We start from the raw sequence: 72,089 nt of genomic DNA on the forward strand, positions 1-72,089 counted from the left end.
TCACCTGCTTGTCAAAAGTTGAAGGACTTACGTATACACACTCATTTGGCCGGCGCCTTCACCCAGGAAGTATATGTATTCACACAGAAATTAACCACACAATTACAATTTGATTTTGGAACCAATTTTTAATGAATGCTGACAGGCGCTGACAGAATACAGGCGCATTGTACGAGTAAACAATTTTTATTTTATAATTATTTTGCATTTAGGGGGGCGGCGCCCCAGCGCCCCGCATTAATGAACCGCCACTTGGACTGGATATTGATTGCTGTGTTAGGGTTGGTTATGCTATGTTTTCGTATGTAGAGAATTTAGTGTTGTACTTTTCTGTTATTTTTGTCTGCATACTGAAGCAAAATATTAACTATTCTTAATTTTTATTGCCAGCTCATTTCAAAAGAGCAGTAAATCTGGTTAGCTACTACCGTGGTCAAGCCAAAAGCTGTAGCCTGAATGTAGCCCTTGTGTATCTCACCTACAAATGTGCACACATTATAGGAACTGAAACTGAAAATGTGTGTACAAGCATACTCACATGTCAGTCAGTACTACCTTCATTACTGGTAGCAAAATCACTGTTGCCCTCTCCTGAGGTCCCTGTATAAATTTAGCAATATTTTCTGCAAAAGCCATCTAATCTTCAAAATTCTGCCATACTTTCACCTCACTAAAATATACAGCAAATGCACAGGAGTTTGTGGAGAGATGATTGGTAAGTTGTAACTGGCGAGTCTGAAGTACTGGAACTGAATTTATAGCTGAACAGAAAGATCATTTTGAGAAACATAGCCATTGTTTAATGGCTGCTACTTGGGTACAAAGGGTATAACAACACTTGTTAATGTATTAATCTTTGGAAAAACATTACCAGTTTGATGACCAAATGCATAATGCTGCATACATCACAACTGCATGTTAAACATATTCCTGCCATTGGGTGTCCACGGTTGGGCAATGTGAAGAAAACTCTTGAGAAGTTGCTTAGTCTAGAAACAAATAGAATCTGTCTGATTGATTTTTTTGTTTTGTTTTGTAATATGGGTTCACTCAAGATTGCCACATGCATAAAGATGACTGTCACCTAACAGACAATGAGGGCAAGTCTTCCCTATATAATGCACAATGATGCACAGTTAAGGACTTTCAGTTTGTAATGAATCTGTCTGGCTAACATGCAAAAGATAAGACTGCCTTCACAAAGAGATGGTTTCCATAATCAATACAGGAAAGAAAGTGGTCTTTCTTTTCTATCTTTTAGAAAAACAAGATTAGTGACCAATTTGCTAAAAAGAAAAAAAAACAGGATAATTAATGCATCATTTTAACACAAAATACATCTTCTGAAAGTATGCAGCACCATCATTTATAATAAATTGGTGCTGATAGAGTATAAATAACCCTGTTGCTGAAGTACTGCATGACCTTCAGTGAGTTTATGTGCAAAACAGATTTCTGTGAGATCTTTCAGCTCCAGCAGTGATTTCCAGTGACACATTTCTGGCACAAACTCCTTCAACATCAAAGGAAATATCATCATCACAATCCATGTCCTGGTTTGTCTATTTTATCAAGGGGACCATATCTTTTGGTCCTTGCTATTCTGGTCTACAACCCTTCTCCATTGGAGATTTTAACACATGGGCCATTCCCTAAGGGAATAACAACTGGCAATAAGTTGCACTTTATATCTGTAGATTAACCATTAACCACATGTAAATACCAGAGTCACTGTAAGTTTTTTGGGCTTACTTCTAAGAAGGCTAAGACTTTTTATGTTTGGACCCAATGGGTTGACCACTTAATTTTCCTCAAAATATGATATCATCTGAATGAAATATTTAAAATGTCTATGTTTTTTCTAAATATTTAGCAAATTTTGGCAGCCGTAAAAGATTCCTTTCGTGTCTCCCGGATGAGAACATGTTTTTGGTTTATCATCACAACAATAAAGACATGTTCTGAAGGAGAAGTCTGCTTTTCAGATCAAATATGCTATATACATACATACACACACACACACACACATATATATATACGGAATTAGGTCATTGTTTGTGCAGGATACGCCTGACACCGCTGGACATCAGCGTGGCGGTAGTAGGTAGTAAAAAAGGCTGTTGGCTAATGACACACCCAGCACTGGCTCAAGTGGCTCTAAAATATCTGACCTGCCCCCCAACTCCAAGCAACCTTTTCTGCACAGCAAGAGATGTTATGTCTCCCCATCGCTCTACACTGCTCCCAGCTCATGTGCAGGAGCTTGTCTCCACAAAATACAACTTGGTGAATTTGAGTAAGAGCTTAATAGCTAACCCTATTCCACCAAGGGAAGCTTTTTGATTTTTTCTTGAATTTTTCCAAGATTATGCAAATCATACATACAGGTAAAATGGGACTTCCACAAAGTGGGGAGAAAGTATTAACAAACAAAAAACAACTAAATATGTTAGCCTTTCATTCTGTAGTTTTAAAAAAAATTTCATTAGGAGTTCATAGCATAAAGTAATTAATAATGAAGATGTGTAAATATTTTTTGAAATATAAAAGCATTTTTTCAGTTCCCTTCCCTTCACCCCTAATACACACACACACACACACACACACACATCACACATGCACACACACACACACATTATGGTATCCTACAGCATTTACAAATACAAATTACTGGTCTAAATGTAGATGTGTTATTATTTGCTTCGTAGAGGGGAATTACACTTTAAAACACATATGGGTTTATTTTATTTCAAATTTTCTTCATTTTTCGATTAGTTATTTCATTTTGTTAATATTTTACGATGTTTTGTTCCTTACCTTTACAAATTCAGGAAGTAGACCTAGGTGGCATATCATTGTGCGACTTCAACGCTATGCTTTTCTTCGAAGAAGAAGAAAAAACCAGAAACCGTACTACTATGTGGACTTGCGCTAAAAAAAAAAAAAGAATAGGTCCTTGTTTCAGTTGTTAGACATTTAAAGTGAAATAACTAATCGAAAAATGAAGGTTGACACATTGATTAGAAGGACAGTATAAACAAAATAAGCCCGTATGTGTTTGAAAGTGCAATTCCCCTTAAAGTTTCAGCAACATTAAGATGCTTATTATGATGGACAATGTTTTGTTATGATTTTCATATTTTGCATTGTGCAGCCACTCAGGACATGAAAACCATTATTTGAAGCTAATGCTTTGATGTCAAATGTAAACAAAAACATTAACAATGGAGTTAACCACTCATATTTTGGGTTATGATGGAGTAATACTGTTGTATTAATTTTATAAGACATTTATGGGTTCTTAAAGAATTATTTACCATTAATTATAAAACTGTGTACATGAAGCATGCCTAAATTAAAGGGACAATTGCAATGTGCTTAGCTGGAGTTTAAACCTCAGGTTTAAACCTCTAGACCACAGAATTGCAGCTAAGCACACTGCAATTGAAGCAAAGTGTTTGCCTTTTAAGGCATAGTTCAATTATTTTCAATGTTGGATAGTCAAATTTGAATGCTAGTTTATGTAAACCATCTCATATTATTTATTTTGTGTTTTCGAGTGATGTGAATGTGACTGTAATCCTGAAATTCCTGCAAGGACTGTGATGTCTTTGGTCCTACTTAGGTTATGGACAAAGTGTTTTGGGAAGGGACACCATTTCTCTTCACTGAAGTACCAGACCTATAAAATTGTTTATCCAGCACATATTCTCATAAGCTGTCACAAGCTGTTTGTCTATACAAACAGCTACTTTGGCCTAATGGGGCAAAATGTGATTTGCAAGTTTGCTTGTTTGTCCTGGCAGCATCCATTTGAAAATAAAGTGATTTTCCATTTCTTTTTCAATGAGGTGGAGTGTAATTTAAATAAACATCTTGTGTTACAGGGTGACTGAGCCTTTCTATGTGTTTGCATGTTCTCCACCTTGTCTGTGTGGGCTTCCTCTGGGTACTCCGGTTTCCTCCTACGGTCCAAAGACTAAAGGCTAGGCTTGTTGGAGACTCAAAATTGCCTCTAGGTATGAATATGTGAGTGAATGGTGTATGTGCCTTGTGATGGATTGGCAACCCTGCGATGGATTGGCAATCTGACTCTCGGCCAATGCAGGTTGGGATGGGCTCCATCTCCCAGCAAGCCTGACCAGGAGAATATGCAGGTTAGAAAGTGGATGAATCTTGTATTACAAAGAATGCAAATGGCTGCAGTTGAATTCACTTAATAAATTTAGTCTTTGAATTTACTTGGACATTTCATGGAATTTATGGACAGATGTTGCACGCACTATTATTATGTATTTGTAGCATGCAGAAATGCACGTTTTTACACTTAAGTGAATAACATACTAACTTACAGCAATTCATTTTGTGTTACGTAAAATAAGTTAATAAAAATGAATCTGATTAACAAGCAGAACTCATGTTTAGTTAATTAGCTGAAGTCACATATACTTAATAATATTGGGCGCAACTACAGTCCATAATTTTATTAAGTAAATCCAATTCATTCATTTTTTTTTTTGAGTGTAGACTGTAGAACGTTGTCAACTCCTAAGCAGAGGTGGGTAGAGTAGCCCAAAAACTGTACTCAAGTAAAAGTATTGTTACTTTAAAATAATAATGACTCAAGTAGAAGTAAAAGTAGTCATCCAAATAATTACTTGAGTAAGAGTAAGAAAGTATCTTGTGAAAAGACTACTCAAGTACTGAGTTACTTCATATAATCTGATTTAATGTAATAAGCAGAGCAATGTAAATGAACGTAAAAATCCAAATTTCCAAAATATAAAATGCTTGTCCCATAGAAATAAACAAAATATAAAATAGCCATGTGCAAATTCAAATATGGCCTAAATCATATCCCTTTAAATAAAACAATACACAGGAGGTTCATCAGAAGAGGAGGATTTTCGCTTTCTGTTGGACTCTATTAAGTCTGTATACCCCGTCAGTTTGTTGGGGTGAACCCTCCGTTGACAGAAAAAATATCAATGAGGCTACAGGGATTTATCCATTAAAATAGACTCATCATCACAACAAAGAGGAGCCTGCTCAAATTCAAACAGAAACTTTATATGTGGGAAACATAATGCTTTGTAGCACCATTATTGTACCTTATGATGCACTTCTCCACGATATTCCAAAGTCCCATGATGCTTTGCGCGAAATATGTGCAGAACTTCCGGTTTAGATACACAAATGTTATGTATGCTATGCAATGTTCCAGCGCTCACGTCATGACTGTTGCATGCTTCACAAAAACTATTACACTACTAACTAACGCTTACATTACAGTGTGAAATATCCACATTAATACCAGTAACCTATTTAAACACACTCAATTTCAAAAATAACGTATATAACCGAAGTATTTTGAGCAATAATAGCCTACTTACATAGCAATGATGACATCTTATCTGTGTTCAGTAGATGGAGACAGAGACAGTAAATCAACAATACAGTTCAATCCGCTTCTGTTTTGCTCCAGAAAACGATGTCAGCTAGGTCTATCAGCAAACATACGGCTTAGCTATGCCCAGAAGTCCTCAATAATAATAGTATTTCCCAAGAAATTACGAATAAGCGTTGACCACGTTCCGTGATGCATCTTTTACTGCTACCACAGAGTGAATGCATAAGTGAATGCGATGATAAGAAAAATTTTGGTTACGCTGACCTAAACAATGCTATTCCAAAAGCAAAATTAGACATGCTATACATCGTTAGAAAGCTTATATTCTCACCTACTGAATAAATGAATTGTCAATCAAGCCAGACTGTACTAAAAAGGGCGACACCGCCGTAAACAACGCCTGTGGTATTACGCACAGTCATTTTAGAAGGTACCCAGGCATCACAAATGCGCGTATATTTCACAAACGGATTGTCCAAGACAATAAATGACCACTCAGTCAAATAGTTATCTATCCACAGCCAAAAGTAACATACAACTTACCGCCACATATTTTCTCAAGTTCGAAGTTGAGTTCTTGTAGGCTGAAATGTCCACATTTCTAGGCAGACAAAGAAGGCAGCGCATAATGTAACTACTGTTTTTGGTAGTCTGTAAGTATACCGTAGTAATCATGTGAGGCCAGGGGTGTTCTGCCTCCTACGAATCACCCGCCGTTGTTTCAGCCATTGTTGTCGCCCACTCATCCTTCTGTGTGCTGTGACTAGCTACGTCTGATTGGTGAAACGGAGTCATGTGGGGCTATGACAGCGCCAAAGCAAAGACCAGTCAGTCTCTCTGAGAGAAAGAAACAAACAGAACGTGTATTGAATAAAAAAATGGGTCAAAAATAAAAGTACTGAGCAGAATGTAGCCAAATATAACGGAGTAAAAGTAACATTTTTTCTTCACAAATATACTTGAGTAAAAGTGAAAAGTATGTTGCATTAAAACTACTCTTACAAGTACAATTTATTAAAAAAGTTACTTAAGTAAATGTAACGGAGTAAATATAACGCGTTACTACCCACCTCTGCTCCTAAGGCGCCATGGCTAGTTATGCTTTAATTATCCCAGAAGGAAGAGAACATCTCACTTCCATCTCTCAATAATGCACTAATATACAATTTGCAATACAAAGCAACACCTCAATGGCTAATTCAGGGGAGTTCACTGATAGAAAACTTCATTCTGCTGATGATAGAATATAAAACAGCCAACATAAGCAAATACAATGTTCTGTTCCTCTAAGAATGTTATTGGAGTTGCAGCTGACTGGTTGTGGACTTTACTGATGAAAATTCCCATCATGGTTCAGTAAATTCTGATTACACTTACCATTTTTCAGTTAAACTTTGTCATTGTATGTGGCTCTCAATTATCTGCAATAATAAACAGTATGATATAGCTGTGAAACCAATCCTACTCTAATGTATCTGTGAAGCTGTACTACCTGGGTGAACTTCACCGGAGGTAGGTGCTGCTTGCAAAGCTAAGCCATCTTCCATTTGCCATTCTCTTTAAAGAAATAGGTCACCCATAAAACCAGCGTTATTTATGCATTTTATGAACTCAAAATGTTTTTGACCCATATTTTTCGAATGTGGTTATTCCATTAACAAAGCCTGATTTCCAAAATGAAGAGAGGTCTAGATCCAGCTAAGCTTCTGCTTAGGAATCATGTCACTGCCTTTTAATTATGATACTGAACACCTTTAAAGACTGTATTCAAAATATTGGACCAAATCAGACTACAAATAGCATGGGCTAACTTAATTTCTGGTGCCTATTGTTTCTATGTGGCAGGCTGTTGTTCCTGAATTTCACATGGCAATTCTATTAAGTAAGTTTCAAGAACCAGTTTTATATGTAAACGATCTGAGGTTTGAAATGACTGAAACATGTCAGTTTTTACTTGAAGAAGCCCTTAGGATGAGGCATATATCTGGAAGAATAACTGCAGTTAATTACACATCACAGCTTAACACAAAGAGATATCAGCAGCAATCTTCTGACTGCCATAAAGCCTGTCTAGTGTGTAAAATCCATTTTGTGCCCATCAAAACACTCTCCTAACACCATTTTTTGCACACGAGGATACGAATCAAAAATGTGAAGACACACAAGTGGCGTATTGAAACATTTCTATTAATAGCGTATAATGCAAAGGAATACGGAGAGAAAGGCACACGGGAGAGGTTACTGGAGGGTGTGATCCTAGTAGTAACTTGTTGGCTGATCCAAAGGGCTTCAGGGTAGAGAAGTGGCTTTTCTCGTTTATCACCGCTATTATTCCAATTTCCCATTGATAACGGCCAAGTACCAGTGGAATGCTTTCTTAGTTTCCTCCATAAACATCACAATTATCGCAACTAAAAGGGTCATTTAAACAGTGTAATAAAAAAACCTATTGAAACCTATGTGAAAAAAAAAATGAAAGTGTTTAATGTGTTTGGTTTTACACCAAGGAAATATTTCCCTGATACTTCCATTAATTAGCACAAAACAACTGAGGGGAATTTACCAGGTATTTATAAATTATGTTTTTATTATTTATTTTTATATTTATTGTAATCTCGGTATCATTGTAAATGAGGACTGAATGTGTTTTCCGAGAACAGAGGTTGAATTTAATATTAAGTGGTTTTTTAATTGTGGATACACTCAAAGAAAAACTCTTTGAACTCAAAGTGTTATTATTATTTAATGATGCTCGTTTAAATATAGATGTACACATAGCTAATAAACGTTATTCCTGTGACAGTTAAGTATTGACCATAACAAACAAGTGTCCAACCCAGTATTCACTATACGTAGAAAAGGAATTTCTTTCATGCCGTAATCGTTTTAACAGCTCGTAAAAATGTCAGACTAAAACAATTTAGAAGATCAGGAACTAAAGTAAACACGCATAATGTACTATTTAGTTCCACATTTAGTTCACCATTCTTTAAGCACTTTTGTCTCCGTCGATCGGTGCTGAGCCGGCCGCATGTGGTTTGGCTGGAATTGGTGCGCGGGGACCAGGGACTGCACTCTTTATATTTGGAGACTCCAAAAAGAATCTCAAGTCTTTCATGTGCCGCCTTGGTCCAATAAAATACGGACTGCCTGCGAGTGGTCGAATCTAGACGAGCTGTCAATCACGTTTCCTTGGCGGTAGATGTGCGGTAACCGCCTTCTGCTTCGCGGAGGCGAGAGGAAATGCTTGCATCGAATCAAAGACTATAGGATATTGTGGATGCAAAGAACAGAAGTGCTGGGACGTTGCCGATTTCTGGATTTCACATAAGGAATCAAATACTTTTCATTATAGTCCAATGCAGAGAAATGGGTAAACTTCATTCCAAACATGGTAAGTGGTCCTGTTCACAGTAGTCGCAATATGTAGACAGTTAAAATGAATATGTCGCTGCTTGATAGCCATTTAACCTTTTTGTGTTCTCATTTTCTTAATCAAAGCTGCCGTTTGTAAACAGAGGGAGAGTCCTGAAGGTGAGGAGACTTTAGTTTGTCAGTCTGTATAGCTATAACTTTGTAAAGTAGCCTACATATTTATTTCATTATCTTTGAAGCTTTGGTTTTTGTCATGTTCTGAAGCGAGTAAGCCAGTGTTGATCTTTGAGAAAGAGGTAGCTAGTTTGTGTATTTCTTGTTTAAAAACTCATACTTACGAAACATAAAAATAGTCTGTTTTCTGTTGGTTTTAGGCGATAGCTTTGTAGTTAATGCCTGTTTGGCGAGGAAAGGAATCGACGACTGGATCGTTAAACAGAAATACTATTGCACTGGGTCGCGACTAGAGCAGCAGGTCTGTGAGCACAAAACTACCTGTGGACTGTCGACAGGGGTGAGTAAAGTGAAGTTTTACTTTTACATGTAGGCGATTTCTTTTGCCTGACACATAAAGAGACTGTGACAACGGGAGATTTTGGAACTACTAGTTTGCTAGCCTACTTTGTGATGCGTTTTAGGCTGTTATCACCAAATAGACATCAGCTACTGGTAGAACTTAAGTCAATACAAATGTAATGGAGCGGATATCGTATTATATATTCTGTCCTAATACAGCAATATTCTATATCAGTAGTCGTTCGGTCTACGATGTGTTACATTAATTAGGAGTTGTCCATATCAAGACTGTATCTAAATGCATGTGTTTTGTACATTGTGGACATCTGAAATATTTATTTTAGTTTTTCAAGCTCATGTGTTCAATGTCTTTTAATTTGGTAGAAGTTATTATCAATCAAAAATGAAACGTATGGGTGTATTCTGAAACGTAAAAGGCAAGTGGCGCAGAGATCTTATGCTGCCACAGATCTTTTACCCTGCAGCTGCCCTTCGAAATGTGCGCTTCTTTTCAATCTTCAAAAGCATTCTCAGAACTTCCCGGACTTCACTCTGCATTTTTGAAAGCAAGTCTGAGAAATTAATTTTCGTGGTGTATGCATTTTCAGAAGACAGGAGTAGTTAAATCGTAAAACCGTTTATTTAAAAATGAAGCAGACGTATTCAGTTTTGGCTGGAATGGTTTTAAGGATGTGTTCATTTAAGAACCATTTTGCAACAAACGATTTAATAGACGTTATCCATGAAATAATCATGTAATTGATAACTGGGTGTTTATGGTTAACAACTTTGGTGTTCATTTTCAGTTTCACAGCTGTCACATTACTGCATTCCCCAGTTACTTTGATAGCTGATGTTCTGAATTTAGACACTGCTGCTGTTGAGTAACATACCATTCACAGAAATGCAAGGAAGATCAAGCTTGGAAGCATATGAAAACAATAATGTGTGGAAAAGTACTAATGCATTTTTCACACTTGCTGTCAGACCTCTGAAAATACATTCTGTAAAGCACACTAGTTCTACAGCGAGTGAATATTTAATGATTCTCTTAACCACACAATTGTGCTAATGTTTTTTGAAGTTATAAAAGACAAAAAGGTATTATCATTAGAGAAAATTTTCAGATGAATAAAGATTTAATTTTGTTTAGACCAGGCTTTAATCACTGCGTCATATTTTGGCATGCTGTATTTTTTGGTTAAAAAAATCTGAATATAACTTGTAGCATTCCCCAGCTAATCTGTTGACATAAGTATGTTGTAAATTTGCATCAGTGGGCAAGATTATGTCTGTTTTGTGTTTAGTGTCCTGATAAACAAACAAAAGTTAAGTGTTGTCTGGAGACAAAACCCTCTGGAACTGCTTCAGAAGAGCTTTAAGCCTCTTTAGTTGGCAGCCTTTTCTGAAATGCAGAATTTTGAGGTTTCAGTATTTATGACTGATCCCACAACTCCAAAGTAAAACAGGATGCATGGTTTCTCTTGTTTTTCCCTACTTAAAAGTAAACCCCAAAATGAGCTTGCACTGCAGATGTGTCAGAATCTATTTTCTGCTTTTTCATTTTTTGGTGATTGCAGCTTTGAATTCCTTTTTATGGTTATTCAAATCTTTCTCTCCAGACCCAGACTGACTGCAGGTGTTAAAAAGGTCAACGATACAAATGCAAATCACTCTCTGTGATTATTAATACAGGAGTGCATTGAAGTCACCTGAAAATCCTCATGGACTTGTGGTCAAGTTTTAGAAACTGTTCTCAATACACTTCCAGTTGGGGTCTGCAGCAGACCAAAGCTGTGGTTCTGCAGTCAGTCTCCTTTTATTAATGCCACCTGTTGTGAGGCCTGCGAAGGGATATGTTTTCAGGGAAGTCCGAGTAACCGGTGGGACAGGGGCCTGGGAAGGGGTCTGGGCTGGGGAGGGGGAGAACTCAGCATGTCATGGGACAGAGAGAGATGGTAGGCAGGGGGAAGGGGCTCTGAGGGCACGCTAGAGAGACCCTGAGATTTTCCGCTATATCTGCTGCAAAAAAGTAACATCCAACAAAAGACATCAAGTTGGCTATAGTACTATATTTGGAACCCGTTAGGGTCCAACGATATTGTGGGTTTTCCAGCATTGACACTAAAGTAATAGCTAGATAATTGAATATATTAGATTTTCAACACTTTTATAAGAGAAACTGTGAAAGCTACGTGCATTTTCAAAAAGGAACTGTGCGTTGTTCTGTAATCCTGTCTACGTAGCTCACACAGTCCAAATTATGGAAACCATATTGAAATGTTCCAGAAACATTTTAAAGTATGACATTGCTCTCGTATTTTGGCTGTACATACGCTATTATTAGTCCTGTAGACCTGTAAGTACTTACTGCTTTTTAATGATGATTTTTTGTGATTTTTAAATTCATTTAAAGCCATTTTGTCACCAGGAAGTACTTATAACTTTCATTAACTGTAGCAAAGCTGTAGCTGTGTCATTAATGGGAATTTGTTTGCTTGTTTAATTAGTTTTTTTAGGACATTAATTTTTAGGACTTGTAACTGCAAAACCAACAATGTTACATATCACATGCCATCCTAAAGAAACGGCTACCTGGCTAACGTTATTATGATAACTTCGCTGCTTTTAACTAAGATGCTTACGCTAGCATAACGTTGTTAGGTATGATAGATCTAGCTGTTTTTAACTGACTTAATGCTAGTTAAAAGCAGCTATCATAATAACATTAGTTAAAAGCAGCTTTTTGCAAGGGAGCTCAGAAAACTTCACATCTGGGTTTTTGTCCTTGTTTTTCGAACAGCCCACTACACAACAATGTTTCAGCATTTTTATAGTCTTGATAAGTTGCCGATTGCTAATAATAACTCATGAGTGTGGCCTTAATTGTGTGGTGCTTTATACCCTGTCTCTATTTTCCTTCTTTTTTTTTTTACCAAAATGGCAATTAACTGTTTATGGCAGCCTACATCTGCTGAAAATAAAGGTGGTTTTGCATACAACACACTGTGGTTTCTTTTTGTACTGAAACAATATGACAAGAATTGGAACCAGGATTTGATAAGAATTAGGCCTAGATTCGATAAGCAGAATTGGAATGGAACCAAAATCGATAAAATATATGCAATACCCAATCCTGAGCTACATTAAAGTTGACAGTTAGCATCCAAAACCGCCAAGAAATTTGAGGAAAACTGAGGAAATTGCAGGAATGGCAAAAAATGGAGAAATTCACAGAATCCGTGGCACCTTTGACTTCCGTAACAAACACCTAGCCTTGCCGGTATATCCCAATTACATCATGAAATTCCCATATTTATGATATGGCATTATTTTTCTCATCATCTTGTTATATTATTGGGAAGTTATTTGGCCTGTTTTGTAATATTGAGGGGTAATATCCCCTGTAAATTACACCCTTGAGCCTATTAGTGATGGGCAAAACAGTTCTTTTCAGTGTACTGAATCAGTAGAATCAGTTCACTAAAAAGATTTGTTCAAAAGATTCTTTCACCGAATCAGTGGCGTCACTAGGTTGGTGTCGGTCGACGTGGGGGGGGGGGGGGGGGGGGGGGGGTGGGGATTGTAGAGGTGCCATTGGACGTTGTCGACCGGGGGGATCGTTTATAGACGGAGCATTTTCCTACAGAATATATTTAAAGTCGGACTGAAGTTACTTCGCTTATATTTTGTACTATCCTTGGTGGTAAAATAGGCAGTGTCAACTGACTCACTGCACGCAATCCCGAAGGACACAAATGTAAAAAAACAAGTGGGTAGAATTTTTATCAGGTTCATTAGTGTCAAACAACACAAGAGTCTGCAGTCTGCATTTTAAACCAGACGAGTTTTTGAATTGGGTGCAAAAACAGAGTGGATTTTGCAAAGTACTGCGACTGAACCCTGAAAAGTCCCCTCAATTCGACCAAGCACAGTACAGAGCAGTACGGCGGATAACCACAAAGTAAGTTTCTTATATTATTATATTTTGGATGTATAATTACTGAGTGTATGAATTACCTTCGCCTGGCTTACAAGGAGGAAAGCTAACAGCTACATTCGCTAACGTTAGCTGGCATAGCTGAAAAGCAATCTTAGCAACATAATTATCACACAAAATAAAGCAACAATTCAGGAAAGTCGAATATTATTTATCTAGCTAGCTACGGAGATTTGTTGACTTTGTGCAATACGACAACTCATTTAGCTTTACCTATCTACTGAAATGTAGCCTGTCGCCCTATTATTTTATCTTGATGGCTGTCACAGTCAACATTTTCCCACCATCCGCATTTTTATTTTTTTTCCGCCATCGTAATTTGAGTTTGCCCGACTTCATTGTACTAGTCTACTGGGAGGGAATGCTGACTTCAGCTGTCTACTTTTCTGTCATTTTAAAATTTATTTTTTAAGTATTTTTCTGCGCGCCATGGGAAAAACCGGCGGTCACTCTAGCTGTAGTCTCAGGCTCAGACGGTCCGTCCACAAGCTGTCACTCAAAATGCAAGGAGTACGCCCTCGACCCCGCCCACGCAGTATACGACCTCCATAGTAACATGATAGTAACATTTTTGTGATATGTCCAAAAGTATTAATTTTTATCATTTAAAATAAAACATTTTCAAACCATTTAAAAACAATTTTGCAATGATGTAGAATATAAATAACAATACAGTATTTCAAATTTCAGTCCGACTTAGCCAAAGCACCAAACACTTTAACACTTTCTTTCCCTATTTTTCACAAAATGTTTCCGTTTGGATTTTTATTCTACACAATTTAGTTTGAAAGAATGTGTTTCATGTGGCCAGTTCACTACATTTCCCAAAATGGGTTGTTATAGCCATAGATGGTGATTTTTTTACCGTGACTTGTTCTAGTGGCTGCTTGAAATAGGAAGTGCTGATATACATTGGCTAAGTAGATCATGTTTTCCCATAAAATGTAGTCGATAAAATAGTAGCCTTGGCTAGCCTACTTTGAGACATGTGTAAAAAATGTCTTGTTATTTCATTGAAAATAAACAGTACACTTGACAGTGATGTTCCATTATCCATTTATTATCCATTATTCCATTCCATACCCACTCTCCTCCCCAGACACTCCTCACTCCTTGCATTTGGCACAGCAAGAAGAACAAACTAGTGTTGTGTCGTTTGCGAACGATTCGGACAAGTGTACTGTTGTGTCGTTTGCGAATGATTCGGGCAAGAGTACTGTTGTGTCTTTTGCTAACGATTCGGGCGAGTATACTGTAGTGTTCGCGAACGATTCTGGCAAGTGTACTGTTTTGTCGTTCGCCAACGATTCGGGCTAGTGTTGCATCGTTCGTGAATGATTTGGGCGTAGTACGTTCAGTGAACGAGTCACTGAACTGATTTGTTCACTGAGTCTGCGAACGATAGTCAGTCAGTGAACGACCAGTTCATGGTCGCGAATGAATCGTTTCACGAAGTGATTCAGTACAGTTTGTTCACCCAAAATATTTGTTCTTTGGAACGAATCGTTCGCGAACGACACAACACTACAGCCTATGAGTGAAATACACAGGTTGGTGCAAGTACTTGCTTAATTCATCCATCAAGGAAAGAAACAGCACGCTTTTTTGCATTTAATTTAACAAAACATTGTTGTAAATAGAGTATGCTCAAATTGCATTACTAAAATAAAACATGGTCACTCGTATCCATTTTTATTTCCTTAAAATTTGTTTGTGTTCATTGTGAGGTTCACTGGTGATAGAACATTGTGTACATTATCTATGTTATCTATCACCTGGTTCCAATGCCTATGAGTCATGCTGAAGACACTATCTGTGGTGCTTCACTTTGGAGAAAACATACCTGCTTCTGTTTTACCTGCTTGAATAGAAGCTGCTATTGCCCCAAGGATAGGCTGGCGTACTTTCCAGCTTGCTGTAGACAACTTGTCTGTGGGCTGACCTCACATATTGCTGACCTACAATTAGAGCAGTTCAGTAGAAATGCAGCTCAAGTGTCAGGTTCTGCCTGGTGAGTCGGACGGCTCCCTGGATAGCAGAGGCGCTTACAACTAAGGGAGAGCAAGGCGGGGAGGCAGAGGAGGCTACCACACCTGCAGTCACATCAAAGTGCACAGAGATATGTGGGGAAGTGTTGAGACCCAGATCATGTGCCAAAATCTGCCTAGTGTCTATCTATCCCTCCGGTTGCCCTGGCAAAGCAGAGAGAATGTATGCTGTGTTGGATGACCAAAGTAATCGGTCATTAGTCAAATCAGAATTCTTCGATCTATTCGGCATCAGTGGAGACTCATCCCCTTACACTCTGAGAACATGCTCAGGCATTATGGAGACAATAGGGCGGAGAACATCCAACTTCACTGTCGAGTCCATTGATGGGAAAACTCAAGTAAAACTTCCTACTCTCATTGAATGCAACATGATGCCAGATGACAGATCAGAAATTCCAACACCTGAGATTGCCCAGTATTTCCCTCATCTGAAACCAGTAGCAAACCAAATCCCAGTACTTGACCCCAGAGCCCAAATCCTCCTCCTGTTAGGAAGAGACATTTTAAGTGTACACAAGGTACGTGAACAGTACAATGGACCCCACGATACACCTTATGCACAGCGGCTAGATTTGGGCTGGGTTATAGTGGGAGAAGTGTGCCTGGGAGGAGCTTACAAGCCGACAGATGTGAGCATCTTCAAAACAAATGTGCTGCACAACGGACGCACATCCATGCTCAACCCTTGCATGAACAGCATTCAGGTAAAAGAGAAATTCAGTGCCTACACACAACATCCACACACACCCTCTCAGCGCTGTCTAGAGACTGTAACCCCTAACACAGACATCTTGGGAGACCGTGTGTTTGTGACAAACCTGCTCTGTCTGTGGAGGATAGCGTGTTCCTTGACATAATGGACAGAGAAGTATACATTGATGATGCAAACCACTGGGTGGCACCTTTGCCATTCCGCTCACCTCGTCGTCAACTACCGAACAACAGAGAGCAGGCACCAAAATGGCTCTCCGCTCTGCAACGCTCGCTTGAAAAAAAACCTGAGATGAGAGAGCATTTTGTCAGTTTCATGCATAAAATGTTTGAGAACGACCAAGCAGAACCAGCTCCACCTTTGAAACCAGGTGAGGAGTGCTGGTATCTGCCCATTTTCTGTGTCTATCACCCACAGAAACCAGGGCAGATTAGAGTAGTATTTGACTCAAGTGCTCAATATGAAGGCATCTTCCTGAACGACACACTCCTTTGTGGACCCGATTTAAATAACACACTCATAGGTGTCCTTATGCGCTTCTGCAAAGAGCAGGTTGCAATCACTGCTGATGTGCAACAAATGTTTTATTGCTTCGTAGTAAGGGAAGACCACCAAAACTATTTGAGATTATTGTGGTTTAAAGATAACGACTTCAGCAAAGAAATCGTGGAATGCAGACTGAAAGTGCACGTGTTCAGAAACAGCCCCTCTCCGGCTGTGGCCATCTATGGACTTAGACGGGCAGCTGAGCAGGATGATGGACTTACCTCTGTACCCACCGAAGCCAAAGCAGTCAGCCTCCTGCAGAGAACCAAAGAGATGTTAGCAGAATCTCAGGTTACACAAAGCTGCATCTAATAGCAGTGCTGTTATGATAGCATTCCCCACAGATGACAGAGCTAAAGATTTGAAGGACCTAGACATAGGCGTAGACCCTCTGCCCCTGCAGCGGAGTCTTGGGGTGAGTTGGAACTTACAGACTGATAGTTTCACATTTCAAGTGTCCCGAGATGTAAAGCCATTTACACGTAGAGGCATTCTATCCACAGTCAATAGCCTTTATGACCCCCTTGGATTTGCAGCCCCCATAACGGTGCAGGGTAAGGCCTTAGTCAGGGAGCTCTCCTCAGAACAGTGGGAATGGGATGGTCCGCTTCCAGCAGATAGACAGGCTCAATGGAATGCATGGACCAATGAGCTGATTGGTCTTGAGCAACTCCGTATCCCCAGACCCTATGTTCCAGTGTCACTATCATCTACTCAGCACAGAGGGGTATGCGTATTTTATTATGGCAATAGCAGCTGTAGCATATCTTAGGGTTATAGACAGTGATGGCCAGTGTCATGTAGGCTTCTGTGGCAAACACGCCTGCCACAGGCCACCGAAGTGGCTTTCCTAGGGGCCCTCCAGCACAGAGACACAGGGAGAAGATGTTCAAATAGTCCACATTTATTTGCAAGGGTTTGGCAAGATGTTACTGCCAAGGAGCAGATGTTAAAAACACTGTCATGACAGAGAGGCTCCCCTGTGTGGGTGGGGATGGCAGATTTAAGCTGTGCGCAGTGATTACCTCACTACGCACAGGTGCAGCCACTCCTGTTCCTGGGTCCAATTAGCCTGGCCAATTATCTAATTCTTAACCAATTATCCAATTGGCCAGGTCTAATTAGCTTGACCCAGGGCAGGTGTGGCTGCTTAAACCAGCCATCCCAACACCATAGCTTCATCATGGGCAAATCAAAACTAGTTCCACGCCCCGCCCACACAGTGCCACGATTAGAACTGTGTACTGCTGTCTTGTGGAGCTGGCAGAAATGATTTCTGATGTGATGGACATTGATCTTCATGCAGTTAAGTACTACACTGACAGCAGGATTGCACTTGGCTACATTCATAATGTATCTCGGAGATTCTATGTGTATGTCTGAAATAGAGTGACACGGATTCGAAAATCCACTCACCCTGACCAGTGGCATTATGTAGCTACAAGTCACAATCCAGCAGACCACAGCACCAGACCTGTTCCAGCAGCTCATGTACAGCAGACCAACTGGTTCACGGGCCCAGCATTCCTACGCCAGGCTGAAACAGGTGAAAAGATGACTGAATCCTTTGACCTCATTGGGCCAGATTCTGATGACGAGATCAGGCCCCAAGTGTCAGCCCTTGCTACTAAGGTCACCGAACAGCAGCTGGGGTCACACAGATTTAGCAGATTCTGACACTGGAAGTCACTTGTGAGAGGTATGGCTACTCTTACACACATAGCCAAATCATTCTCCAGTAGTACACACACAGACTCTTGTAAAGGCTGGCATTGCAGTAAGAAACTAATTCATCAGAATTCTCTCAAGCTAAAACAGTCATAATCAGATGTGTGCAGCAAGATGTATTTAAAGATGAACTCAAGTCAAAGGGGAAAGAAATCTCTAAGCAAAGCCCTATTAAGAGTCTAAACCCTATGATTGATGAAGAGGGACTGATTAGATTTGGTGGGCGCATTTCAAATGCAGATTTTACAAAAGACGAAAGACATCCCCTGATCATCCCAGCCAATCATCACATAGCCACTCTCTTGGTTAGACACTACCGTGAGAAGGTAGCTCACCAAGGCCGCCACTTTACTGAGGGCGCATTACGCACAGCTGGTCTATGGATTGCCGGATGCAAAAGGCTTCTTTCCAGTATCCTCCACAGATGTGTAACCTGCAGAAAGCTGAGAGGGCGGTTAGAGGAACAAAAGATGTCAGACCTCCCTGCAGACAGACTCACCATGGACCCCCCGTTCACCCATGTAAGCCTAGATTTCTTCGGACCATGGAATATCACTTCACGCCGTACTAGAGGAAACAGTGCAGAGAGTAGAACGTGGGCTGTGATATTCACTTGCTTAAGCACTAGAGCGGTTCATCTGGAAGTCCTTGAATCCATGTCAACTTCAAGCTTCATTAACGCGTTAAGGAGGTTCCTATCCATCCGTGAGCCTATCAGGCAGCTCCGGTCTGACGGAGGAACAAATTTCATAGGAGCCCGCAGGGAACTGAAAATCAACTCAGATGATCCGGAAATCCAAAACTATTTGCTGGATCAGGGGTGTACATGGATTTTCAATGCACCTCATTCATCCCACATGGGAGGAGTGTGGGAGAGAATGATTAGGGTAGCCAGACGCATTCTAGATGCAATGCTGATGAAAAATGGAAACACTCACCTCTCATACGAGGTACTTACCACACTGATGGCTGAAGTCATGGGCGTAATGAATGCCAGGTCATTGGTTCCCGTTTCAGCTGATCCGGAGATGCCCGAAATTCTCACACCAGCAATGCTCCTGAATCAGAAAGCCAGCGCAACATCAGCACCACCTGGGGACTTTGACCTGAAAGACATTTACATATGTCAGTGGAGGCAGGTTCAGAGTCTTGCAGACACCCTCTGGAAGCGTTGGAGGCAGGAGTATCTGTCAACACTCCAGACACGGAGAAAGTGGAAGGAAGACAAACCAAACATTCAGGAAGGTGATGTTGTCCTACTCAAAGACTGTCAGGCAAAGCGCAATGAGTGGCCAGTTGGGCTCATTGTCAAAGTCATCCCCAGCAATGACAAGAGAATTTGCAAAGTGGAAGTGAAAGTCATTAAACAAGGGACTGCCAAAGTATACCTTAGGCCTGTTTCAGAGGTAATTGTTCTCTTATCAAGTGAAAAGTAATCTTATGGAGTCTATAGACTGAGTAATAGTGGTATAATAATTATTATACCAGACGCGGAGTGTTCTGTCCCTTAAATGGTTAACATTATTGTGCACGATAGTGCCATCTTGTGACCGTTGTATGTTACTGCATGTAATTTCCTGTTCCAAATTGTACAGTTTTCCACTGCGTGTTCAGAAGGAAAAATAAGCGAGCAAGCTACAGCGTGTTCTCCACAACTCTCCGACGTTTTATGGCTTGGAGTTGATATGTCTGTGAGGAATAATAGTTATAAATAAGTGTTAAAGTTTACAAGAAAACGAATGTAAAGAGGTGTGCAGGCCATGTTGTTGTTTAGTCGCGTTTGAAATGTCCGTGTAGAAATGCTTATTGCTAGTTTTCTGTGTGCTACGTTGGTTAGCTAGCTTGTCTACGTGCGATCAACATATAGCCTATGTAAGTTAGCAGGTAGCTATATTGTTATGTATGTATTTACATATTTTCATAAGTTAGAAAGCTAAAACAATTCATATTGGTACTATTTACATGGTAGCTTATTTCATTGTCATTTAACAGCATTGTATTAAGACATTTATTTTGTATTCTTGCAGTTTTACAATGTCAACCCTGAACTCAACTTATAGTAAAGACCATACTTCTGGAGAAACGGCTTTATTATTGGGGTTTTTGTATGCTATCTGTCTAGCCTTGGACAGACACGCAAGTGTAAGGGCAGAAAAATTACATTTGCAACATTTATTGTAACTTCAATTCAATGCTTTCAAAATGATTCCATAACATTTACTTGCACTTAATTGTGAATCAAAGGTGATGACTATTGTTTCACCGATACTACTCATTGGTATCAGACTTACCTAACCCGTACATACTCATATTAATGATCTGAAAACGAATGTAATAATGCTCTCTTTGTGGAAACATTACATATTTCACACTGGGTGTTGAACATAAAGCATAGCCTACATGCTATTATGCTAGGTCAGTGGTTTCCAAACCTCTCAGGTACCCCCAGCCAGATCCAGGCATTTGATGTGTTTCACCTCAAACACACATGATACAACTAAAGCCGCGTTTCAACCGCAGGAACTTTACCCTGTAACTAGGAACCTTTTGAGGAACTCAGTGCGTTTCCACCACAGGAACTAGGGTCTAAATTTAGTTCCGGGGGCTTTATTTTACCCCTAAAAAAGTTCCTGCTCGGGGGGTAGTGCTTTCCAAAAGTACCGGAACCTTTGGGGTGGGGCGCAAGCGCTGAAAATTTCTGATTGGTCGACTACTTGCAGTGTTTTATTTTCAACCGCCATGTTTAAAAATATGCAGCCGCAAACCGATTTATTTTCATAATAACAAATCAAACTTGTATGTTATGCGGCGCAGTAGCCTAGTTTTGGTTATAGCCTGCCAACGTCTTTGAATTATAACGTGTGCTCTTCTGTTCTTTTCTTGCTTTAGTATTCGTTTTATAAAATGCTAAGCATTCGTGCTGGGACAGCATATTACGTACCAAAACATTCAAACGGATTAATTCGGTTGCTGCATATTTGTTAGCTGTACCACTGCTAATTTAAATTTTCACGCAAGTCCGAGTTTTCGTTCTATTCTTGTCATTTTGCGATTAGCCTATATGGAATTGACGATGAGAAAGTAATCAAACAGCAAATTTTTTACAACGTGTGCATGTTTTCTGCTGTTGTTGCCAGTTATATTAGAAATGTGAGTGCATTCTGTCGCCTCGGATGTCAAGACATGAAAGTGAATGTTTGCATAAAAACATAATGAATGTGTTTGAGAGGATATATAAAACCGTTACAATCTGACTACTGGCCTGGTATATCCTATTTGTTGCATAACAACGGTCCAAGTTCAACTACCAACGACAGTTTTGCTTGACAACGGTAAAATATGCCCAAACGGCTGCAGAAGAATATTTCAATTCCAGGTGATTAAATCGATAAAAATCAATAAATACAAAAGTAACCATATATAGTCATTGTTGGTAACCCGTTGTATATAAGTGGAATAAACCCCTCCGGGCTGTCCCGGTTATTAGAAAATAATGTAGGCTACTTCGGTGGTAGTATGGGGTTACAGAAGAAATCATAGGACAGATGGACCGACGACAACGTCGCTTTTTCATACGTCAGTGGGCTAATTTGCCTAATCTTCAGACTTTAGACCGCGGTGGAAACGCAGACAACCATGGGCTGAAGGAACCTTTTAGTTCCTTGAAAAGTAGTTCCTGGGACTAAAAGTTCCGGGTACTTTTGGTGGAAACGCGGCTTACTCAAACCCTTGATTAGTTGCAGCAATAACTACAAATATTGTTTAGATCCAGCTCTATACCACCTCAGCTCTGGTATTTCTTCTCAGATGCAACAATATAATTTTTAATAAAACGTAGCCTACATATTTTGGGAATAAGAGGATTAAAATTAGAATTTGATTAGCTTTTGTAGTATGTAATTAATTTAGGGTCTGCTTTACAGACAGGCAGTATAAGGTTTACAGAAATGTTGAACACATGGCTCAGAGCACTCCTTTTTATGCGCTTGAGAGAGCCACACAACGTTGACAAGACGGATGCGTGCCCAGGGGTGGTCCTTCAGTGTTCTTCGCAGGCGACCATTAACACACGGTCCTTCCTTTTGGTGACAACCCCCACCCGCACTGCCGCCCACTTCTCCAAACCCTGTCTCTCAGCAATCCAGAGATATTTTGGCAGCAGGGGAAGGCTTCTGGCCTGGTGCCCATCTGTCGCGGTGTCCCAGCAGGCGAGCAGGACCATTGGCGGGGTGTGGTGACCCATTCATGGGCTGTGTTTTCTCACCAGGAACACTCCCGTCATTGTCTTATGGCTTGCCTTCCTACAGTATGCCATTTTCCCCAATGGAGAGCCCATTTATCCCATTTGAGCATTTTCCGTTCTTCTCTCATCATTATTTTAAGTTTGAAGATCCATTTAGTACTCAAGCACAGCCCTGAGAATGTAGAGTCACTCTCATTGTGCTCCTTGACAACCTGATTTGAATGTTGAAATTTCTTTCACCACACCCCCCTCTTTCAAATCTTGCTTCACCCCCACTCTTCGTGCTTGAGCTCATTCCCTTTCTTAGCATCCATCTGTTTCCTGCATGTACCCTGAAACCCTGAAGTTGTCATTGATGGAGCACGACTACATTTGAAGCAAGCCATGTAGGAGTATGCTGTGAAATGTGATCCTCATCCTGTCAGAAGCTGTAGCCTGCCAGTGGGAAGAAAGATTAATCCTCTATGCTCATGTACCTGTGGTCTGAATTGGTGGTGCCTAAAGCTATCCTATTTTTTGTATGTGAATTTTGTACATTAACTGTCAACTATTTGAAAATGAACATTCAGGAAAGTGCTTATTTGGGGAATAACGATACATCAAAGATAGACTCATTCAAATGTATAGAAGTGAATACTGTGAATTGAAGAGTTCACTCCTTAGGAAATTCCAGGACAGTGCAGATTACAGGATTCCAAATCCCTTGGGGAAATGCTCAGAATATTGTGTGATAAAAAATGTTTATTTATAGCCTAATCTTTTGACCACATATTTTCAGCAACACCTTGTAAAACAATGCACTTACACATTCTTGATAAATGATCCACAGCTGTACTGTACATCATTTAAACAACATACCTGATGGTTAGTCAGTGTTAGTAATTATTATATAGAGGAAGTGCAGCCCAGAGAATTCCACACAAGGTTACTATACACCAGTGGTTCCCAACCCTGTTCCTGGAGATCTAACAACCTGTAGGTGTTAATTTCAGTCCGAATTTGGAACACCGATTCTACTCATTAGCAGTTCAAGATAATCTCTAGCTGAGAGTTGAATGAGGTATGCTTTGTTAGGGTTGGAATGAAAACCTACAGAACCTACCTGGTTTTCATTCATGGTACAGCAGATCTCCAGAAACGGGTGAGAACCACTTTGTATTTAATTTAGCTATAGCACTGATTTTAAACTTATGTGGAATATGGAATCTGGAATTTAAAAAACTTCTCCAGAATATCATGTCATTCATTATTTATTTAAACCTGGATCAATGGTTTTTAAAAGCAACACTATGAACGCATATGTCACAGCATGCTCTAATGTTTTTTAGGTGCTGTGACCTCTAAAGTACTATTGATTTTCATAGTGACAAATTCACAAGAGGGTGACAAAATGTTTTGTTTGGTTTCCTGCCAAGAAACATTCCAGCAACATGGTTGAAATCCTGTCTGCACTAACACAATTTCCCAGGTAGCAAACCCTTTTGCTGAAAATGAGTGAAAATATGAAGTCCAATTTTCCAATTTTACACTGACTTGACTGTGTAATAACTAATTCATTCGGGCTAATTAATGCTATTTCACGTGGAGTACAGGAAAACTTTTAGATTGCTGCATTTGTGCGTTTCTTAAGATATTCTCATCTTGGTGTGAATCACTGCCCTTCCGCAGTACAACACCATCAACTGAAACATGATCATAGAAGTTTCTGGACCCAGCAAAGCTCCTCAAGAATTGTGAGTGCTGTATTGCTGCCTCATATGAAACGACTCAGTAGGTCCCTGAATTTTCCTCCACTGTATTTCCCCACTAAGCACTGTTGTCAAGGAACTGAGTGTAAGTTTGTTGTTGGCTCCTGTCCCACATTCTTGCCTTTTCCCCATGTTTTCTGGTAATCTCAGATGCACCTTCATGAAACAGAATTTCCTATCATCCACCTTCCTTCATGTTGTCCGCCTCCCTTGTGTCACAAAAGCTCCTTTAGCTTTTTTTTTTTGAAAAGATGGGGAGAGGTTTTTTCTGTTTGTTTTCTGAGAAGAAAAGTGTTGCCTTTGGGGAGAGTGGCACAGTTCTTGGTCAAAGGAGAGCTTTGCTTTTCTCAGAAGAAGAAAGGAGCCGCTGCGGAGTTCATGTAGCAGGAGGAATGGGAGGGCCAGGAGCTTCAGGTTGCATTGACTTTACTCGCCCCATCCTGTCATGGGGTTAGTAATTGTGACAAGTACTATACATAACACTAATTGAGATACCTCCCAGTTTAATTATTAATGTGGACATGACTGATAGGATATCAGACAATAATCATTCCTGCGCATTTGCTACCTGTCCTGCGGCATGCATGTGTATGAGCATGCGTCTGCCTTGCGCACGTGAAAATAGTGCCGGTGCGTCTGAGGTACAGGAGCGTGCAGAGGAGCAGTGTGGTAACTGTGTGCACTGAGCATCTGTACCCGGCTGTTCGGATGCACTCCGGAGATCAGAGCCTTTCACACAGAATGCCCAGGGACTAGCAGCCTCTTTCTTTCCAAACTATCCACGCACTGGTACAATCAATAGTGGAGTGCAAAATGGCATCACCAAACACCTGGACAGTGCAATTCCAGATCAAGGGCAGTGACAGGGTTGGGCATGTTTGGGGGTTCGATTGTGTTTGAGCTTCTGAAACTTTCTTTCGGATACATTTAGAATAATTCTGACTCTTGGAAAACAAACTCCCTGGGTTACTTTTCAGAAGAGAAAAGGATTGTGCCTCTAGTCTAAAGGGTTCAAGAATAGTAACTACTTTATGTTGGGTGTGTAATTTTCAGGCTGGTGTTTATAAAAGGGGGCAACACAGAAGGGGTTAGGGATAACTGTAATCCACATGCTCTGTTTCTTAGTTAAAATTAAAGCACCAGATAATTTTCAAGCTCCAAATGTGTAAGTAGGTCAGGTGTTGAGCGATCTCAGCTCCTTTCAGTCTTGAAAATTACTTACTATGGATAAGAAATTGGTTGTATGCTGATTGTTTTATTTTGATACCCATATTATAGCCTGCGGATTTTGCCTTTTTTGTCGTCTTGGTGTTCTAGATGTGGGGGATATTTACCTCTATCTTTTGAGAGACTGAAGAGTATGAAGGCAGTAATGGGTGGATTTTATTGTAATGTGATGAAGCTTTAGCTGACTAGTGTGGTGCATTTGTGCAGTTTTTAGCTGTAGCAATGACATACTTAATACCTAGCTAGTTACTAGCTAGATACGCCCAGTGATTGCATTGGGAAATATGTAAATTAATAGCATGCATTGTATTCATAACCTGCTAGCCTACTACAATGTGAGACGCAGCCATGCCAAACCATGACTCTTTTCAGAGGTTTTTTGTCTGTTGTGCTGTGTAGGCCTTAGAAAGCTATAGGCCTAGCTAGTTGGGGTGTTGTTTGTTTCAGTGAACATCTCTTTACAACTATCAACCTTGGCCTCTATTCTTGTACAACCCAATAGTGTCTACTGTATATAATGGTCCCCTCGCCTCCATTCCCCGATAGCTACCTCCCCCCGCCCGTATTTGGGTTTTTTCTTTCTTAGCTATTCTGACATTGTTGAAGACATGCATACATTGAAAATGTGTTCGAGTTTAATATTTAGGCTTATGTTTCTCTGCTAATGTTACAACCTCTAAGAATGGTCTGTCAGATCTTTGATTGGTTTTGTTGTCTGCTCACAATGCTGAAATCTAAATTGAAGGATAACGTATTACATTACATATGAAAAGGAAACCCAACTGATATTTCAAAATGCCCACCCTGTCAATGCATTCTTGAACTGCTCCTGTTCCGGGGAGGTTTTTCTCAATAACTTGTAGTTAAGTCAAAGTTTGTTCATCATGTTCTAACAATTCCTTTCTTTCGGTGGTGTAGACCTTTTTTAATGTATTTAAATGTTTTAAAACTTATATTTCACAATTTTATTTTGTTACATTATATTTTCCTACCATTTTATTTCACTATTTATTTATTTTTGCAAATTGCGATGTTCCTGAAAGATGGATTGTTTTTGCTTTGATTTTAAAACTTAAAACTGGACTGTGCACCATGTACAATAAGTTTCAACGAAAGTATGGACATAATTAAGCAATTTTTATATTTTTTGTCACTGTTACTTTTAAAGTATATGCTTTTCATGTGTGTGCATGTCTGCATCATGCAAGTGTGAGGATGTGCAGTACAATGTTAGAGTTTATATGAGTCCAGCAGGGATGAAATGTAGCTACTCTTATCAGATGCACTGTAATGTTACAGAGATGATCCAGATCATTTTACAGTGTGGGTGATTGCCTGGTTTTCTGAGTTCCCTACATTCACATTCAAGGAAATACACAGGGTTTTACTGAAAAGGGAAAAATCTGTCATAGCTCCGGAGGATACTTCACAGAATACTGTTGCTGTGAAGCAAGTTCTGAGGCTTCCTAAAAAGAACAGACTAGGGTGAGGAAAAAGTATGCATGCTTTGTTGGGCTTTCCTGTATGGCTCATTCAAGAACTTATATTGAAGGCTCTGCTGGAGTGAGCATTTTAAGTGTTCAACCTCTTTGAACACTTAAAAAGAGTTAGAAAGAGTAATTCTTTCTTCTTTATTTGTCTTCCCAGGGGTTTGATCACATGCCCTTTATCTCTACACAGCTTAAGTTGAAAGAGTCACATGTAAAAATCTGGCAGGATTTCTTATTTATAAAAGTAACTTAACAGGTGTAATGATTTTTATTTTTCATCCTATTGGCCTTTAGTTTTTTTTGTTTTTGCCAGGTCATGCAATTTTTAAAATTGTATTAGAACTCGACTAAGCAGATTTTTTGACAACACACCAGCATGTAGAAGGCTCAAACTTTGTAGCTGGGTAGAACAGCAAGGGCCATAGACCTACCTGTCAATGAAAGGAGGAAGCAGTATGCAAACGAACTGAAGTGTAGAAGCATTTTGCTTCCCCCAGCTCTGTTTACCTTCCTATTGTCTCTGGTGTTGGAGAAGTTGAAGAGGCTGACTTAATAAATGGGGTTTTTGTTCATGGATACCTATAATGTAGAGGCCAGGTTGCTGAAACGGGCACTCCTGTCTTCAGGTGTGTTTACTCTTGGCAGGTGCAGCCTGTGTGGGGAGGGGGGATCATGCCTTGACATCAATCATCCAACAGGTATGTGCAGTGGATGGAGGGTATTAATGCAACATGCATGGTAAAGTTTTGACAACTTTGCTTAGTATATTGTGGAATGAAGCTGCAGTAGCCTAGATCTACCATTTTCTTTATCTCCTGCTCATTACATGCAGTATGAATTCTGCATACTCTGTTCTAGATGGCTTTTGGCTATCTGTTGCCTGGTTGTAAGCAGGCTACACAGACAATGTTTCTGATGTTGATCAGAATTTAAAAATATTAGCCTACTTGCCTGTACCTGTATTTCATTTATGAAATGGCATCTGTGATTTTTTCCTTCAGATTTCCCCATTAAAACCAAGTTTAAATTCTTTGAACACACTTTCTGAAATGCAACCATTTTTTTCACTTTTGTTTTCTATAGGAAACTGCTATGTCCTATAGTCCTCCTATGTTGCCAGACATGTTTCATATCTGCAAATTAGCCTCTGTGCAAGGTTTCCATGATCAGAGACATGCTCATGTTTATGCTCTGAAGTAGACTCAGAAGGCTTTACAGATACCTGAGCTCATTAAGAAACAGTCAAGCCCACACGCCATGAAGTCAGGAACGATTATCTCCCGTGCAATTAAGATTGTTGCCATTAGGCCAGTTGTACATAAATATTGTGACAGAGGGTTGTATTTTTAAAAAGTCTTTTGGCAGATGTCACCCAGGTTTGTGTTTTCCACCTGAAAATGCTGGTATTGATTGTGACATCCATTTCAGTTTCGAGTTTCGAGAAATGTATAGATTCGCAGGTTAGATGCACAGCTGAGACTGCACAATAGGGCACTCTGTGCTTTAAAAACCCAACGAGTTCAATGAAATTTCCATTTTCCAACCGGTTCTTTGCACTGAATAAAGATGTGTTCACATGGCAGTGGAGGTCTGGTGTTTGCATTAGCACTGCTTGCTTTGAAGCTTGGACTAGCATCAAAAAAAGTTCAGATCGGGTTTCTTTTGAACTTGCCTTCCACACTTGGAAACGACTTGCAGCCCATCATAAATGAGAATAGATGGGAAAACCTTCATTTTCAACAGAATATCTGCACAGAATTAAAAAATGGTGGATGCAGTCGCAGTGGCCAGAAATTCAGATATGTGGTAGCGAAGTAACATTAGCTAGAAAGCTACAGAATAAATCAGGTATCTGGCTGTCATTTAGATAGAAAGTTGACTAGCTACACAACTACAAGCATATTGCAGTTTTGATAGAAATATTCATTAGACGGAACAAACCATATGTAGACTAGTAATACAGTTTGCAATATGTCAAGGAAGCAGGCTAGCTAGCTAACTTTTTTAAAAAATTTAACAGTGGTGTGTAGCTAAAGTGAGCTACATGAAATGGATACTAGCTGTCTAGTCAGCTTGCCCAGCTAGCTTCATTTCAGGTGGCTAAATGTTAGGTTCAAACAACCAGTTCCCAGATCACTGACATCCCAAAAACAAAGCATTGCTACAAGCTTCACATCAGTGCAAACACCAGATGGCAGCACCACAGGTGTATTCACGAGTGTTCTTGACAGCCCAGCATTATGGGACTGTGCTACTGCTAACAGTTAGTAATGTCATGCAAGCTTTCTGCTTTGTGCTTCTGTTTTAGTTTAAAGGAGCCACTTTCTCACTGCCCTGGATATTTTTATGAAAGAGGTTAATGGCATGGCAGATTCATCTGTTGATATGTCATATTTGGGCAGAAATTAGTGCCAGCCAAACCTGAATTATACCACCATAGTAGCAAATGAGGATATAAAAACTATTTGCCCCGCTTATGGTGCTAACCGCTGTTTGCCGTTTATTGCTCATTTTCTTTTTTTTTAAGTTCCCAGATATGCATTAAACAAAACTGAAATTGAATTGTAAAAACTGAATTTGAAAGGGTATTGAATTGCTAACTTGAGATTAAAAGTGAAAATTGAATGAAATCAAGTTGACATTCAGTTTAAAACCATTGCATTCAATTTCAAGTAGTGAAATACAAATTAAAGTTATGCAATTCAAATTCATGCCCATTGTCATATTATAAATCAGCGGATGAGAGCATCCACATACCTGAGTCTGAGCGCTCATATTCTGACCAGTTGGAATGCACTAAAGTGCTCATATTTTAAATGAATTAATTATTTAATAAATTCATTATTAGCATTAAACATTGCAGGATTTTCCCACATTATCCTGGACTAATGTTTGTCAGAAAAAATGTCAGATTCTCACAATCCCCTGCTGAAATTCCATCCCGGAATAGATAAATATGGACAACATTATCAGTTTATTAAAATACTGAAATGGGTCAAAACAGAAATTTTCATTGCTCACATTTTGAAAATTAATATTTTTGATGACTAGTGTGAGTTCTGGTTAGTCATTTCACATTGTCTTATTGGACATATTGTGGAAGGTGTGCCGTTTTTGGATTTTGTGTTTCTATGTGCTGTGACAAGGCTACTCTGCGGTCCTCTGTCTCGCCAATGAGCAGCTTTTTTGGCAGTGCACGGAGGGAGGCCTGCACTTGAAGAGCTGGTTAGGCTTGTCCTCAATGGTAGAAGTGTTTATTTCTGTGCACTGTAGGAAACCCTCCCCCTGGCCATGAAGGAATTCCATGGGATGGAGAGAAGCCTGTGGAGTTGACCTTGGCTGCATGTACAAAAGCAGGCGGCTTTGTGGTTTCATTTCATTTGGACTGAGACGAGCGAACAGCTGAGCCTACCCACTAAACGACACAAGTCAGATTTCCCTTCTGGGATGGTCCAACTGTTTGTCCAGCATGATGGATCTGGAATTAGGCTATGACGTCTGGCCAGTTCCTTCAAATTAGGGTAAAGGTTTTCTTATGCATTGAAAGCAACTTGGCTGGGTGCTTCTGGTTTGGTTATTCTGTAAGTTTTTATGGAAATGACTTCAAGTGGACAATTGCAGACATTGTTGAAAAGAAAGCCAATTTTTTCCCCCATTTCCAAATTTTATCTTTTTTTAGAATACTGAATAACAGTTATAAGTCTGCTCCATTGCTGCAGCGTTCTCAACTCAAGTCAGTTAGCACACTTGCTTTCTGAAGTTTGTGTAGCTAGACCACATTTTACTACACCACATTTTTTCACTTTGCAGTCCACTATCAGAGATGTGCAGCTATTGTGCTAGAGGTCTGTACTTTTTCAGCAGATTTTATCCCCAAGAGAACAATTGATCCAATGTTTCCGACCATTGTTTTCTTTTTTAGCAAAGCGTATCAACCAGAAGTTGGATTCCTTCTCTCAAGGCTTTTTTATGTATTCAATGAATTTTAAAAAATGGCACTTTAAAAATGTGCTGTTATTTTTGCACAATGACACCAAAATACATAAAAAATACACTTTAATAAGAGCTGGGAATCTGCACTTTAACCACATAATTATTTGATTACAAATATAAAATTATGGAGTACAGAGCTAAATCAAGAAAAAAAAATATGGCTTTGTCCCAAACATTATGTTGCTCACTGAATATGAGTCTGGAAAGGCCATTTTTGAATAGTTGGTGGGATTGTTGCATTTGACACCACCAGTGGAAAATAGCATAAGAGGAAAAATTTCAAAATGTAAACACATTGAATCGGTCTTGCTACAAATATGCCATGAAAAGCTATCACATATCGCATTTTGTGCAATTTAACTGAACTTTAACATCAGAGATTGAACTGTATTTATTAAATTACTGTATTAAATTATTATTATTAAATGATATGAATTTAACAGATGTGCTTTTCCAGATTTGTAAGTGACATACTTACATGCACGCAATAGTGATGCAAGAGCAACAGTTACTCTAGAAAAGCCTACAAATGTACACAAATCAGTTATATCATGAGAACAACTGGCTATCCTGTCAGGCACAGTCAACTGTTTATAACATGAAAGAACCAATACCTCCAAAGTGTTTAAAATTCAAGAGAAAGCAGTGGGGTCTACATTTTTCAGTTGTTTCTAGGGGTAAGGAGATCAGTGGGAATAGGTTGGGGGTGAAGGGAAAAAGCAACAGGTCTGCCCTGCTGCAGTCTTCAGTTTTCTTCTTCAGTGCTCCCAGAGTTTGAAGGTCCCTTCAAGACCGGCCTCCCTAGGTCATTAAGAGGCCAGTGTCCAATTATCTGGGTCCAGTTGAGTGCAGTGCACACAAGCACATGGGTCAATGCACCACTGATATTCTAATCCTCCACACAAGCCCAGGTGCTCAAACTACATGCTTTGATACTCAGTTTTTACAGGTCAAATGTTTGCACCATCATGATCCTCTCTTCAGCTTAAACAAGTGTGAACAACAACATTGACGTTTTATCGCTGAACATGCAGTAACTGAGGTGCAGGCTTAATCATGTTCATCTGCGTATGCTAAATTCAGTTCAAGACGCCTGATTTTGAAGCTGCTGTGTTTGAGTAATCCTCTGAATATATCCAGGTGCTTCTGTAGACTAGACAGGCGTGGCTCCCTCTTTGGAGTTTCCCATACTCTTTGTTTGTCATTGGCAGCATCGGCTTAAATGTCAATCTGAAAGGTTTTTTCCAGTCATCAAGAAAAGCACAAGGCACCCATTGCAGGTCTTACTCTTCTAAATGGGTTTAAATCGTGGGAAAGTCATGTGCCAGCTAAAATATAGACCTGTGTTCAGCAAGCATTGGCTCAGGATCAGTGCAAGCTGTCGTCGGGTATGTAAATTGTCAGCCTGGGTGGTGTAGTGGGGAAACTAGCTGACTGACACACTGTGTGACAGCTAGGTAGGGTCAGGATTGGCTCAGCCACTAACTTAACCCTAAACACCCTACAGTACTGAGCAAAATTCAGAGACCACCCTTTCTTCTATTTACTTTCCAGTGAAAACAGCCAGTAAGTGCTAGTTATTTTTTTCTGTGTCAAGCCGGGCACCCACCGCACGCGTATCGGCCGCGAGCGCACTACGCGCGTATTACGCGCGTAACTGAAGCGTAGTTGAAGTACTGTTATTACAACGGCAGCGGGCGACGTCGTCTCCACCAGATGCGAACGCGTCGCGTACCGGCTGCGAAGCTCGCGCGACACAAGCGAACTGAAGCGTAGTTTTTCGCTTCAGTTCTATTTTTTCGGCTTGTCGCGCGTCACGATGGCCTGTTTATACACAGAAATATGCTCTAAAATGCTAGGTATACATGCTCTGATTTATATTTCATCCTTATATTACTGGGGGTGTGTCCCTAGTTACCTCCCAGATATTTTATAAGCACCAAAAAAAAAAATACAAGCCTTTTCGTTTTGTAAAAATAAATAAATAAATAACTGGAACCTGGGGAAAAGGCAAACTTAGTTTCGCTGTCTTATTTTGCGGAGGGGGTGGGGTAAATTTGAAAATACACCACAGAAAGACGTAGCCTATCGCACTTGTACTTCAAAGCTTCCGGTGTTCATGGCGTTGTGGTGTTCATATCTCTTCAAGATTAAACTGTTACTGTCTTTTTCATGATTAGCTGATTTTACTAAATATGATCCTATAAATGTTTTGACGTGAATGACAAGACAACACGGGAATTCCCAATGGTTGATTACGGATTATTTATTATTATTATGATCATTACATATTCTTCATGAAATTGGCACGCTTGTTAACCAAGCAAATAAATTAATACAGTTTGAGATTGATTGTTATGCAGGCTACGTTGCGATTTAAGTTTATGGTAATTCTTGAAAGCGTTTACTTTCTCACGTATTTACGAGTTAACGAAATATTACCAAATTAACAAACTGAAAAAGGTCTCTCACCAAAGTATTCACTTAACCCATAATCAACAGTCCTGAACAAACATGAAATACACGATGTAATCCCACTGTAGACTGCGAGAGCTACTAGGAATATATAGCTTTTACGCAAGCCTTTGCGCGACACAAACGGAACCAGTGGAGACACCCTACGCGCCGCGTCGTGCTGCTTCGCCGTGCTGTTTACGCGACGCATACGCGACGCGTGCGGTGGGTGCCCGGCTTCAGAATGTAATGCAGCAAATGTATATTTAACACACAATTACACACAAACATCCTGTATCCAACTATGTACATTATCTGATAATCTATGAAATCTGCTAGGATATTTTTACACACTTCTTGTAAACATGTCCTAAGTTCAGTCTTATAAGTTAGTTGCATTTTATGCTGTTCTCTATCCAAGTAGTCCCAAACACATTCAATGATGTTGAGGTCTGGACTCTGGGGTGGCCAGTCCATTGTTCTGAGAACACCAGCAGCATGATTTTCTTAGCAGTGTGCTTGGGGTCATTATCTTATTGTAGAATGCATTTTCTCCCAATCAAACATTGTCCAGAGGGTATTGCATGATATGTTAAAATGTGTTTGTATTTATCAGCATTCATGATTCCTTTAATCAAAATGAAATCACCAATTCCAGATGTTGTTATATAACCCCAAACTGGCATTTATCCTCCATCTCCACCATGCTGAACTGATGGTTGTAAACAATGGGCCTCATTCATGAAAAATCATATTTGATCGTAAACTGTGTGTAAGAACGTTTCCACAAACAATTCTGTGTCAGCTTCATGTTCTTTCAGACCCATGGCATTGAGTTGTCTTCTCACAGTGGAAGATTGACAGAAAAACTTGTGGATTTGTTCAGATCTGAAGCAAGAGTGGAGCTAGATTTTTTCCTATCTTTCAAAGACTTACAAAGTACTGTCTATTTTATGGTGATAGGTTGTTAGGATTTGCATTTTCCCATTAGCTTGCAATAATCACCAGTTTTGGAAACTGTGTTTTCACTTATTTTCGTTCGATTTTCACCTTCCATATGCAATTCCGTATAGCCTAAATCTAATCCCATCAGAAATATCTCTTTTGTCTCAGTGTTTTTCAAAGGTTGAGGACTTATGTGTGGTGGTTGATTCCATGTGAGTTTTTTTTTTTTTGGGGGGGGGGGGGGGGGGGTGCGTGAATGATTGTGTGGGGATTGTGTGCAACAGAATCCTTGTGGCTTGTGATATTGGTACATATGAACAAACAGTTGAATTATTTGACACAGGGAGGGGAATGGGGGAGCTGGCTTGTTTTGAAAACACAACAGCCAGTGGCATTTCACTTTTATCTCAAATTGCCAAACAATAAAGCCCCAAAAACATGCATGAACTAAAACAAGCCCAAAAAACCACGAGCAACTCTTTAAGTTTAACAGTGACTTTTTGGTTAAAAAAAGAAGCCCATAGTGGCGTATAATAAACGTACTTGGAAGGAGAAGCGATGGGCAGTGCACACAGCAAGATGACGGATGTATGAAACTTTGACATTTGAAAAAAGAATACAATGTATAGTGTGTTGCGTACAGAAATAATCAACTAACGTGGGCTCACGGTGTTCTAAACAATACATGTGGAGGCGGCTGCTTCATACAGAAGTTGATATCCCTTGGCAGTTTTTCTTCTAATGAGTGATGTTTATGATTGTGGTTGCCTATTGGCTCTCAGAGACAATAAACATTTTAATTGATGTGAATTTGACCAATAGTTTGAACTGGCTAAGGTTAAGCAACTCCACTAGTTCTGTGTGTACAGATCGCCATATATCTCACGGTGTTACAAATACTGCAAATTCCGTGTTTGGAAATCGGAATACCATGCATTAAATACAAAACATCTTTTTTAGCGGGGGCAACTCTATTTGGGCAGGCTGTCCAAATAAAGTCAATGCATGGGAAACACTGTTTAGCCGTTTTAGATGCACAACAAATATAGATGCAACAATGCAGCTAAAGTGTTTTTTGACAGTTGTTTGAAGAGTCACTTCAGAAGTCAAACGGTTCTATCATAATGCTATTGATATGTTCGGTAATAACTTCAGCATTTGTTGGGAGGACAGCTGTAACATGTTTGTTGATTAGAAGGACGGAAGTATGGTGCCCAAAATGAAACAATGGAGTGGACGAAAACTTATAGATTTGATATTATGTGTAGCGATGGATGGTTTTCTGTAATTTTCTGTTAAGTATATGTTTCCTGCATTATTGTCTGAAGCTGAAAAAATGCACTGAATGGCTGATTTTACTGGAAATTGAATAAACAAAAACTTTTGCACAGTTCTGTATATAAATGGCTGCATGCCCCAAACCATGACAAGCTCCTTTTGTTGAGTGCACTCATCAAAGAAACATTTAACACCTCTTGGAATCGGCTTATTCCCTTGTTGGCTTTGATCCTTTATTTGCTAATGTGGGGCATGGTTCTCTTTTATTAGTTATGTTCATGTCACAGGCTTGATTTATTGTTTGCTGTAACTGCCAAATCGAACAGTGCAGGAACTTTGCCAAGAAATGCTGTAATGATGCGCATCACATTCTGTTGAGAAGTAAATTCCTTTTTGTTTGTGAGGAATGTTCTTATGTTTTAAACGCCAGAGGCACGTACACATGTACCTCAAGCTCTGAAGAAGTTCTGGAGATTCTGGCATCCACTAACACTGAAATACCTGGGCTTACAAAGAACATTAGATGTCATGACTGGAAAATTCTTTTTAGTGCTTCCTGATGTTGAAGAAGGTGTTTGCTTGTGTGCGAACAGCCTTTAATGTTGCAGTAAAGATTGCAGCCAAAACTAAGACTTCATGTCTTTCCTTACAGTGCAGAACGGAGTTATTGAGTTAAAGTTCACCCCAAAATAACACTTTTAAATTCCTTTTCCTACCTCAAATATTTTAGTTTGGCCTGAGGTTGGCAGCTCTTCACAGCCTGTGGTTGCAATTTCCACTGTGTCTTTTACAGTTTGACCAGCTTGTTCATGGATTTAATCCGTGCCCCAAATCATGGTGAGTTTTTCGGTTCTTTGGGGACTTTATTTTCCGTTTGTTACATAAAAAGGTGAATAAAATGCCCAAGGAGCCAGTTTAGAGTCTGACTTGGATATTTGCTATTATTCAGTCACTACCTGACTGGTGACCACACACCATAACACAATTTCATTCATCAGGAAGTGATCCCCGTTGTCACCGTAGTGAGTCATCACCATAGTTGCGTACCATAGAAACACTTGCCTCACAACTAGTAGCTGCTATTTTTAATGACTGCAATATTGGGATAATCTCCACGATCTGCCAGCTCTCATCACGTAGCCCGACAGTGTCTGATTATTTAGTGGGGGTCATGTTGGAGGGAAAACTTGGTAGTTGTCAAAAGGAGCACTCTAAAGTCACAATACTCACTTTATAATGTTAGTCTCTCTCTCCCTCATGCCCTAGGCTATATAGGCCAGCCCCCCCGCCAACCCCCCTTTTCAGTTTCACATTACGTACAACACATCCACAGCCACGCAGCCTGTGTAGCTGACTCATTCTGTTGCTGCTATCAGCAGTTACATCATAAAATAAAGACAAGTGAGCCAGTACCTGTGGCATCCATGCATGCCCAAACCATAACACCCCCGCCACCTTGTTTCACAGATAAAGGGGGTGCTTTAGATTTTGAGAAGTTCCTTTTGGCCTCCACACTTTACTCTTGCCATCACTCAGATACAAGTGAATCTTGGTCTCATCTGCCCACAAGACCTTTTTCCAGAACTCTGCAGGCTCATTTAGGTACTTCTTAGCAAACTGTAAGCTGGCCATTCTGTTTTTGAGGCTAACTCATGGTTTGCTTCTTGCATTGTAGCCCCTGTAGTTCTGTTTGTGAAGTCTTCTGTGGACAGTAGTCACTGATACATCCACGTCTGGCCTCTGAAGGGTGTTTCTGATCTGTCAGGCAGGTGTTCAGGGTTTTATTTTCATTATACTACTATATATATATTACTGAGCTCACCAGTGCTCTCTTTCTTCTTAATGATGTTCCAAACTGTTGATTTGGGTAAGCCTAAGGTTTGGCCTAGTCGTAGCTTCCTTGCCTTTCATTGGCACAACTCTGGTCCTCATGTTTACAAATTCCAATAATGGGCTCCAAAGGCAATAAAAAGCCTAGAATCTAGACTAGATATGGAAAGCTCTCTTATACTTGCACTAAGGAAGCAAGTGAACAGACCTGACTAATGAGAAACATATGTAAAGCCATTTGTCCCAAAATTTATGGTGCCTAAAAACGGGGGGGGTGCTATGTATAAAAAGTAAAAAGTTCTGTAATTTCTGCATGGAGAAACCAAAATGTATACTAGTATGCTTTAATAAAAAAAATATGCTTTTACCACATGTGAACAGTCTGACTACAAAAAATTGTACTGAGTAATGGTAAATGGTAAATGGACTGCATTTATATAGCGCTTTAATCCAAAGCGCTTTACAATTGATGCCTCTCATTCGCCAGAGCAGTTAGGGGTTAGGGGTTAGGTGTCTTGCTCAAGGACACTTCGACATGCCGAGTATTGAGCCAAATCAAGCAAAAAATGTGTCTTTGTTTCAAACATTATGGATCTCATGGTATATAGTTGTCCATATTCTGACTGATATTTTGTCCAGCAGACTGACAGGACAGTGGTAAAGTTCACTCAAAGTTTACCACTCAGTAACCACCCTCTTTTCTCTTTATTTAGTGGCAGTGCTCGTCAGTTCCTTGTGGCGAGATCAGAGTTGAGCAGACCAAAATGACAATGAGAAGTTAACTTTCTTGAGGCCCCAGACATATTTACTGTGTGTTTTATTCAGCTTCAAATAGGGATGCCAGGAGTCATTTCAGGACCAGAAATGATGCTAATAATACAGCCACCATCCATCACTGCAGACAGCAACCAGTTGGCACATTCCTGTTTCCAAAGCTTTGTGGGCTTGGCTAACCCTTCATACTGTGAGGTTGTTTATCCTCAGCAGAAGTGTGTGTGTGTGTGTGTGCGTGTGTGTTAGTGAGATAGAGCGTATATAAGTACATTATGTATGAGTGTGAGAGGTTAAGCTCCGGTCCGGTGTATTAAGGCCCCAGCGGTAGACAGAAGGAATGATAATTGATGGTTGAGATTTCGTTGGGATTAGTGGGCCTGGTCGAGGCTTTACCCTAACCAGTCGTTGCGGTGTACAGTTGCTCTACACCACAGTCAATTGTAAGGACAGAAAGCTATCCAGAATAAGTTGTTGGTTTGTTGCAACGGTTTCAAAGGTGCAGAACTCAAGTTTGGAGTACATTTTCAGGGTCAGAGTGGTCTGTCGCCAGATTGCAGGGTTTGATGTCTGACCTCAGGCGCCCATCGTTGTGTTCAGATGGAAAGCCACAGGTTATGCAGCTTGCAGCCTGTTTAACAGTGTGTTGTGACGGTTGGCTAGTCACTGCTGCTTTATTAATGCTGCCTTATTCCTTAGGGCATGGTACTGTGTACTGAGGTATGAGGTGTGATTGTTATTTCCAGGCTCTCTTCTCTGCACCTGCCTGGCTTAGTCAGGGAACAAACAAATAGTAATAATTTTTTATACAGTGTATTTTCTTTTCAAAAAAGGAGAGCAGCCTTCTGATGTATTTTTTTTATTTAATTCAAATGGGGGAAAGCAAGAGTGGGGAAAGAGAGGGTAATACTGTAGATAAAGATGGGATCACAGTAAAGAAAGAACTGTGGCAGAGAATTGAACCCCCAGCTGCACGGCAGGATTTGTATTTGGCTTGAGACTGAGCCACCCTATGAACTGCACCACACAGTCTCCCCTGACATAGTATTCCTAAGAAAATAATAATCATAAAACATATTTCATACAAAAACTTCATAAGATATTACATTTCGGTATGTAGCAGATGCCTTTATCCAGTGTAACTTACACAGTTTGTACGTTAGCATACTCTCTGTTTACGCTGTGGGATATTTCACTGAAGCGGTTTAGTTTAAGTACATTGCTCAAGAGTATAACTGCAGTGTCCCAGCTGGGATTTGAATCTGCAGTCTTTGAATTGTAGGACAAAGTCCTCCACATGCTCGTACTCTGCACTGATAATGCAAAGGAGCGCTCTACATTCTCATGTAGAAATCCAACTGGCAACCTTAGAGTAGGCTATATAACTAAGAGTAGGCATTACAAATATGTGCAGGCTTTACTAATCAATTCTGACATTTCTGAACTCAAAACTGAAGTGAATGTCATGATCAGTGTACCTATGTTTTCAGTTATTTTCATTTTTTGCGTAAAAATTGCTGGATCCTGCATTAATGTGAATTACTCATACATTGCATTGATACTGGCAATAGTTCGCTTGGAAGCGTCTTTATACTAGACATGTACTAGTTACTAAATTCATTGAACTACAAGGCTAGGTTTCATAAAATTGATTAAATTGTACCTGTGTCACCTGACAGTTTTGCCCTGTAATAATTTTGCTAGATAGCTTGTTCTGGCTTTGTATTAATTGAGGAATGGGATGACTGGCTATCAATAGCTTGCTATTGTTGTGAATTTTCAGTTGTCTGTTCAGTTCAAAGCACTCATGCCCCTGGTATAACCAATGGTGTTAACCTGACTTATGCATCCAAAATGTGCTTTTAAAGACAGTAGTACTTTTCTGGAGCATGGCCAGGGCCATACCCACTTCAGTCTAACTTACATGAAAAATATACAACAACCAAAAAGAGATTAAATACTGTGAAACTAGAATTTGCAATTTCATTAATGGGACTTAATATGGTGGGAAATGGAGTGCAAAGAGATATTTATTATTGCTGTCAGTGTTTTCAAATTGTATCACTGGTTTAATTCCAAATTAAATTTTATTGGGTAAGCCTACTTATGTCAGCTGCTAGTACTGCACGTTGCAATAATGTGTATTATTTTAATAATGCAAATGCTTTTTTTTATTAGACTGTTCTTGTGTTCTGTGTTTTTAACTGCTGTTAACTGTACAATGCTGGTTTTTTTCAGGCATAGCCCTGATGTGTAACTATGGGTGCCTTCTACAGACAGGATAATAATAAAAAGACAGTCCTTGTTTATTTTGGCAGATCGTTAGATTAGTTTATAGTTAACATAGTCACTTTTTATGTTTAGTTTTTCCTCATTTTTTATTTCTTCTTTTTGTCTGTGGGGAAGAAAACATTTCCCAGATATCTATTGTTAAATCACATCTTATTTTTCATTTAGTTTAATATTTAACGAAATGTTCAGACATTACAAATGTACTAGGTTCAATAAAGTTTTAAAATAAGGACCTTAACCTTTCAAAAAATGCTATGTTCATGCGGGGTTTAAACATGCTCTGTATGTGGAGGAGGATGGAGACCTGTTTTGACATTGTCGTGGTGGCAGGTGTGATGGGTGTGGGTTCAGGGCGTACAGAAAAGACGTCATGTGAGCCTCACTGGAGGAGGGCTTGGCAGCACTCACAGCCTGCCTGTGCCATCCCGTAGCTTTCATCTCCCTGCCAACCCAAACGGAAAACGTCTGAAGGAAACATGGGGCCTTATTTATTTACCCTGTTATTTTGGTATGCGCAGATGGTGCCACACGCACATTGCATATGTTAAATAGTATTCACCACTGAAAAGCACGTTCAGGCCCTCTTTTGGCGTTCAGTTCTGCTGCAGAAACGCACAGTCAGCTTTTGCTGCTTTTAAGCACCCTTTCGGAGTTTCATTTTATTGGATACATAAAACAAAAGTAAGCGATTTGTGCTTTCTTGAGGAAGTTTTGGAAGTTCTCTTGTCTGTTGATGTATATTTTCCTGACTGGGAAAACACAATCAGCTGCCTACCTTTCTGATGTGCTGTGAAACAAAGCTAAAATATACTTATTTTTAAAAATGTTTTATGTATGATTTTGAAAATCATACATTGTTGGGATACAATATTTCGTATTTGCTTTAATTTGTACCCCCATGTTTTGTAAGGTATTTTTAATATTAAGGTGTAAAGAAACATTTAAAAAAGTTATATGTAAACAAAAAAAACAGCTAATATTTATTTTGACTCACATTTCTATTATGGATAAGGTTAAACCAAATGGGTGTGAGAGCTTGATTGTGCATTTGTACGAGAGGGGTTCGCAGATTCACATGCAGGTTTTTGTTACAAGAAATCTCTTGTTCAGTTAAGGTTGCTGAAAACAAGTTTGCCCATGATGTTTCACATTGACTTAGCCCCTTAGTGGCCAGGACCCCAGTGTCCTGAGAGTCTACTCGTAATGAAACCTGTTAGTGTTATAGATATATTAGTAGATGATACATGGCAAATACACCATATAGCCTACAAAGTTTATGCATGCCACCATTATTGTGTAGCTTGTCCATTTAACAAACACCCCCTCCCTGCAGTCTCACCTGCAACTACACCCTGAAGCATGACACACTGGAAAATAGCATCTGTCTGGGAGTTCCTTCACCACCAAAAATTTGTATTTCGTTGTAGCAACAAGATGAAGCTAACAGTCGCCCAAAGTATGCCAATAAAGCTGTGAAAAACTAAATAGCAAAATAAATATAAATTTTTTTTGGAATTATACCTTGTCATTCTACTGTCAATATCTGCGACTACCATTGGTTTTACACATTTTTCATGATTCAGTGGCAATTTATTGTTTTAAGCAATCTGTTTGAGAAATAAACACGCAAATAGAAAATGAGGTAGGTATTTACATCGGCCATGTGGAAGATCCCACTTGCTTTTTACACCATTATAACTCTTTTCAGTTCATATTGGTTTGATTGATAACTCTTATCAGAAGAAGACAGTATATACATTCCACTGGTAGATGGCACATTTTATTTTTTAAATTTATAACAGCTATTGAGAGCCAGGTGTAACGGCTGAATATTTGCTTCAGCAGAGCATTGTGCAGTCAACAGCAACGTTATGCAATAATATACAAGCACTTGTTGAGGTGTAATTGTTGTTTTATTTTAGTTTTTGGAAGATTTTACTATTTTCACGAACACATCAGTGTGGCTAAAGCACATATTTAGGGAGTGGGTCAGAACAGGAGGAGGAAGCATGAAGCAAGGATATATGTGAGCATGGCTAAAATGTACATACTACTGCTTATAACATCTCAGTTATTAATGTTGTGTCTTATTTTTGATGTATTCGCATTGGTCACAATAGACAAGTGTTGCAACAGCCTTTGCTTATAATGCTTAGCATATTTGTATTGGGGACTTACTAATAGATATTAGTATGGAGGCATTGTTTATGTACCCTGGGTAGAATTACGGTAGTGGCTCATTGTGGCCTGTTTTGCTTGAATTCCTACCACTCATAATGAAATAGAGAGTCTTTAAAGAGGTTTGTGCTATTCTCTAATGCTGGAATTTCACATAATGTAGTGCAAATGTTCATAGGTGGCTCAATCATGTGTTATGTTTGATACATCAATTTACTCTGATGCTAGAACATCACCAACATTTTTCTGATGGTGGAATATTATTTAATTGTAATCTTATTGTAAATAATGTGGGGTATCTTCATGGGCTATACTTAGGACATGGAAAATACTCATTCAAATTCACTGTGTGCTGATATGTGCTACATCAGTGGTAACCAATTCTGTTCCTGGACATTGACCATCCTGGTTTTAATTTGGCACATCATCCCTAATCTGGCACATCTGACTCCACTATTTAGCAGCTGAACACAATCTTCAGCTATTGAATAAGGTGTGCTTTGTTAGGCTTGGAGTGAAAACCTACAGGACGGTAGATCTTTTGGAACAGGGTTGGTTACCACTGTGCTAGATGAACATTAAACGTCCCTTGGAGTGATCATAAATAGTAACATTTGCAAAATGTCATCCTATCCCCATCCAACGAAAGACTGTGTGCCACTTTTTTCTACCTAAATTGGGAATATAAACAAATCTATTGTATTGTAAATGGTACATATGTCTTGCTTCATTTAAGCCATTTTGAAGCCTCTGCAATGCTCACATCTGGAGTTATAAAGCCTCAAGTAGAGCACCCCCTAAATGGATGAGGATTTGCCAGATTTGGCATCTGTACTAAGGGGTTAACAGCATTAAATGAACACAGTGTAGATTAGGACCATTGCCATTTGCTTTGTCTTTGCTTTGTTTAGTCTCAGCAACCAGGTGGACCCCTTTCAGCAGTTACCACCCCACTGATTCAACCTGTCAGTCTTGTGAATTAAAAATGAAACCTGCTTATAATTGTCATTTTCTTACAACTCATTATAGAACATGAAGCACTGATGTCCTGGCATACCCTGAGATGTCCTGCATAGCTATTTCTGACATAATGCAGCCTTAGCAGAGTAATAATCCGAAAGTACACACTAAAAGTGCCTAATTAAAAATAATGATTGTCACAATCAAGGGGTTGCAGTTTTGGTTGGGATAAAAACAAGCAAACACAGATGGGCCCAAGACTAAGGTTGTGAACTCTAGCCATCAAAAGAAAGGCACGCTTCACCCACTCCTGGGACCAATGCTGCTGCTTGTGACCAATCACAAAAATAACTTTTCTGTCTGTTTCTCAGAAGGGTTCTCGGTAAAGAAAATAAAATGAAAGCTGTCCCTAAGACACCGCCGGCACTAGGATCTGCCACACGGCTGCCCTATCCAAATGCTGACCTGCACCCTTAGTGATGATTGTTTTCTGCCTGTGAATTGGTTGCCGAGGTTAACACAGGCCTCACCAGCTTGCACGTTGCAACCTTCTTTTCTTCCCCACAGGTCCCTCCCGAAGAAGAGTATGGAGAGCGGATTACCAAAGAACACTACCGTCTAGAAGGTAGGCCGCCTGGGTCGCTCCCCGCCTAATCCCCAGAATGTGTTGATTATATGGCTGTGAGCCAGGGGAGGAGTTTGAGGTGGCCGGGGAAGAGTCAAGCCCTGCCTGTGGACTAGGTCCTGGAAGGCCACGTGTCTGTTTTTCCTCCCCTGCTTAACTGTTTGATTATCTTCAGTTTTCTCAGTTTGACATTTCTTCCATTCTGTTCTTCAAATAATGATCTTAAGCTGAAGCTTGCGCTGGCACCCCACATTCAGGACATACATTTCCGCTGCACGTGTCAGGAACCTCATGTGTGTAATTCTAAACAGAAAATTGAACTAATTAAGATAATGGGTATTGATTGAAAGAAAATACAGCATGCATCTGGTGCTGCAGAAATATGGTTAGCTCCATGCTGTTAACTCTTGTATTAGCTGTTATGCTGAGTCCCATCTAGCCTCACTGTTGTTCCCATTCACTTATTCCCATTATTATTTTCCCATTTACTGTACCCCACCCCCCTCCATCTTTTAAATCCCTGCCATTTAATCTGGATTTTCTCCCGTGTGCTTTGTATTAAAGGCTCTGATGTGAAAGATCATCAGGCCCCTTTGGCTTTTCTTTGTGGCTTTCAGCAAAAAAAGGACAGTCCAGTGAAGGGATTTTTTACAAGATGTTAAGGGGGCTTCTTCCTGGCTTCTCTCTCGCAAAGGTCTGGTGGTCATTTTCACTCAAGCCACCATCTTGATCTTAGGCTCATTCAGAATGTTAGAGTGAAAACTGCCGTGACTTAAGATGGAAGTATAATCACAAGAGCAAGATCTGGTTTTTTCCAGGAATCTGTTCCAGTGAAAAACAGGAAGTGATTGGAATAGCAGGTATGCCATCCCGCCAAGTTACGCCTTGGCGGGGGCATGCCCCATACCTATACAGCACCGAGAGTTTGGCACTTTTCAGGGTTCCCCACAGAAATAACCACAACAGCCACAGACAGTCAGCCCTTAAAAACATTACATTCTGTACATTCTCACCCCATTTCAACAGACAGAATTCATAAACAACTTCACATGTCCACACAATAAGCCCCAAACTAAGGGGATTTTGCGTTTTCTCCTTGTTCTTCTTCTTCTCCTTGTTTTTCTTCTTCTTCTTCTCATTCTTATTTTTCCTGCCGCCTATCCCACAAACAAAATGTCTCCCCATTGGACATTTTACCAACACCAGCCAAATCTTCACCTACACGACCTAGGCCTGTGGCCTAGTGGGCAAGGTTACAGTCTTGGGAACGTGGGATCCTAGGTTCAAGCCTAGCTAGGAACACATTTCTTTAACCTGCTTTTACCCTCACTAATAATTGTCTACTACTTCTCAATTATTGCTTTTGCACCATATCTACCCGCCGTTCACCGAACGTATACACTTAATTATGACGTACCGTCTGCACGTTCAGTTATTAACCGGCTTCAGTATTGCAAAGCCATATGGATTCAACGGGAGCTCTTCTGTGCTTACTGGCCTGTGTTCTTCTTTAAAACCAAGGACAGGTTTGCTTATGATATTTCACGCATTGCATAGCTATGTCATGGTGCTGCACTAACAAAGTCACAGACCGGTAAACCTCCAGTTGAAGGATTGAATCCCGCCTCGCCCTCAGGCAGATAATTTCCTCTTTTACACTAACGTTTTCTTACGCTTATATTTGCCTTACCAAAACTCACTCACGGCCACCCATATGAATTTCATGACGGCAAATGTATTCATTTTATTAAAAAGTTACACCAGTTCACCACTGTGCCATTTCTAACTATATTTCTTTACCTGGCTACCGTACAAAACCTTCTTATCAGCAAACACCACGTTTCTACATTCATGTTACCTCGCCCTGTTCTCTATCTAGCCACATACAAACAATTACTATGTATGCACGTTCTGCAACTCCCCATTATTATCCCATAATTATAACTACTAGTACTAAACATGAGAAAAGCACATCAGTGCAATAGATTTCACACGTTACTTAACCCTCCACTTTAAAGACCAATGCTTTATACCGACTGTTATATATACCGTTCAATAAGGAAACTAACCTCGCTCATGGTCACTTCATTTACTTCGCACTATAGTATGTGATCATGTCAACCTTCACCTACATGCCCATTCTGCTAAAAACATATAGTTTCAACTACGCAATTTCATCATTTCTCCTAATTTCTCTCACACTGTTGTTATTTCCTCATATGCAAAGCCTGCTGGGACATATGCGTCTGCTCCTATTCTCCACTATCAAGTTTTCCGGTTCTAGCTTAGCAAAACAGCGAATAGGATTCCTACCTGTACGTTGAAAACTTGTTTTTTATGAGATCTCAATATACATCAACTACATTTTCACTCTTATTTGTAATGTTTCCAATCTTCCTCTCTCTGTTGAAGTATCTGTATTCACTTTCTGGTTATGCAGCTCCAACACACATCCATGCCATCTTATTACACCCCCTATGACGCTTGCTCTGTCCCTGGGGCTGAACCTGACACACGGCCAGCAGGATATTCATGCATCTAGTGATTGCTTGGCTATTTGAACTGTAATACTAGTCTGATAGATGCTGTATTTAAGATCCATTGGAATGCATGACCTGTGACAGAAATTAATTCCACAAAAAGCTGAAAGTGGCTCTTTGAAGGCCAGCACAGGTCAGGCAGGTGATCATTAAAGTCCTGTACTGGTGGGACATTATATGTGTAAGGCAGTTTATAGAAGTGTGCTCCTTATCTCACCTCCAAAAGAACAGGGAGTCAGCAAGTATGATAAAAAGACAGTGCTCAAATGCAAAACATCCAATTGGATCAGCATAATGTAAAACGTAGGTTCTCCTTAATACAGTATAACCATACAAACTACCCTGTGGCATAGGTCCAACAACTAGACACAATTCCAGCCTGTTCATCGATAGTTGCCATCCTGTTCCTCCAACCTGCCAGCAAGAGTGTTTGTCTCATTCATCTCCTTAAATTTGGCAAATTAGGTTGTAATTTCTGGCCAGGCTCATCACTGCAGCCACGGACACTCTTGGAAAATACCCTTCAGAGCCATACCCTGCCTCCCTGGTTAATCCTATGGCGCTATAACTATACCTCGACCTCAATATGCAGACTTTAAACCTTCTTCATGGCTTGCATTGAAGTCACCTGGCAAGAGTTTAAAAAGTCTTTATTCCCTCCTCCCACGTTCCAACTTGTGCTCTGAAAGTGCAGTGGGAATTTATGTTTGGGCCCCTTTCCAGTTAGTGCCTTGAACTGTAAATTATGTATGTCTGAAGTGCTAAAATTCCTCAGAGAACCATTATAAATATTAGTTGTATTGAATTTCTTTTGGTCTCTGAGGAACAATATTATGTGTAATACTTGTGTGTATTACTTGGAAAATGGCATACTGGGTCCATGGCAACAGAATTGTCTGTCTAGAAGGGAGATTATAGGCTGTAGGTGCCTGTGAAAGGCTATGTGCGCTGGCACGGTTTCAAAGCCAGGGTTACTTTAAAAGTAGAACTCCTTCAGCGGCCAAGTCTATGGTCATTGGTGTCCAGTCTCACATGACCATTGATAAACACATCTGATGCAGAGCTCCCTTCATGCCGACTGCCTTCAAAGTCAGCAAGTATTTCCCTAAAGGGATGTAGGGGTGACTGTTGATTAAAATATTGTGTCTTTCATTCCTCTTGTGATAACCATCTCCAGGAAATACAGCTTTGTACATAGCAGATTGACCGTCCAACATAAGATTGACTGTGTGCAATGTCAACTCTGATTGGCTGTGTGCAATTGCACCTCTGATTGGTTGCATGCAGTGTTACCTCTGAGTCCCTCAGATGATCAAAAGGCAGAACTGATGTTATTTGCTTCAAACTAAGCAAAGCTCCCCAAGACCTTTTCGTTTTTTATCCTCCCCATTTTCTGCTGAGTGAAGAGATGAGTCTTCTTTGATCTGTCGAGAGCAGCGGGGGTAAAGAGAAAAAAAGGAGGCTGTTGTTTTTGGCCTTTTGGCAAACTCAACAAACAGTGTTTTAAAATTTAACTCTGCTTAATTAATTACTAATTCTGTTTTAAAGCTGTCTGATCCTTATTCAAAAGGCATCTCAGAGTCAGAGAGGGAAACTTCAAAGTGCGGTGGGTGGAAGGTTGGCTTTTAATGTGCCACACACACCTATGGGAGAGCGCCATCTCTGCGACTCCACAATGCCGAACCCCATCTGTATCGTTTATCACCGACATGCCGGATTTGATGGACAAAGGCACAAACTAAACAAAGCACAGAGCCTTTGAACCCAGTGGCAAACAGGATGACGGCTGTTTGTACATGCGGTTTTGCCGTCAATCTTTTTTCCTCTCTGTTCAAAGCTGATCGTTTTCCAGAGCATTCATTTCCATAAATTTCCTGTGGGGTTACGGATGCAAAAATAAACAAATGAATAGCCAGCAGTGCACGTCGCATGTAGGCTTTGAAAAGCAAGCATGGCGTGGCTTTGGTGGGCCCACCGGAACGATGCCTTGAAGTCTTAATGCAAGGGTTTGCTCTGGAGTGTAGGCATCTATGCAAAAGCAGACAGGGACTTTGCATAGCCTCTCCCTCCTCACATGGGTATTGATGCCAACAATGGTTGCGTGCTTTGGGCGAGCAGATACTGTCTTCATATTGAGTATCACCTCTTTAACGCCTTCTTCAGCTATTCTACGATCGCACTGTACTCTCTGTCTTTACCCATTAGCCCTGGAGAAAGCGGATTCATAGCTGAAGCTTATGTGATTTGTACATGGGTTTTATACTTTTTTGTGATTCTGTAACCCCCCCCCCCCCACAAATACACACACATTAATTTTAATGTGTGCCCTCCCCACCCCCCCACAGTGGCACTGCCTCCAGAGAAGACGGACAGCTGCTGGGCTGAGGACAAGATGCAAGAAAGGGGGGGTCAGGCTCCTGTGGTGGCTAAGAAACAGCTCCAGTTTGAAGTGAGTGTGGAGCAGCGGTGGGGGTGGGGATAGGGGGTTGGGGGTATGGGCAGATGAAAGGGGGCTTGGTGGATATTCATGCATCCCTGAAGAGTTCACATAAGCAGCTATATAAAGTAGAACTGAATTTGGAACTTGATGGTATTTAGATTTAGAATTGATATCATTCATGTGGATAAATCGGGCAACTTTGAACATTGCGTTTGTGCTTTAGGAGCTGGAATGCGCTGTCTCTCTGGAGGAAGACAGCCGCCAAGAGTGGACGTTCACTTTGTATGACTTTGATAACAATGGCAAGGTCACCAGAGAGGTAGGGATTGGTGCCCTCTTGCATCCTTTCAGAGTTGCATGCTGGCACTAATGTATAGTCAGGGCTGGACATCAAGGAATTTTTTAGCTGGCAAGCTTACAAGCTGGCGAAACAATCTAGCTAGTTACAAAACAAAATTTATTGCAACTAACTTAGACCTGCTTATTACATTGGAAGTAATGTAATATTTTTCTGTCTGTTAAAATAAAGGCAGAATGTGAATTTTGCCTCATAGTCGCTGTTTGACGTGAAAATACAAATTTGTGCGGTACAGAGGAAAAACAACCAAATTGATACAACTATCCCAATACTTTTGCCTTTAACTAGTAGCCTACAGGCCAGGTGCATGCTCATGCATATGCACATATGCACGTACCCCCAAACACAAATTCACAAGCACGCACACACACTCGCTGTTTTCCATACGAGCTCCCCAGTTCTTTCTTATACGGGCATTCACATATCTCTGTAACCAGCAAACCCAATTTTGTCACATCAAACTCCCTACATCTCTATGCTGTTATGGGACCAAAATCCAAAAAGTTCAGCATTTCTTCCGAGCTGCTTAGATGCAGAATTCCGGATTGTAAAGATCTCGAGGCCTTGTTACTTGGGAAGGAGTTGAAATGGCACGGAGACATGGAAGCAGTCCTCCCCGGCAGTGCCGCCGGCTCTGCCTCACGAGACAGCAGGCACACTTTCTTCTCCTGCCGCTTTCATTTCTCTGCACAAATAAAGGAAGCACCGAAAAACCAAAAATGACAGAGCCCTTTTCATGTTGGCGGTTTGAAACTGTATCTCGAAGTAGCCTCTGAAGAGCACCTAATAGTCCTTGCCAATGTGCAGTCTGGAAAGGGGGAAGAAGCAGGATATATCTTCTAAAAGTCTCTAATAGGAACAGAAACAGCCCCATTTTAGACTCATTTGCAGACCTCGCTCTCAGCAGCATCAGTCAAAGGAGCTGTAATTACCTTCAGAGGGAAAACGCTAATGAGACTTGAAACGTATAATTAAACCAAATGGTTTTTTTGATCTTGGGAGGTCAATGTCATGCTCTTCCTGAACATGCTTTTAAGCCAGAAGGATCTACAGATTTCAGACATCTTGTGTCTTCACACAAGTGCGCAATTTGAACAGTCCCCTATGGGATAGCCCTGAGTCGACAGGCGAACAGAGACATTGCCTTCAATGTCGCTCGCTAATGCAATGACATGCCCAGAACACCATAAATGGCATCTTCATATAATTATTTATTATCTACACAACCAGGATATCACCAGCCTGCTGCACACCATATATGAGGTGGTGGACTCTTCAGTGAACCACACCCCCAGTGCCAGCAAATCCCTGCGGGTGAAGTTGTCTGTGTCCCCCGACTTCAGCAAGAAATGGAGGAGCTCTCTGCAGAGCGCCACTGGTATGAGAGCCCCATCTGCGCCTCGTGCTAACACCCCCACTGCCCATTCATTTTCACACCAGCCAAAGAATGCTCTGGCACTCACTTCCCCAGTTTCTTTATTGCAAGTTGAGTTTTTAATGATTAGAGTGGCAGCACAAAGAACCACCCTACACACACGTACAGAAAGCACACTTCCCATCAAATTGTTCAAATACTCCAGAATACTTTGGAACAAACGTGTGCCTTTTGATATCTTCAGCAGTTCTTTCCCTCATCCTAGCTCAGAGCTAGTTGGGGGAATATATACAGGTATGCTTTCACATCTAAATGTTGAAATAACTTTTTCAAACAAGATAAACTCTTTAAGCAATACTGGCAAACAAGTGAGTTTGTTTTTTACCTCACAACCCTATTTTTCAACTATTTTTCACAGAATTTAAAGTAGTGACTCTTGAAAACATTGTCGTCATGCTAATTTCCAACCACATTAGCCCTCCTCCCAGTAATACACTCCTTCCAACTGTTTTCATGCTTTGATTGGGTGGAAAAGTTTAAATTGGAAAACAGGTATTGTTCAGTTCTCAATAAATCTTTGAAGTTAACTTTCTTCAGACTTTCAGGCTTCCCTGACTTAATAACGTGCAATGAAGGTCAGTTTCATAATGGCGTGTACTCCCACAGAGACTCCCCGCTGCAGGCTAAAGGCATACAAGTGTGCCGAAGACTCCAAAAACTCTGACAAGAAGTCCCGGGCCCCTCTCAGGTAAAGAACATCCCACAGCCTGCGTTTTGCTCTGTAAAATACAATACAATAAAATAAATAAATAAATGAATAAATAACTGAACATAAATATTAATAGATATTAATTATGCATATGTACAGGCATATATAATAATTCATTAATTCATTTTCCCAAAGTCTTTCTACAACTAGCAGAATTTCTGCAAAATAAATCAAATACAAATTTGTTTACAGCAACTTATTAAAGAACTTAATTACATAAAACTGCTTATGATCTTTATGGAACATGGCAGGAAATGGCTTCTTGCAGTGTGGCTACCTATACCTACATCCAGTCTGCCAAAATGGTCATTTAATGGGTCAGCCAGATCAAATACATTGGCCATTTAGGCCAGTCATCATACTGAGCAGTTTGCCATTCATTTCTGCTTGAAATACCATTTGTAAGTGGTCTAAATACATATTTAGTCTGTTGCTATGTGCTCAGATGCCTGGATGCATGATCCTTGATGTGTGAAAACCAAGTTGGGACAGAGCAAGACAATGGGAAATGCTGCAGACAAAAAAGCAGTTGTGTGCTTCTGCAGTGCATACTGGGATCAGTGCACCAGCAGACACATCTCACATACAGTCCATGAAAAAAATAAAATGGGAATTTAATAAATCAGCAACCCTTGCAGTGACCTTTCCTAACTGGATAATTGCCGTCATGGTCACAGATGGAACGCTCCCTAAGCATATGGGAGTTTTTTTCCCCGTCTCGAGGCACCTCTCCCTGTGCAAACCGTCGGAGTGTTGAGCCCGAGGACGCGACTGTCCCTTGTTAGATCTCCCCTCCTGCTGTGAGCGGGTTCAGGCGTGAAAAGGAAACCTGCAGGAGCCCCGCTGCCTGTCCCGCACAGCTGCACTTTGATCTTGCCTCCCACGCATCGGGGCTTCTGCCGCAGCGGAACGCGGGGCTTTTATCCCGATCCGGAGGTGCCGGGGCCTGTCTCGTGCCTGCAGCAGCTGTTAGATAGGGAATGGAAGCTATCTGCTGTCCTCCTGCCCAACGGCAAGAGCCTGGGACTTGTAGCCCACCTGTGGCTGGTGGACAAACCGCATGATTGGTTGCTCTTTCGATCTTTACTATTTACGTGTACCTTACCGTGTACTTTGTGTGATAATTCACTGCTCAGTGGAAAGTAATGGCAATTGCTTCTATATACTGCAAGTACAGGTTTGAAGGTATATGGAAAGAACTGTTTGATGTAACAACTGATGAAACAATTTTGGATGACATGTTGTCTGACATTTAAAAAATAAATTACTGGTTTAGTTTTGTGTTCTGGTAGCTAGACAGTTAGGCTAAATTCCAACTACCTGACCTTACATTACTGCCCAGATTGATTATTTTTACTTCATAAACATAAATTCACATATTTAGATCATTACAAATGTATATTTTCTTTTAACCTAATGGCACAACGTAGACCATGCTTATTGGTCCCACTCTGTTTTGTGACTTACATTACTGTACATTATTTGTTAGAAGGTTGTTAGAAGTAGAAATTGATGAAATACTAATTTTAAGTATTAAAATGAACACAATGAATACTGTGAACATAGTGCTAGCAACACAAGTATAAAGAGACATCATGCATTTTCTGGTCCTGGAGATGCAGATATTTCCAGATGTTATATCAGGACCAGCACAAACAAATGCATATTTCATGAACTCTGACCTTCCAGAACAACCCCTGATTAGCACAATGTGTCAGTATTGTGTGTAGCATCAGTTAACATCAGAAAGGATTTGCATAGGCTTTATGTAGTGTTCTGTTTTCAAGTGTAGACTGTAAAATATGGACAGATTGCTTTGTGTATGTTTACACTTTCAGAAATTTGTGATGTGACACATGGCAAGATGAAGAAACACTGGGTTAAATTACACAAATGAATGTAGGAAACGTAGGTTGCATCCCTTTGGAAAAGTGCTTGTTTAGTTTCGGTAAAATATATTTGTGAAGTATTTTATTGCAACTTGGCAGTTTTGGTATTCATAATTTAATGTGCTGACAGTTTTTAGGAAGTGTGTTTTTAAAGATGAATAGCGAACATATGTTTTGCATATGAGTAAATTAGCATACATGGAAATCCCTAGATTAAAGGGATCCATTAAAATCCCTCTTCTCCCAGACGTCACCATAGCGATCATCACACCCAGCAAGGCTGCCAGCGTCACTGCGTGGATGAAAACCTGGAGCGCAGGAACCACTACCTTGACCTGGCTGGCATCGAGAACTACACGTCACGCTTCGGGGCAGGTGAGCCCACAGAGAAGGTCGCTCAAAGTCACAGAAAAAAAATGCATCTTACAAAAGGTCTGTGAAACATGTTGACTGAAAGGGGGATGTTTTCAGCACTCTCCTTCAAACTCTCCACCCACATTCATTGCACGCAATGCAGGGAGAGGGTAGACTTTTTAATTCAGTAGTATTTGGCAATTTGTCAGGACTTGGCTCATATCACATATTGCATAATGTAGTTGTGCATTTTGTATATGTAAATAGATACATACTTATCCCTGAGGGGAAATTATTTGTTTTCATAAAAAAATATAACACATAATATCCAGTATTGCAGCATAACATATAAAATACAGTCAATATTAATACAAAAAAGACGCCTTAATAAGATGTTCCTTCAGAATAGGGTTTCCAACATGATGAATGAAAGGAGCTAACTGTACCGCTGTTTTTCTGTGCTGCAGGCCCCAGCGTGGATCCAGTAAAGGCAGAGCATCTGACACGGCCGGTCAACCAGACCAGGTCTCGCTCCCACGAGCCTGAGAACGGGCACTCTCACCCACATCACCGCCGGCCACAGGCCAACGAGGGCGTGGCCCACCGAATCCCCGTTCTCGATGCCGCCTGCCTCCAGCCCCGGGCCCAGGAGCCAGGGAAGCACTCCCTGCGCTCCCCAAAACCCCAGAGCCAGATGCCACCCCCACCGGCTGCTGGGAGAGCTGTTAGGAGCAGGGGCGCTCCCTCCCAGCCAGTGCTGCTTGGCCAGACCGTGCCATACCAGTCCTCCGCGCCCTACAGAAGGCATAAGCCGAGGGCCAAGGAGAGTCAGCAGGCCTACCGGGCCCCCAGACCTCCAGGGCCAGCACTGGAGAAGGAACAGGTGCGGGACCTGCCCAGCGTGCTGCTCTATGAGGGCGGGCTGGGTCAGGTGGTGCAGAGGCATGAGCATCACCACCACCACGAGCACCACCACCACTACCACCACTTCTACCAGTCATGAGCTCTGCCGCCAATCCTTCAGGACACCACCCACTGCACACAGACCCTGACGACTGCACAAAGGCCCTTCCTCCATCCTCTCCTGGGGCAGAGCCTCAGGGGGAGGAGCTGAAGCAGGCCCCACCCGAACTGGGAGACTGTGGCTTGTGTGTCTCCAAAGCCAGTGAGGACTGAGACATGGCCCGGTTCAGGTCCACCAGGAGCCATGGCACGATGCGGGCTTGGATGCATTTGGCTGGTGAGATTGGCGACATAGGGGGTGGGAGAGGGGAGTTTGAAGAAGGGCTTTGGTTCTCTCTTCCTCAGGACCGAAAAACACTCCTTAGCTGGGCTTCTCTGTCCCTCCTCCCAGAGTAGCTAGAGGAAGCCAGGAGGTCACTGGTGGGGACGGTCCGCAGTCCACTGGCTGATATTCATGAAGGAAGGGATAGTTTGTGGTGTACCTGTGTGGAAGAAGGGTGTTGTGGACCACGTAGCTCTAGGACCTGGTTCGCTGCAAATCTACTTCTGTCACTGAAGATCACTCAAAAAGCACTTCCTGGAGCAATTGCTCTAAAAATGACATTGCTGTTAACATCGGATTAAGGCATTCATAAGAATATCAAGACATTGAAGAAAATTTAAAAAGGAAAAAGTGTATGTGTGCTGAGAATGGAATACCCCAAACAGCTGCTAACTCTAGTGTTATGATTATTGCAACTATAATTTTTTATTCAGGTTTTATTTTCAACTACATGTATTAAATTTAGCCCATGGGATTTATTTTTCTATTCTTAAGTGATGTAACAGTAAGCTCCTCACATTTTCTTACTGTCAACAATTGTCAACAATATGAGCTTTACTGATGCTGTGTTTTTTATCCACATTATGAAAGCAAAGCTTCTCTCTATGTTATCTGGTATGTTCTCACAATATGTTTTTTGAAGGCCTCACCCTCACATTTGGAGTAACTGAAGTTCTTGTCCCAAGGCTACCTTATCGGAGTGAAATTCCACGGTTAGGGACAGTCACAGTCATACAAGCCACAGACAACAGGATTATTTATAAAATAGATACTCTTTCAGGTAAATTTCTATTCGCTCGATAATAGTGGTTTAACAAGTAATATTCGAGGCACTGATTGTGGGTATGTAGAACTGAAAGTTTCAGGCCAACAGTGATGCCAGTAGCTTATGGTATAATACAGTCACACTGAAATCAAATACACAAAGGTGGGTTAAAACCAAGATATGTTTGTAATATAGATAATTTCAGTCCTTAGCTGTACATTGCTGTCACCTTATTTAATAGGCTACTGTCATTTTGTAGCTATAGACAAACTATAAAATTCCCAGTAATCACTGTATTCCTTAGCCATAGAGATGTCCCATTTTGTCTCGTATTTCAATTTATCCCAGCAACCTTTAGCTACTTTAGTCAGTTGATTAGATAACCAAGTAGTCATAGAAGCCTCATGTGACAGAACAACTAGCACTGACTGTGAGATGAGAGAGTGAACATGAGGATAATTAGAGAGTGTCACTTAACCACGAGTTGACAAAAATCACAGTCAAATCTGAAAATGGCAGGGTTTCCAATCTTGTAAATGTATGGACTGTAGAAATTAACAGTGAAGTGTTCATGATTGCATAAATGTAGCACAATATGCTTTCAATTATGGAATCAACATGTATGCTAGCTAACTGTAATGTTGATCATAATTGGCCACAGTCACTTTGTATTGCAAATAATGAGTCATTATGTTATCTGATATAAGACTTTTGTCATCTGTCAGGATCATTTCTTATTTGTGGTTTACTGTTTCATATTCCAAAATAGGTAATTTTAGCAACACTATGCAGCTATTCCAAGTGCAGTATTTTATGCTATTTGCTACATCCACCGAGCTATACGCAATTAGGTAGTATAACTGGATTTTACAAAAGTTTCATTTCAGAGCAGACACTGGTCAAATTGAGCGGTCTTTACAATATATCATTCTTATAGGTTACCCATGTAAGATTAATGTATCTGCACAGTGCCCACTCCAAATGAAAGGAAATGCACTTATGGATTTTTATTACTTGGCTTTATTGATGTGTGGTATGTGGTCAATCAAACTGACTTTGCAATTTGTTCAGCTAAGTTGGTAAGTTCCGTGTAGCAACCGGCTATGCAGCGTGGTGGACATAGCTAGCATCACAATGTGTAAGATCAATAGGTGGCTGTATTTGAAACAAATTCCAATATCACCTCTGCATGAATTTCTAACTTGAATTTAGCAGCCTACCATAGCTAAAGAACAAAAAAAAAATGCTGTGGAACCTTTATCTCAAGTGCTTTTATTTTTGTAATGAATAGATTGACCCATTTCTTAGTTTATTAGACTGAAAATTTATTGAATACATTCAGGATGAACTTGAGAGACACCCATTTCCAAATGTTATCTTTTGGTCCACTTGTGGCTGGACCAAAGTAAATACAATGTATTGTTTTGTTGCGTCTGAATTAGGGATGTGAAAAACTCTGAAAACCATTAAACATTTACACGGTGCAAAACACGGCTTCCACATTTAAACAAGTTTTGGGGAGGGGGGGATTTTTTTTCTAAATTTGCTGCATTGCAGTTTAAACCGGCACACTACCCGAACTATAGCCAAGATGTGCTTTTATACACTAAGCTGCAAAAAAGCAGCCACAGAGAGGACATCAAAAGGAAATATGGAGGCCTATATAAGCAGTGCAAAACACAGAAAGGTGCCATATGATGAGTAGTACAGAAAGGATAACTTAAAATGTCTTGATAGGATAAAACAGTAATAAGGTGTTGGGTTTACTGAATCTTAAAAAAAAAAAAAAAGATATACAGTGCCCTCCTGAAGTATGGGAACAGTAGCCTAAATGAGGACTGAAGACAGAAATCCACCCAACACGAATATCAATTTAAAAAGGCTGCAGTAAAGGTCAAGAAAGGCATTTCCAGAGAAGATACACAATGATTGGTGATGTCAATGGGTCGTAGATGCAGCTGAAAGTGAGAAGACTCAACACAAAAACAGCTGTTTCTGTAAATTGGTAAATATGCCCATGTAAATAAAAGCTATTGTACTTTTGTCTCATATTTGTATTTTTATCTGAAATCAAAATGCCTTAAATATATAGCATAAATAACAATTTGTATTTTGCATGATTTTGCTTTTTTCCAGTGCTGTTGGAGTGTCAGCTCAATGTCGTAAAGATTACAATTTGACTATTTTCTGAATTTTGCTCAGTGAGACCAAATTGCATGTTTTCTAATACCATTCTTTGCGAAGCATTTTTAAGAATGTCATTTTGATTTTCACCACGTATACAAGCAGATGCCTACGTTATCACTTCAGAACTGATCAATGAAAATTTCCCAGGGTCTATACCACAACCTCTCTCAATTTTAAAAACTGACTCCAGATCAGCACTAATACTTTCAAAATTTGAGCCTATGACAATCTCAGGGAGAATACAAGAATAATTGGTTAGAAATTATTTAAATTTTGAAAAATATGTTTTTTTATAGAGAATTTCCTAAATATTAAGCATTTTTTTTACTTTTAGTGATGAAGCGTTTAGAAGTCACACGCCTAGTCTGATTAAAGTTTTGCGGCAGTTTTGCAGTTTTAATCTAATTGACTTATTGTTAATGTTAACTGCAACTTTGCTTATCGTTGCTTACAGCTGAAATTTTTGTTTATTTTGAATCAGAACCAATATATTCACGGACTTCCAAAACTGAGAACCAGTTCTGGAATCAAATCTCGATTTCACATCAAATGCTCAACCTGATTGCAAGTGAGGTGAGTCTCATCTGAAATGAAATATACATGCTTCAGAAGGTGTCCGGTGCCTGTGGATTCATCCGCATTGCTGACTCACTAAAGGAATATCCGACACATTCATTCAGGAGCTCACAGCAAACCCCAAAAAAACGGAATTGCAGTCGATGTCATGCCTTTGCGGTGCGGATGGATAATGTCAGTTTGCCTGGAGTCTCAATGGTAACATGGGGGAAAGTATCCGCCTGGATGGTAAATGGGAGAGTATCTGCCTGGAGTCCTGCTGCCATGTCTTGTCCTCAGCTGTCAGCGTTGCTGTCAACAAGCAGCCACATGCTGGGTGAAACCAAAGCATCTTTTCAGCCAACAGGACACACTGATACTTGGGAGGGTGGACAAACTCAGCTGTCTCATTCCACTCGTACTAAACGATACCCGTCCAGGCCTGGAGTCTCCTGACTGCTCATAACCAAATTCTGTAGGCGCCCTGTCGAGACTCATGCAGATCAGAAATGGGTCTTCCATTACATTACACTACTTCAGCGCCACCAGAACTGCTCATGTGGTCATTACAGGATATGGCTACATTGTAGCACCTTTAAAAAAATTGGCGATACAACCATGCTAAAACTTATTCATATGTGTGGTTATAGAAAGCCATTAGGCTTTTCTGTAGAACAATGAACTAAGAATGGGACAGTACAAGTTGTATCTCTTTTGGTTTATTAGGCAGCACTAGAACCACACAAGTTCCAAACACTAGTCCATCTCCATAATGATGTTCCTGTTTGTAGGCATGATCTAGACTATGGTTACCTGAGTCATGTAATGTCAATTTGTCAAATTTACTGGGGAGTGTGGAGGGTGGGGGTTAGAGAGAGGGTGGGGTTTTGGGGGCTGTGCAAAATGCTTACTCTGCCTCTACTTCTCACCGATACACTATGCTCAGAGCACAATTGCAAAACGAAAGCGCATTTTATTATAAAGATAGAGCTGTGACAAAGAAAACCTGAGAGGTTCAATGACAGCAATTACTGTGTCTACACGCAGCACCACTTCTGCTTGGCTTGAGTTGTAACTGCAGTGGTTTAATCAAAATGAGACCTGAACCACAAATGTGTTTTATCACAGCATTTATTCTTCAATGGCCAATCCTTGATAGTTTGCAACCCTAATCCAGACACCATGGGAAGATTGTTCAGGCAGATGTAATCAGGTGAAGATTCTGAAATTTCTTGGTGTCTTCCCAGATTAGCCAGAAAGTCATGGTCATGCTTAGAAAAACAGTTCCACTTGAACATTCACTACTGTGTCAGCTTTTTTTTGTAGTTTTTAATTGACTACATTTCTTTTTGCCAAATTGTACCTGTTCCATCATTGCAGTTTTCTCAGCTCAATCTCAATTCAGTAGAGCGGAAACAAGCATGTTTCCCCTCCAAAGCATTACTACTCAGCCAGCATTAAGGGTCACTGCAGTCTCTCGGGTGAGCTGCACAGTCTTTTCATTGGAGTAAAGGCATGCAGGCAGACTTGGTGGCACCAAATTGGCTATAGGAGTCACTCATAAATAGGTGTTGAGGAAACTCTCCCTAAATGGATGACTAGTAAACATCACATCCACAATCTGCACCAGCACCACCATAATTAAATTTCCATGTCACCACAGAGAGAATGAAGTGATTTAGCTCAATGCGTCACATTGGAGGCTGCTTATTTAGTACAGAAAAATTGCTTTTCTCACCAGTGAATCACTAAGAAAACTAAGCTCGCTCATGGTCACTTCATTTACTTCGCACTATAGTCTGTGATCATGTCAACCTTCACCTACATGCCCATTCTGCTAAAAACATATTGTTTCATCTATGCAATTTCATCATTTCACCTAATTTCTCTCACACTGTTGTTATTTTCTCATATGCAAAGTCTGCTGGGACTTAAGCATCTGCTCCTATTCTCCACTATCAAGTTTTCCGGTTCTAGCTTAGCAAAACAGCAAAGAGGATTCCTACCTGCAGATAAGCCTATCACAATGCCTTATACACCATACAAAAACTAAAAGTGGATCTCCACGAAATAACAGACAACAGAGCAGGACAGAAGGGTACACAAGTTGCGACCTAGGGCGCTCTAATTCTACGGGCTTGCTGATTCTTTTGTCAATCAAGGTTCGCTGGATGGCCGTCAAATCCATGAGTACATACACTGGCCATATTTCACCTGCGTTTCTGATGCGTTTACACTCACTCCACCACACCCTTTGTCACAGCCACTGTTTTACATATAAAACTGAAACTGCTCAACGGTACACGCTCATCAGACTACAAATTCACACAAGGATAGCCATAATCCACTACCGTTTCTTACAGGGTCACTTCGCATTTCTCACTCTCATCATAAAAACGCTTTGCAAAAAGAAATCTCATAAAAAACATGTTTTCAACGTACAAAAATGCCAAGTTATTCACCCATACAAGACATACACCGTCTATAACTCATTCATTCAGACTGCCAAAATCCAGGCCTGCCATTAAAAGTGTTGATTTCAAAAATGAAGCCAAGTTACGGTACTTACTGCAAACAATATAGGCTATCTTGCCTCACCGAAATTAAATAAGATGTATTCCAAAGCAATGCTACCCAATATTTCTTCAATTCTTTCAAGTCACTTGGAATGAATTAGTTATAGACGGTGTATGTCTTGTATGTGTGAGTAACTTGGAATTGCTGTACGTTGAAAACGTGTTTTTTATGAGATGTTTGTTTACTGTGAGTTTGCTACAATGGCAGCCGCTCAACCTGTTGCCACTGCTGTAAACAAGGTTTTCGCTGCTGCTAGGACAATGGACAGTGGAGATCTAATGGACTTGTTTATCTTGGAGTACATGCATGATGGTAATTACTCTGATGCTGAATCTGACCATGGCGAAGATGACGACAACATTTCTGATCTGGATAGTTTGTCTTCTGGCGATGAAGAGGACAATGACCATATCTGTGACTGTTGACATTGAAAAGGTTTTAAGATCAGTTGATGCGGTAACAGTGGACACCGATTTTACAAAGGACATGGACAAAATACAAAACTTTGATTGCAAGTCTCAGCAGAGGCGAAAAGAGGATATGCAACAACCCGCCGTCTCGTGTAGCCAAAAACCATTGTTTTTTAACATGCAGAGAATCGACATGGCTGTTTCTGTTACAGCCATGCCTTTTATGCCTTTGTTAGCTAGCCTTCTTTGTTAGCCAGCTAGGTTGTTGGCTAGCTAGCGTTAGCTAGCTAGCGCAGTTAGTTGGACCACAGTCTGAGACCATTGTTTTTTTTTGTTTTTGTTTCAGGATCAGCAAAAATCTTCTCCAGTCCATACTCCAATCCTACACGGAGCATGGTGCATTATCTCAGAACAAGACTGTCCGATTTTAGATTCACTTCAACTGCATCGCCCCAGCTGTTTTATTCTCTTGTAAATAAATGTTTTATTCTCTTTGAAAAGCATCTGTTAATGGTGTTATTTAAAAAATAAATTACAAAAAATTTGTATCCTTTTTCTGTCATTAATCACATCACAATTGTGCAAGATTTTTGCTGACTATGTCTATGGGCTTAAAAGCTTAATACATTAGGTTCAAAAGCCTAAGATATAAGATATAGATTTTCACATTTTATGGTGCTTACGTTTGCGATTAAAGTTTATTTTAATGTACATTTAGCAATTTAAACATATCAGCCCTGCAAGTTTGTTTCCTGAGGGTAACCCACTGACAGATAATGACAGGTACTCTAGTGGGGGAGTGGTTGGGGGTGGAGTTAACCAGCTATTGTTCCCACCCATTATCTCCCTGTGAGAAGTGTGAAAAGTTCAAGATCTTTCAAGGGGATTTTCTCTGATACTTTATTTTTAGGAGTACCAACATTCAAATAAGCATATCTTCTTCAACTATTTTCAAATTTCAATGTATGACACATCATTTGAAAGCTGGAAAATGATCTTGCTCTACTTGAGGACCAAAACACCAGCACCTGTCACATATTAGAGCTTAATATTAATTATATTAATAGAACCTTAATATGTTAGGGTTATTTTGTGATATGTATTCTTTTGAATTCTTTTTGACCAACTTTAATTGTAAAATTGTTTTTCCCTCTTGAAAATAAATTAGTACTTAACATTGTAAAAAAAAAATGTAACAAAAACATGGAGTAAATACGACATGCAATGCTACAATTAATAATGCCAATTCAAATAAAATAAATACATTTTCCTTTGTATCTCTTTATTAATATAAAAATTTGCTAATTTTATTGCCTTTGAATTTTTACAAATTCCTCCCTGTTGTGGTAGTATCTGCATTATACTGATTTTTAGCAAAACTCAATCTCTAAATTCTAAAAACCTTTCAGATTTAATTGTGATTAAAATATGAATTGAAAGACAGAATTCAGATCAGAATGATCATTCTCTTTATTTGGTTTTGTAAACCCAGTTTTGAGCATTTATGTCTAAACCTAAAATATGACTAGGTGGTTCTGGCACTGAGAAGCCTTTTGGTTCTAGTTTCTCACATCTGTGGTACCAATATACTCATGTAAGTCTCCACTGTGGTTTGCTGGCTGGTCTATGTGCTCTGAATTGAAGTAGGCTATTTGACAATGGTATGTATTGGTGTAAACCTGTGGACAATTTCTAACAATGCAAACACAAGACGTAAGATTAGTTTAAAAAACCTCAAATCCATCACCGCCTCTGTAAGAAATGCATTGAATTTTAGCCCCAGATATGTGTGCACTGAATTTTAGCCCCAGAAGTGTGGAGCCAGAGTGTCGTCTGGTTTCTTCTGTGCTGTCAGTGCTGTGGAGGTAAGATCAGCTGTGTATATGTATCCATGAAATGGGCAATACCTCCAAAAAGGTCTACAGATCTACATTCTTTTTTAGTCACTATGAGCTAAATTTTAGTAGTCGTTTGCATGTGCAGACAACTCATTTTGTTCTATTTTTTTATTTAAATTTGTTCTTTTGTTCTAGGCCTAAAAAAAGATGCTGAATGCAGGACCTTGAACTGCCTTTTAGTTTCCTTCTCTAAGACGGGCATTGCCCACTCTTGCTTGAACAAACGGCAAATTTTCAGGAATCCCCTGAATTTCAGATCTTTCCTGAGAGACTGAGGCCCCTCTCACAGCTGCAGGCTGTCCGTTACAAGTGGACTCATTCATATAGCACTCCCACCAAGACTCTGGTCACCCCCTACAGGGGTCCATACAGCAGGCTGTCACACCCACTAATGGCATCTGCTGCTGGAATCTAATTGCATTAATTAATGGCAGTCAAACAAACTCATCATAACTTCATGGGTGTACTGCCACTATTACAAGAGTTGGTATTTCTTCTGTATCTCATGGGTGAGAGCCTCTAGCCTTTCCAAGGGACATGAGTAACTGAAAACAAGTAAGAAATGGGCAGTGAATTGCACTGCATTTCATGTATTATGGATATCAACGTGGGTAGAACATCTTCCATATCTTAATTTAAAATGAAGTTTTCTGGCTTTAGCAAACAATTTATCAAGTAGAAGTAATTAAGCTGTATGTTAGGCCATATTTATATTCATGTACAGTGCTGTAAAAAAGTATTTGCCCACTTCCTGATTTCCACTATTATTAAATATTTGTCACACTGAATGGTTTCAGATTTTTTGATAAAATGCAATATTAGCAAAGGGAACCTGAGTAAACACAAAACATATTTTTTTACATTATTGTTTCATTTATTTAATGCAAAAGGTTATCAAACACCCATATCACCCATGTGAAAAATTAATTCCCCCTTAAACTTACTGTAATAACTGGTTGTACAACCTTTAGCAGAAATAATTGCAGCCAAATGCTTCCTATAATTTGATATCAGTCGTTCACATTACTGTGGAGAGATTTTAACCCACTCTTCTTTAAAGAACTGCTTTAATTCCATCAAATCAGAATATCAGGGCACTTTTTAATAGACTGGAGTCTGCATAGTGTTATGCTGGCATGTAAATATTTCAGTGGTCACCATACTGGAAAAAACATTGCAAGTGTATATGAAGAAACCTTTACCATTTCCAAAAATAAATAAATACTGTTGTAACTGACAATACAAGCAACACAGTGACTGCCTTTGGTCACAGTGAAGCTGATTCTTTCCCCGAAGAACACATCACTGATGATCAACAGAAAGATTGGCAACCTGTAAGTTCAGCTGCTCTGGACAAAGCTTACTTTCCCCAGTATAAAATATGCTTTGCTCATATGCTGCAGCTTGCCATTAAAATGACCAGAAATTAACTCATCACCTCAGCAAGGCCATTTATAAAGCCTCAAACATTGTTTCTCACTGCTGTAATGTTTTGTGCAGGATTTCTTTGCAAGCCAGAATCATCTTCTGCTGGAAACTCTGACATGGTGGAACTTACCTAAAAATGCTTCGCTCTGTTCTCAGTGTTGATAAGATGTTGGATGAGTTGCCCCTCACAAAGCTTTCCACATCAGAAAAGCTGTTACTCACAGATGCTGTGGGTATCTTAACACCCTTCAAAATTGCTGATTCTTTTCAAAGCTTAGATGTTGCCACTGCCAGCTACATTATTCCATGTGTCAGAGGACTTAAGCTGGCTGTGTATGAGTAGAGCTCTACCAAATTGCCTCAGTTCTTGACCCATGTTTCAAAGTTGCATGGTGCAGTGAAACAGAGAAGAATACTCTGAAAGCAGAGGTCAAAGATGCTGCTGCAAAATTAGTCACAGCAGAGGATATCCCACTTACCCAGCTGTGCAAAAAGAGGCCCTCAGCCCCATACATCTCCCACCATCTACCAATACACTGTTATTCTAGAAGACACACAACAAAATAGCATCTGCATGTTCCTGCATCCTCTTCTGCTGTATAGATTCTTTATAGCATTGGAGGCCTTGTATTTCACCCAGGCCACTGTTCATTGCCTGATCTTTCTGAAGCACTGATGTTCTTAAAATTGGGATGGCAGGTATGCCATCCCAATGCCAAAAAAAACGGTTCACATTCACCGCTGCCCCTGTTATCATACCTACTTCTTAACTAGGGTAGGCTACTGCAGCTAGCTTTAACCCTGCAATGCCACATTTGTAAATTCATGTTAGCTAGCTATTGCCTATACAGCCTCTACCGACCTACAAAAAATTAGTTGGTCTGTCGTGCGCAATAACCCGTTAAAACACTTCCATTTATAATATGACATGCACTTTCATTTATTTGACCTTCATAGTAAAGGAAAACGTTCGTAGGCTACACATACAGACGCCTACAAAATTGCTGTGGGTGAGCAGGTGAAGCCTGGTGATATCATGTCTGCTTCACGTATGAATAAAGCAGTTGTTTTGTTGAACAATGATAAATTAGTAAATAAATTTACTGAAACTGGTATTGTTATTAATTAAATTTTTGTACAGGTGACAGTGTCATAAAATTTTTCCTGACAGTGAAGGCTGCTGGACTTGTTCACATTTTGTACAGATATGGCTGCTGGGAAAATCTACCGCTGTTTTCGTAGCAGCACTTTCGCCATATCGGAAGCGTTGTCCTAAAATTTCGTCTTACCGTGAAGAATACCTGACTTGTTCACATTCTTTGACTGGTGTTACGTCTAGCGTAGAACTGTGTTACTGAGAAATACCATCTTTGAGGGAAAAAGTCTACACTGTCACTACATAGCAGTTTAACAACCAGATTAAAATGAGCATTTACATGAAGCATTAAAAAATGTTAATCGCCTGCTCAGTCTATATTAATGCTGTCGTAGCGCGGAGCGTTAAAAAGCATAAATGCCTGCACCCCCTTACCAAAAATAAATAAAAACAAACTATAAGTTTCATGTCAAATTTAAATATAGCGCCACTAGTCTGACTTTTACAAATTTGGCATTGAATTGGCCCACTTTTCAGTTATGTCAAAAGTAACTTAAACATCCACTGAGCACTAGTGGCTTACTACCAACTCAGTATCATTTTCTGTACTTGAGTGTACCTACTTTATGTACAAAAAGCTGCAAAGTTAAAGTATAAATGTAAGTATATTATTAAGTACTTTATTTTAAGTTGGTTGTATTACTGTGCTTACAAACCTTTGTTAGGTCAAAGTTCCCTTCAGACTAAAACTGGTTATTCAAGTTGTGTTATTTCATGAAAGACACCACTACATCAATTTGGGGGAACCCTGATAGCGCCTAGGCACTCAAACCACTACAGACTAAATACCAAATAAAATTACAACATTATGGAAAGTCAATAGATTTATTAAAAGTCAACCAAAAATCCACATTAAAAAAAAGTCATCACTGCAAGCGAAACAAATGTAGTCCCCCTCCACCTGAGGCCTCCTCACACAGTCCAAATAGTACCGATGTCCAGAGTCCTCCCTGGTGCACTCAAAAAAGGATCTGAAAAAGAAAATGAAAATTTGCAATATAGCCCTTTGATAGTGTGGATGTAGGTAATTATGGCAGATGAATCATATATAATATAGATATAAATGAGCCCCTTATGAAGGTTTAAGATGAAACATTGCTATCAGATTTAAAAACAATGCAAAAATATTGTCACACAATGCGGTACAGTATCTAAATGTGCAATTATCTCTTGTATGTATTTCTGTGCTCTACAGTATGTAATGTTTTCTTGTATGGGGATGGGACGGCATGAAAACAATTTTCAACCGTCCACCATGTTTTGGCAATGTTCCAACTCTCACATCATCACTGTTGCATGCATCACACAATCTACTAAGCTACCAAGGAACGCTTACATTAGTGTGAAATATCCTCATTATAAAATACCACTAACCTATTTAAAGACACTCAATTTCAAAAATAATGTATATAACCGAAATATTTTGAGCAGTAATACTTACATAGCGATGATAATCTTATATGTGTTCAGTAGATAGAAACAGAGACAGTAAATCAATGATTCAGTTCCCTCTGCTTCTGTCTTACAGAAAACGATGTCAGCTAGGTCTATCAGCAAACGTATGGCTTAGCTATGCTCAGAAGTCCTCAAGAAATTATGAAAAATCGTTGACAACGTTTCGCCAGGTGCAGTGTCTTTTACTGCTACCGCAGAGTGAATGTATAAGTGATTGCAATGATGAGAACTTTCGGTTATGCTGAGCTATAAAACGCTATTCCAAAAGAAAAATTAGGCATGTTATACATTGTTAGAAAGCTTATACTGTCACCGACTGAATAAATTAATTTTCAATCAAGCCAGACTGTACTAAAAAAGGCCACAATGCTGTAAACAACACGTGTGGTATTACGCACAGCTATTTTGGAAGGTACCCAGGCATCAGAAATGCACGTATATTTCACAAACAGATTGTCCAAGACAATATGACCACTCAGCCTCAAGAGGGACATAACAGTGAGCAGTGTTTTCACTGCTGTTTTGGAATATCTTAGTTGTTGGGTTTATCTTGTTGCTATGACGGAATATGATTTTTGAGTGGTGAAAGATTATTTTTATGAATGCCCAGATAGACAATGGGCCTCATTCACCAACGTTGCATACGCACAAATCTGTGCTTAAACCATGTGTACACACATTTTAGGCACAATTGTGGGATTTATCAGTATCTTCTTACTTGAATTTGTTCTTATTGTGCAAACAAATTTAGAGCTACCTCAGACCATGCGTACACAGAAATCATGAAGGCCCCAAGTCTTCGAAAATTATTATTGTAAATTCATAAAAAAGTGTAAATTCAAATAGTAGAAATGGGTAAATATTCAATATTTGAAATTGTCAATAATATTTACTAATAATACCTAATAATGTACTTAATAAAAAAATTTACAATATTATCATAAGTATTACCTGTAATAATAATAATTAACTGTATAAGAATAATAATGATTATATCATATTTAATAGTAAAAATTTGTATTGCTCCCACTCATAGCCAACAACAGGGTACTCCTTAACACCCCCCCCTCCCCCGCGCCATCCCCCCCCCCGCCAAAAAAAACAAAAACATTAGCACTGTCTAGCTTTACACCAGCATTTCAGTATTGAGCTTTGTAGAATGCAAGTATTCCTAAAATTGAGCAACAACCAAATTATCGGACTACACTTTCCTTCCTGGTGCTAAAGAACAGCACCCTAGCCGAGATTTCCCCTGTCACTGCATTCAGACACGAGTGTAATGAGAGAATACACAGGACTGGGAACTCTTGCAGCACGCTCTTCATCGATTTCTGGACCCTGCACAGACAGACCCTACATCACTGCAAATCAGACGTGGGACTTTTCCCAGGCAATAACGAACGGCCCGCCTGATAAGGGGTGATACATCGCGGGGGAAACTGTAGAATACGCGGAAAATGCAGCAGTGCCGAGTGAAGGATTACAGAAAAATTGAAATTATTCTTGTCAGAGGACAGTCTTCAAAATCTTAGCGGGCTGAATGATAACATGAAGAACTGCTGAAGTAACTCCGAAATCTGTTCTACTCAGCTGAGATTTCATTTGGTATTTACAGAGGAATTACCCGAAGCATTTGTGTTTAGGCTATTTATGCAGGGAAACCTGTATTCATCTGAAGTAAGAAGCAGCGTTTACCACAGTTGTAATTTGTTTGTATGGTCAGTAAAGTGTGCATATGCTGTTTTGAATATTGTGGAAAAAAACATTCAAGATGAGCTGATTTGTTTTGTACGGCGTCCCTCAGCAGACACAGCATTCACTGCCTCAATTATTGCAGCTCAAGCCTCATTTTTCCTCGCATCAGTCACTCCAGTGGAAACGCTACAAAAAAGAACGCCTTTTCTGGCTTCAACTTTTGAAACAATCACTTCTATCTCTGCATTAGTAAAATGTTTCTTTTTTTACCACTGGGGCCATGGTTCATCTTTTCTCTTCACTTCTCTATCTCTCAGCCATGCTCTGAGCCTGCAACAGGACCGTCCTTATGTGGAGAAATCGAGCGTTGCATTATGCAAATAGAAAATTGCGGGCACGCGCCTATCAATTAAGAATGATCCAGATTCACCAAAATACGCACGTGGGTAAGAACAAAAGTGGCTGGTCCACAAGTGTCTTGAATCTGGCGGTAATTTTGCTGCAAACTTTCTCTGCGCACTAAGTAAGAACATTTCTACACACATATTAGTGAATGAGGCCCAATATTGTCCATTATGTCATGGGTTGGGTGTGTAGTTGCAGATGAGACTGCAGGGAGGGGGTGCTTGTTAAATGAATGACCAGAGTGACAATGGTTGCACTGCAAAATTATTCGGCATAGTTGTCGTGAATCGTCTACTAATGAAACTAAAACAAAGCGTTTCTGTTTTCAACTCATACTTTGGTCACAGGAGCAATGAATGTCTGAGTTGAACAATCTTGGCACGCCGGTGTGCCGACCACTGGGTGGTATACGCAAAGAGCTTAATACAATAAAGTACCATAATAGAATATTTAACACAATGGTATGTAGTTGTCAAATGGGCAAAACCATACAGGTCAAGGTCATTTAAGTGTCAAGTCCAAATTACCTTGTCACTGTCCCATTCATTCTTCCAACCCATCCGTTGGTCTGCGGTTGGTATGGCACGCATAAGCTCCTCTGAATTTGAAGCTTTTGGCAGTGAGCCATATTCAGCTGAATTTAATGCATGACAGTCATATTTAGTACATAAGAAATCTTAAGTTAGCCTCAGCCATATCTTTGGGTTAATGAAACTTACTGTACAGGCAAAGATGTTATTGTGAAATCATTGAAAATGCATGGTAAAAGGGCAGCACCTTATTCCTGAATTCCCCTCCTTGATCCGTGATTCGCTGTGGAGCCCCAAACCTGTAGAATAATTCTACAATGCACTGTGCTACTTCGTCAGCTTGCTTTGACTTCAGTGGATATGCCTTTATAGCCAATCATGACAGATGTATAGATATTGCCTCTTGGAGTTGGCCTCAGTTCCCCCACCAGGTCCATTCCATCCAGTTCAAATGGTTCAGACACCTGAGAAGTTATATAAGATTTAGAAGTGGACAATGAAATATGGATTGGTAACTTTATGTGCAAAGAGGTATGAAAGGCATGAAGCTTACTTGAACTGGGATGTACTCCTTGTGTTCTTTGATGTTCTTTTTCTGGCACTGAATACATAGTGCAATCTAAAGGTTATATCAATATGTATGGGGACCATTTAAAGAAATTTGAGTGCCCATGAATTAAAAAGAAGGAGATTGTGATACCTACCCATTTCCTAATGTAAATGCTGTTACCAGGCCAGTAAAATCTTCTGCTAATGCTATCAACTGTTTTATTAAATCCCATGTGCCCCAAAATTGCACTGGCATGCAAATCTTTAAAGACTGTATTTGCCTCCACAGCAGATTTTATGACCTTCACCACTTCAGTGCCTTTGTTCCTTTTCTTGAGGAGGTACAGCTCTCCATCAAAATCATATAGTTCAACATCATATATTTAAGATTCATATATTTAATTTTAACATATCACACTGGAAGATATTGCAGTCAACAAATCTTATCAACTTCACCTTTGTGTAATTAAAGCTCTGCCTCTTCAGATCATGTTTCTGCTGCTTTGTTAGAGCAGCAGGGTAAATGCCAGTTTTGGCATTTACAATGTCCCTGTATGATTTAGCATCAATTTTTTATATCTTCCTCTCTCCCTCTCTCGCTGGCTCTCTCTCTCTCTCTCTCTCTCTCTCTCTGAGGTGGAGGGTGTTGTGGGAGTGGGTGCTGGCTGTGTGCTTTTTTGCTACTATTTCTTGGTTTCTTATAACCTTTCTTTACTATTTCTTATTGTTAATTATTTGTTTCACTTTGGTGTTTATTTTGGGGTTCTAGTTAGGGTTGGGGTGAGGTTTTTTGGGGGGTTTAGTGTGTTTTTCTGAGTCTCAGTCGGAAGGTGAGATGTTTTTTTCAAACACAGGCAGGTAGATATGGTTGAAACAAACAGATGAGTCCCTGTAAAAGCCCGAAATTTGGGTGTAGCAGGCGGCCTCCGCGGAACAAGGGTCAGAGCAGGCGGGCCCTCCGGGGCTCGGGGCGGCTCTGGAGGCCTCTCCGGGCCTTGGGGCGGCACTGGAGGCCTCTCCGGGGCTCTGGGCGGCTCTGGAGGCCTCTCCGGGGCTCGAGGCGGCTCTGGAGGCCTCTCCGGGGCTCGAGGCGGCT

At 40.1% G+C, this 72,089-nt stretch overlaps 1 protein-coding gene across 1 annotated transcript; it reads left to right on the forward strand.

The window, feature by feature from the left end:
- The first annotated feature begins 8,501 nt into the window (after nt 1-8,501).
- On the forward strand, nt 8,502-58,197 carry LOC135255067 (protein naked cuticle homolog 1-like). Its single transcript, XM_064335800.1, has 10 exons — nt 8,502-8,804; nt 8,912-8,944; nt 9,160-9,299; nt 44,315-44,372; nt 49,258-49,361; nt 49,576-49,671; nt 50,941-51,088; nt 51,752-51,833; nt 53,991-54,118; nt 54,565-58,197. The coding sequence occupies exons 1-10, from the start codon at nt 8,780-8,782 to the stop codon at nt 55,098-55,100; spliced, it is 1,350 nt and encodes a 449-aa protein (XP_064191870.1). The 5' UTR covers nt 8,502-8,779; the 3' UTR covers nt 55,101-58,197.
- Nucleotides 58,198-72,089: the final 13,892 nt, after the last annotated feature.

The sequence above is a fragment of the Anguilla rostrata genome, chromosome 5, assembly GCF_018555375.3.
Source record: "Anguilla rostrata isolate EN2019 chromosome 5, ASM1855537v3, whole genome shotgun sequence".
Classification (NCBI taxonomy): Eukaryota; Metazoa; Chordata; class Actinopteri; order Anguilliformes; family Anguillidae; genus Anguilla; species Anguilla rostrata.

Coding starts and splice junctions, on each gene's coding strand:
- LOC135255067 (XM_064335800.1), top strand. CDS start 8,780: ATGGGTAAACTTCATTCCAAACATG. Junction 8,945..9,159: donor ACAGAGGGAGAGTCCTGAAG/GTGAGGAGACTT, acceptor TGTTGGTTTTAG/GCGATAGCTTTGTAGTTAAT. Junction 51,834..53,990: donor AAGTCCCGGGCCCCTCTCAG/GTAAAGAACATC, acceptor CTCTTCTCCCAG/ACGTCACCATAGCGATCATC.